Consider the following 72,089-nt stretch of genomic DNA (forward strand, 5'->3'; position numbering starts at 1 on the left):
TATATATCTGAGGTGTATATATATGTAAATATATATATTTATATATATATATATATATATAAATTTTCTTCGAAGGTTTTCTCTCTCTCCCCCTCCCCACTTATTTATTTATTTTACAAAATTTAACTGTGACATTCTTATGTGTAGTTTCTTTGTTTACTTTGCTTAAAGTTTTTTGAACTTATAACTGAGGAGATTTTTATTTTGGAAAAAAAAAAAGGGAAAAAAACCACAATTACTTTTTTGACCCCAAATGTATAAACTCCTTGTTTGTTCATTTCCATGTATCTATCATCTCTAGAACTATTACTGCCTTTTTTTTTTTTTTTTTTGAGGTCATGTTCTCTTGCTCCTTCTCATGTCTAATAATTGCATGTTGGCTACTATGGATGTTATATTGTTGAGAGTTTATATTGATATTTTTCTGTAAAGAATGTCAACTTTCATCTTAGCAAGTAGGTGGATCATCTTGATCCTTTTGTGACTTTTTTCCCCAATGTTTTCTCAGGATAGGTCTGACTTCAGGGTGCTACTCTTAAGATACATTCTTTCTGGTGTCCTAATTGAATGCCCAGTGTGCTCAATGCAATCTCTCCACTCTGTTTTTTGGAACTCTTATGTCACCTAGTAATGTGTGACACCCAGATTTATGGTTTAGTGCACAGCTTTCCCAAGCTGTTCCTTTCCATGCTATTCAGATTTTCTCCCTTCCCATGGATAGTTTAGGATTTGGCAAAGATAGAATTTGGGGTTCCTTCTCTCTATAACTACTATCTTTTTTCACTACTTCTATTTATTCCCACCTTGCTCATTGAAACAACCATGATCTCCCCAGATTCTACCACCTAGTTCTGCAGGCCATTTACTACAATATAGACGAAAACTGGAGGACATGATGCTAAGTGAAAAAAGTCAGCCAGAGATAGACAAATACTATATGGTATGGTATCATTTATACATGGAATCAGAAAGAAAGAAAGAAAGAAAGAAAGAAAGAAAGAAAGAAAGAAAGAAAGAGAGAAGAAAGAGGGAGGGAGGGAGGGAGGGAGGGAGGAGGAATAAAGCTGATTTCATAGAAACAAAATAGAATGGTGGTTGCCAGAGGCTTGCGGGTGGGAATGGGAAGATTCAGGTCAGAGAATACAAACTTTCAGTTATAAGATGACTAAGTTCTGAGAATCGAATGTACAGCATAATGATTATAGTTAATAATACTGTATTTTTGTATGTTAATAATTGAAAACTGCTGAGAGTAGATCTTAAGTATCTCTCACAACACCCACACACAAAAGAGTTAATTGTATAAAATGATGGACATATTAATTATCTTGATCTTGGTAATCATTTCACAGTGTATATGTGTGTCAAATCATAAATAACATTGCATACTTAAATACAATTTGTCAATTATTCCTCAATAAAACTAATTCAAAAAACATAGTAAAAGCATCCATTGAATATTATCAAAGATGTGTTCAGATGTCATGAAATGCTCCTCAGTGAGAAAGAAAAATTGTTTTACTAATTAAAAAAAAAAAAAAAAAAAGCTCTGGAACAAAGCCAGGGTGATTTTGAAACTCACTCTACATGTTACACTTCCCCCAAGGATCATAGTTCTGGACTCTGTGTCATACAACATCTAAAAAGGAGTGCTTTGTGTATTTTATTATTTTATAGTTGTTTGAAATGAGGTTAGTACAGTACAATTTATTCTGACATAGCTAAGACTGGAAGTAACCTTCTGTTGTGTTTTTTTTAGGAAATAACCTATAATTTTCCATAGTATTTCCTCTCGTTTCAAGGGTTTGAGAGTACCTGTTTTATATATATTTTAATGAATAGTTCCACTCTTATTTTTTAAAAACATTGATTTCATGAAAGAGGATAGTATTTCCATAACAATGATAACACAATTATATTTTTCTGAGTAATATTTTTCCTATGATATAGATAGATACTGTAGTAGCAAAGAAAAGATCTAGAAAAGGGGAGGGGAATGCGAGCTTATCTTCCCCTCATCTGTTGATTTTGTCTTTTTTTTAATAATGTATCAGATATTGTAGTCATGAAAAATGTAATGCCCACTGATATTAAGTCTTCAGCATTATTTAAACTGGTTTTGTTGTAATCTACCGTGTGCTAATATTTTCAGACCTATGTTTTTTTTATCACTAGGATAAATATTATCAATGTCATAAAATAATTATGGTAGGGGCACCTGGGTGGCTCAGTGGGGTAAGCATCTGACTCTTGATTTTGGCTCAGGTCATGATCTCACAGTTCATGGGCTCGAGCCCCACATCGGGCTCTGCCTTCACAGCACGAAGTCTGCTTGGAATTCTCTCTCTCCCCACACCTCTCTCCTGCTTGCTCACTCTCTTTCTCTCACACTAAATAAACATTTAAAAAATAATTATGGTAAAAAATGATATATGAATACAATTGGATAAATACTGTAATCTAGACAAAGATAGCATTATTTAAAACTTACTGATATGCAATACTATGATATGGTATGACTTATTTTGTCATTGAGGAAAGATATATTTAATTTTAAAAAGATTGTTTAGAATGTGGATATATAACATAAAACACATATTACTTTAATGTACAACATTTTGAAGTCAAAGCTCATTTCTATTTTCTTTTTTAAAAAAAAAAATTTTTTAACGTTTATTTATTTTTGAGACAGAGAGAGACAGAGCATGAACGGGGGAGGGTCAGAGAGAGGGAGACACAGAATCCAAAACAGGCTCCAGGCTCCAAGCTGTCAGCCCAGAGCCCGACACGGGGCTCGAACTCACGGACCGCGAGATCGTGACCTGAGCCGAAGTCAGCCGCTCAACCGACTGAGCCACCCAGGCGCCCCCTCTATTTTCTTTTTTAAACAATTTTATCAAATGTTATTTCAATTCATTTTAACATCTACATTTTACATTTCAAAAATACATAAATATCATATGTTGTGTATATATTTAATTTTATTATAATTTCTATTAATTTTAAGTGATGGATATTGTTTTCTAGTTACTCACAGTTTTAAACTGAACAGTTTTGACTTTAGTAAGACATTTTAAAAGTAGTTTAGTTTTTGGACAACTCATATAAATTTCATACACTACATCTCCTTTAAAATTTTTTAAGACATATTACTTCTAACAGTGAACTAATTATACATTAAAATTTGATTAATTAAACAGATTTAAAAGACCCTTCTTTTTAAAATTTAATAGAAATTTACATTGAATCCTAAAAACTGTCACTGTAACTAGATCATTTTTTGGTGGGTATAGAAAATATAATATATTGGTTTTATTCAAATCCTATTCTAATCTTCCATTAGGATAATTAAAATAATTCAAAAGAGCTAATTCTGTTTAGGGAATTGATTTATGGAGTTCTATTCCTGAATATTAACTTAAAAAAATCATTTTAGTCTGTGTATCCTTTAATGACTGAATTTAAAATGAACTTTTATTTTAAATTTAGTATTCAAAGGAAGAAGATAATTGTCCTTACTAACCCTTATAATAAACTATAAACCAGTTTGTTACATATTTTTCTTTTTAATAAGAAATAAAGAAATTCTTCAGAAATATCATCTTATCATCTGGTATTTTCCATGTGATCCTATTTTAGCTGTTTATAAAGATCTGAATATGACAATTTTCAAGCTTAATGGAGAAGTCATTAGTACTCTTTTTTTATGCCAAAATAAATTTCCTTAATTTTATAGTTCCAACATCTATTTTACCTTTCAGATGTTACAAAAAGATTAAAATATCAATATGACTATTAGAAGGTGTTTAAGATTGTTAAGTGTGCCTCTTAAAACGGAATAAAATTATATAATTTTAAATGTCTTAATATATAATTATACTTTGGAAATAAATTCAATGTGAGTCATAGTTTTACTTTTCACAGATTTAAAATAATAATAATTTGTTTCCAATATTAACATTTCTAGTATTTAGACATACTGATAAAGTTTTGAAACACTAAAAATTTAAACTTTAATTATCATACACTTCAAATATTAGAGATTCAAGGTTACTGAATCAATGTATCAAAACCTTTTTACTATGATATCAACACATTCAAGAACATAAATCAGTGACTAGGAGACATCACAAGAGAATCTTTTTTTCTGGTTTCAGACATAAAAATAGTTCAGCTATGCTAGAAACGCAATACCTAAAACCAAATTCCTAAAATACCAATTATTTTTTTTAATTTATTAGTCTTACAGTCTATAAAATGTTTACATTTGTGTTATTCAGAGAAATGGAGTGATATTTTTATCATTTTATAATTAGAGTAGATGTCCTCTCCCATGCTCCAGATTGAGATATAATTGATAGACATCACTGTTCACAGTATGAGCATAATGTTTGACTTTTTTATTGAGAAATGATTATCACTATAAGCTTAGTTAGGATTCATCATGTTACATAAATATAACAAAAAGAAGAAGAAAACTAAAAAAGAAAGAAAAAAGAAGAAAACATTTTTATGTGTGTGGTGTTAAATCTTAGGAATTATTCTCCTAACAATGTTTATGTTGATCATGCAGTAGTGTTAACTATAGTCATGCTGGGCATTATACCCCTAGTACTTATTTATCTTATAACTGGAATTTTGTACCTTTTGACCACATTTCTCCTATTTCCCCTTCCCCCACTTCCCACCTCTGTAATAAAAAATTCTGATTCCTTTTTCTATGAGACTTGTTTTTAGATTCCATATATAAGTGAGATAATACAGTATTTGTCTTTCTCTGACTTATTTCACTTAGCATAATGCCCCCAAGGTCTATCCATGTTGTCACAAATGACAGGATTTCAGATGTACTTTCTTAACAGTTTGAAATATAATTCATATGTCATACATGACACTTAGTTAACGTGCACAATTTAATGGCTTTTTGGAAATGCAGAGTTGGACAAACATCACTAAGAAAAGAAACTGAACACATTAGCAGTCTCTCTCCAGGTTTTCCAATTTCTCCAGCCCTAGGCAACCACTAATCTACCCTCAGTCTCCACTGATTTGTCTATTCTAGAAATTTTACATACGTGAATTGTACAATATGTGGCCTGTTATGTCTGGCTTCTTTTACTTAGCATAATTTCAAGATTCATTCATGTTGTAGAAGAGAAGGTACTTATACTTCATTAGTTTTTTTTTTTTTTTTTTGCCAAATAACATTACATTGTATTATATACTACATATTGTTTATACATTTGTCAGTTGGTGGACATTTGGATTATTTCCATTCTCTGGCTATTATGAGCTATGCTGCTATGAATATTTGTGTACACATTTTGTAGATATATGTCTTAATTTCTTTTAGGTATATACCTAGTAGTGGAATTACTGAGTCATATGGTAGCTCACTAATTTCACATTTTGAGGAAAAGCCAAACTTTTTTCCATAGTAGCTAGAGTATTCCTCATTGTAACCAGTGATGGATAAGGATCTAAATTTCTCCATATCCTTGCCAATACTTGACACTAATTGTCGTTTTGATTATAGCCATGCTAGGTGGGTAGGAAGTAGCATCTTATTTCTTATTGTGGTATTTTTCTAATGGCTGATCACATGTAGCACCTGTCATATATGCTACTTGGATATCTTTTTTTTTTTTTAATTTTTAAATTCTATTTAAATCCCAGTTGGTTAACATAGAGTGTAATGATGATTTTAAGAGTAGAATTTAGTGATTCATCACTTACATATAACACCTAGTGCTCATCCCAACAAGTGCCTTCCTTAATGCCCATCACTCGTTTAGCCCACTCCCCACCCAAAATTCCTCCAACAACCCTCAGTTTATTCTCTATATTTAAGTCTCTTATGGTTTGCTACTCTCTCTCTTTTTATTTTTCTTTCTCTTCCCCTATGTTCATCTGTTTTGTTTCTTAAATTTCACATATCAGTAAATCATAGGACATTTATTTTTCTCTAAGTGATTTATTTCGCTTAGCATAATTCTATCCACATTGTTGCAAATGGCAAGCTTTCATTCTTTTTGATTGCTAATATCCCATTGGGTGTGTATGCATGTGTGTGTGTATATATATATATATATATATATGTACACATATATATGTGTATATATACACATATATATATGTGTACATATATATATATATATGTACACATATATATATATGTGTATATATACACATATATATATGTGTACATATATATATATATATATATATATATATATATATATATACATACATACACACACACCACTTGTGCTTTATCCATTCATCAATTGATGGACATTTGGGCTCTTTCCATACTTTGGCTATTGTTGATAATGGTGCTATAAACATTGCGATGCATGTGCCCCTTTGAATCAACATTTTTGTAATCTTTGGATAAATGCCTAAAGGTGTAATTTCTGGGTTATAGAGTAGTTCTTCTATTTTTAATTTTTTGAGGAACCTCCGTATTGTTTTCCATAGTGGCTGCACCAGTTTGCATTACCACCAGCAGTGCAAAAGGGTTTCCCTTTTTTCACATCCTTGCCAACATCTAGTGTTTCCTGAGTTGTTAATTTTAGCCATTCTGACAAGTGTGAGGTGGTATCTCATCATGGTTTTGATTTGCATTTTCCTGATGATGAGTGATGTTGAGCATCTTTTCATGTGTCTGTTAGCTCTCTGGATATCTTTGTGTCTGTTCATGTCTTTTGCCCATTTTTTCACTGGATTGTTTTTTGGGAGTTGAGTTTGATAAGTTCTTTATAGATTTTGGATAATAACCCTTTATCTGATATGTCATTTGCAAAAATATCTTCTTCCATTCCATCAGTTGCCTTTTCATTTGTTGATTGTTTCCTTCACTGTGCAGAAACTTTTTAACCTGATGAGGTCCCGGTAGTTCATTTTTATTTTTGTTTCCCTTGCCTCTGGAGACATGTCTAGTAAGAAATTTCTGCAGCCACTGTCAAAGAGATTGTTGCCTGTTTTCCCCTCTAGGATTTTGATGGTTTCCTGTGTTACATTTAAGTCTTTCATCCATTTTGATTTTATTTTTATATTCTGTTTAAGAAAGTGGTCCAGGTTCATTCTTCTGTATGTCACTGTCCAGTTTTCCCAACACCATTTGCTGAAGAGACTGTCTTTTTTCCACTGGATTCTTTCCTGCTTTGTCAAATATTAGTTGGCCATATATTTGTGGGTATTTGGATGTCTTTGGGAAAATGTTTATTCAGATCTTTTGCCCATTTTCAAATTACATTGCCTATTTGGATACAAGTCTTTTATCAGATATTTGCTCTGCAAATATTTTCTCTGTCCGTTGTCATTTTGCTTTCCTGATAATATCCTTTGAAGCACATGATCTTTTAATTTTGATGAGGTTCCATCTATTTTATTTTTTATCACTTATGCTTTCAGTGCTATACTCAAGAAGCTTTTTCAAAAGCTTTTGACATTTTTTTCAAAAGCAAAAAAGGTTTATTGTTACATTTTCTTTTAAAATTTTATAGTATTTGACCTAATATTTTGGTCTATGATCCACTTGGAATTAATTTTTGTATGCTGTAACTGGTGCTGCTACCCTGGAAAACAGTACAGAGTTTCCTTAAAGCGTTAAAAATAGAACTATATGATCCAGCAATTGCACTAATAGGTATTTACCCAAAGGATACAAAAATACTAATTTAAAGGGATACATGCACCCCAGTATTTATAGCAGCTTATATACATAGGCCAAATTATGGAAACAGACCAAATGTCCATGTACTGATGAATGGATAAAGAAGATGTGGCATATAAATACAATGGAATATTACTCAGTGATCAAAAGGTTGAAATCTTGCTATTTGCAATAACATAGATGAAGCTAGAGTATATTATGCTAAGTGAAATAAGTCAGAGGAAGACAAATACCATATGATTCAACTCATATGTGGAATTTAAGAAATAAAACAAACCAGAAAAGACAAGAGAAAGAGAGAGGCAAACCAAGAAACAAACTCTTAACTATAGAGAAGAAACTGGTGGTTCCCAGAGGGGAGGTGGGTGATGGGAGGGGTTAAAGAGGTGATGAAGATCAAGGAATACAATTGTGATGAGCACCAGGTGTTGTATGTAAGTGTTGAATTGCTAAATTGTACACCTGAAACTAATATTATGTTGTATGTTAAATAAGTGGAATTTAAATACAAATTTAAAGATTTTTGTATGTTATAAAAAGGGGTACACTTTTATTTTATTTTTTATTATTTTGATGGTGAAAATATAGTTGTCCAAGTACTATTTGATGAAAAGACTATTATTTTTCAGTCATAATCTCATTTTTCTGCTCCCTTTTCTCTGTTACTCTCATTATGTGTATGTTGCTACTCTTGATGGTATTCCACAGACCTTTAAGACTGTTCATTTTTCTTCATATTTTTTTCTCTGATCTTCATACTGAAAATCATACTGAACATTATTCATCAATCTATCATCAGAATAGCTTATTCTTCTCTTCTGCCAGCTCAAATCTACTATTGAAATTCATTAGCGAATTTTTCATGTTGGTTATTGTATTTTCCAACTCCAGACTTTCTATTCGACTTTTTAATGTCTTCTATCTCTTTATTAATATTTTCTATTTTGATGAGTGCTTGTGATCTCTTTATCTCTTTAAGTATATTTCATTTTAGTTTTCTGAAATTATTTATAATAGTGCTTTGAAGTCTTTGTAAAGTTTGACTTTCATACCCTTTCAGAAAGCAATTTCTGTTGCCTGTTTTATTCCCTAATACATGGGTAACACCTTTCTATTTCTTGCATACTCATTTGTTGTTGAAAGGAGGATATTTGAAATAATCTATTGTGGTGATTCTGGATACTAATCTAGCCTTCCTCTCTAGGATTTCTTGTTGTTATTGTTTGCTTGTCTATTTGTTTAGTGAACTGGCTGAACCATCTCAGTAATTTTTCCCCCCTTAGTGTGCAGCATCTGGTGTCAATCATTAAGAGTTACATGGCACAACCTTGGCTATGCTCACAATGGTGTTATAATGGCGTGACAATGGTTTTAGTAGGGCTTTCTTTCACTGTCTCTTCCCTGATCTGTCTTAAATTACCTACATCTATTTACATCATACCCAACTGTTAGCCTCTACTAATTCTCAGTTAATTTATCTATGATTTTTCATCATGCTCTGGGCATAAATTGTTCCATAGTTTGATCCATTAAGTCTTAGCTCCTTTGTAGGGGTAGTTTTTGAGACTTTGAGACTTGTCCTCACCACAGGGAGACTCTGGGATTATTTCCTGTATGAAATACTCAGATATAGGATTATCACCATAAAAGTATATGTATTAGAGTGACAAATTTAAGATTATAGAATTTTATTTCATCACATGAATTAACACAGCTAGTAATATTAGTTAACTAATAGCAGCCAAAATTAGTCCTATCTGCGTAAAACATAGGGTGACCTTAGACCTGTATTACAAATTTTCCTTTCTATATACTACTTAATAGAATGATATCAATGACTATTATTTTATAATTTTAGCAATTTGTTATAGATCTATTGCTTGTAACTACATATATATGCATATATTTATGCATGAATATATATGCATGTGTATATATGCTTGTATACATGCATATATATATGTGTGTGTGTATATATATATACATATACGCTATTCACATCTAAATAGAATGCTACTTTTAAGTAGGTCAATCTAAAATTAAGGGATTGTAAAGAAATAACTACATTATTATATTCACATATCTTTTACCAAGGCAGTAATAGAGTTAATGATACATTAATATATAGAAAATTTCATAGTGCCATTTAGATAAAGCAGGAACATGTGACAGGTGAGTAAACCAAATGCATTGCTTAGATATGATTTTTATTATAATTTGATGGAAGAGTTGCATTTTGGGATAAAATAGAATGATATAAACATAAAGTGTTATAGATGCTGACTAGAGAAAATACAATTATTTTAAATTTTCACTAGAAACATTTATTTAGCAATATTAACATCAAATATATTATGCAATGCCAGCATGCAATTAAATGCATTCTGGCTTTTAAAAAAATTAAATGCATAATGGTGTATAGAGAGTCTATGATAATTCCATTGCAGTAAACAAAAAATATAGTTAAGCACTAAAAACTAAAGCATCTGAAATTTTGCCTTATCACCACATTAATACTTTGTTGCAAATAGAATGTAGTTATAGTTGCTTGTCAGGAATAGTGATGGGTTGTTCAGAATAACATTCTGCCTCAGGTTGATCACTTCTTCTTCAAGGATTTTGTGTCTTACCCTGTGATTCGGAAAGCTTAGTTGACAACAAACCCTCAGATAATCAGTCCTTGGCAGACACACTTACAGAAACCAAATTCATGAGGAAAAGTTTTGTAGCTAAAGTCAATTAATTTCTAGTGAGCGTTATACCTGCCTCAGGTAAAATGTAATTCTAAGTGGATTGGGCATCCACATTCCCAAAAGAAATAATCCAGTGCAATTATTTTGGATTAGTCAGGAGCCTTTGGTCTCAAAATCTCTATTTCAGACATTAGAAATAAAATAGAAAAAAAGTAGTGAAATTACTCTCTGTATTAATCATTTGATCAGAAAATAGAATGTGACCAAGGATGAATTCATTGCACCCAAACTTCCAGAACTACAAAAAAAATCTATTTTTTAATAGTTGATGTACTTTTTAAAAAATGTTTATTTATTTTTGATAGTGAGAGAAGAACAGAGTGTGAGTGAAGGAGGGGCCGAGAGAGAGGGAGACACCGAATCTGAAGCAGGCTCCAGGCTCTGAAGATCATGACCTGAGCCGAAGTCGGACGCTCAACCGGCTGAGCCATCCAGGCGCCCCAATGTAATTTTTAAAATTTTTTTTAAATAATTTTTAGAAATAATGACAGTAAGTGGATTTTAATTTCTAGAATTATATGTAAGGACTCATATGCCTATTAAATTAGCAAGATATGTACAATTGGTCTAGGAAAATTATCAGTTGTAGAGAGAGTTCAAAATCTTCCCTGTAATGCTCTACATTACTTTGGCTGTTGTTCTGATTCTTTCTTTTCTAATGTGCCACTTTTCAATTTATTGTCTCTCAAATCCAAGTACCCACTTCTCTCTCTGTTGTAATACTCAGGCTTAAACTCTGTGAACCAAGTTTATTTTTTGCCAGTCATTTCATAAGAGATTATGTCAGTAAAAAGCATTGGAAAAAGATAGCAAGGCTGGATACAGTATAGACTTGCTCTTTCTCTTCTGTTTCCCATTTTCTTCCTGTCTGCTTCCTGTTTCTCTTCCTTTTATTCTTGTAGTCCTAGAGGTCATAGTTATTTCCTACTTCCTTATATTCGTTTTTCTTATTCCAATAACTGATGTGTTTTCTGTCCTGGCTTGACCTTGACTGATAAATTTTTGCAACAAAAAAATCATCAGATATTATTTGGGACTTGCATTGGTCACAGTTTTGGTCTTTAATTATGTGCCCTGTTTGTTTGTCTTTGGCAATGGGAAATGGAATACTCTTAGCCTGTGGCATGAATTATCATTGTAGTTAAACCAATTATCACATGTCTTGTCTTGAAACGCCTACTGAAGCAAGTGCCTCAGCCAATCAAATAGCTGTTGCCCTTTTCAATTATGGAAGTACTGCTGACCAAAAGGTCTGTGATGCAGATTCTCTGAGCACTGAGGTGCTTACAGAAATAAAATGGCATGCTTACATCTTTAATTTCTGAGGTCAAGCCATCCTCAGGATGACTACCATCAAACAGACAGGGCCAATGTGGCTAAAATGAAACATGACTTTTCATTTTGGGGGTTGCAGAATTGCAACGTGAGGTAAATTCACTGCCTTGAAATTCTCTCACATAAATGTTATGGCAACTGTGAAGGACTGAGGATCTAAAACCTGGAATGGGGAAGTCTAATAGGACCCAGAAGAAACTAGGGAACTTGTATTTCTCAGTCACTCTTAGCTTCTCTTGCTAATGTACCCAGTTTTCCTCCACTAATATTTCTCTGCTTAAATATCCTGTACTAACATTATTTACACTAATTTTCCACAAAGAGATGTTAATTTTACTTAAGAATAAGTCCCCAAACACCTTGTTGCCACTGGGCCCATAAGTAGGGATACATTACATATTATAGTATCCTCCCCCCGACAGGTGAGTACAAAAATTAAAAAAAAAAAAAAAAAAATGCCCTGGGAGGAAATACCTTATGCGTCAAAATAATGTCAAGATTTCACTAACTCATATCAGAAGAAATATGTGAAATATGTATGAGAATATATTCTAAGGACGTTAGATGAAGGAGGATGAAATGACACTAAACCAGGTTAAATTTATTGATGAATGTGTTTACCAAAGATTCTAGATTAATGGGTTAACTTGTGCACCTGGAAGTAGTTATAACAGTTTATTTGGTTGGTTGACTAAAGCTTGGACAAAACCATGCCCTGAATTTAATGAGGTTGAGATGCTACAACTTTTCTGGAATAATTAAGAGAAAGAAATTCAAGCCTCTACTACAAAGCTGTAATCATCAAGACAGCATGGTATTGGCACAAAAACAGACACATAGACCAATGGAATAGAATAGAAACCCCAGAACTAGACCCACAAACGTATGGCCAACTCATCTTTGACAAAGCAGGAAAGAACATCCAATGGAAAAAAGACAGTCTCTTTAACAAATGGTGCTGGGAGAACTGGACAGCAACATGCAGAAGGTTGAAACTAGACCACTTTCTCACACCATTCACAAAAATAAACTCAAAATGGATAAAGGACCTGAATGTGACACAGGAAACCATCAAAACCCTAGAGGAGAAAGCAGGAAAAGACCTCTCTGACCTCAGCCGTAGCAATCTCTTACTCGACACATCCCCAAAGGCAAGGGAATTAAAAGCAAAAGTGAATTACTGGGACCTTATGAAGATAAAAAGCTTCTGCACAGCAAAGGAAACAACCAACAAAACTAAAAGGCAACCAACGGAATGGGAAAAGATATTTGCAAATGACCTATCAGACAAAGGGCTAGTATCCAAAATCTATAAAGAGCTCACCAAACTCCACACCCGAAAAACAAATAACCCAGTGAAGAAATGGGCAGAAAACATGAATAGACACTTCTCTAAAGAAGACATCCGGATGGCCAACAGGCACATGAAAAGATGTTCAACGTCGCTCCTTATCAGGGAAATACAAATCAAAACCACACTCAGATATCACCTCACGCCAGTCAGAGTAGCCAAAATGAACAAATCAGGAGACTATAGATGCTGGAGAGGATGTGGAGAAACGGGAACCCTCTTGCACTGTTGGTGGGAATGCAAATTGGTGCAGCCGCGCTGGAAAGCAGTGTGGAGGTTCCTCAGAAAATTAAAAATAGACCTACCCTATGACCCAGCAGTAGCACTGCTAGGAATTTACCCAAGGGATACAGGAGTACTGATGCATAGGGGCACTTGTACCCCAATGTTTATAGCAGCACTCTCAACAATAGCCAAATTATGGAAAGAGCCGAAATGTCCATCAACTGATGAATGGATAAAGAAATTGTGGTTTATATACACAATGGAGTACTACGTGGCAATGAGAAAAAATGAAATATGGCCTTTTGTAGCAACGTGGATGGAACTGGAGAGTGTGATGCTAAGTGAAATAAGCCATACAGAGAAAGACAGATACCATATGGTTTCACTCTTATGTGGATCCTGAGAAACATAACAGAAACCCATGGGGGAGGAGAAGGAAAAAAAAAAAAAAAAAGATTAGAGTGGGAGAGAGCCAAAGCATAAGAGACTCTTAAAAACTGAGAACAAACTGAGGGTTGATAGGGGGTGGGAGGGAGGGGAGGGTGGGGGATGGGTATTGAGAAGGGCACCTTTTGGGATGAGCACTGGGTGTTGTATGGAAACCAATTTGACAATAAATTTCATATATTAAAAAATAAATAAATAAATAAATAAATAAATAAATAAATAAATAAAAAGAGAAAGAAATTCAAATAATTAGACTGTGAGGAATATTATAGTGAACTTTTCACTTTATACATACCTACTCTTCAAATACATATCCTCATAGGATTTAAAGAACCTTCCAATGATTAGGATATTAAGAAATATATTAGTGAGCGGAACATCAGCATTCTTGAAATCCTCTGTGTTAGCTGTCTTTTGTAGAATAAAGCATGATGGTAGAGATGATGCAATGGAAGTGAGCTCTCTCATTTTAGTGGGCATAACTGGACGCCAGAAATACAGATACAGGGTGGCAGAGCTTAATCTTTTCTTTTTTTGTTGTTCTTTTTTGTTTAACTGAAAACAACACCAGAGATAACATGGTAATTGGAGAGTTTTGGTCCACAGAGATCTACTGGTGGTTAATCGTTCAGTGTCTCTATAAATGAATATATAGTCCAGTTACTAAAAGTTTTCTTGATCTATATAACAGAAATAAAATCCAAATCTGGTGACCAAAAACCTGACTTGATTTGTTGTCATATTAAATCATTTAAATCATTAAATCATTAAATCATATTAAATCATTGTTGTTCATCTAGTGCCCAGAAATAAGATAGTTCACAGACCTAAAGAATAAATGTTGAAGGAGAATTTAGATTCCCTTGAGGAAGAACACAAGGAAGGACACAACAATGCCACAAGTATATACTTTTTCCAAGCATTACCTCAAGGGAATTGTAGTCATTTACTAGAGTAACTACACACTGTGGACAAGTAAATTCTCAAACCTTTTGGAAATTACCAGGTACTGGCTCTGAAATGATAGGAAATGATTAAGATATCATACTTGCTCATGGTTCACCAGCCAAAAGAGGATTGTATTTGATTCAGGTGATAAATGGGATTTTGGCTTAAGTTTGCATCCTATTAAGCCTAATATGTTTGAAGTCTTACGGTTATCTCTCCAGTTCCTGAAAATATAATGGAAATAGTTATGATTGACAACTGGAAAAATCACCACATTGCTATCTGGTCAATGGTTTCAAGCTACTACAGTGGGAAACATGAAGTGATGAAGTGGAAGTCCCTGAAAACTTCCTTCTCTTCCAAGATAGTGGACCAGAAGCAGTGCCACATTCTAAGGGTATTGTAGATATTAGAGTGGCCGTCAAAACCTTGAAAGATGTGTGAACATTCCTATGATACTACTGTTTAACTTGCCTCTTTTAGCTGTGCAGAAAGTGAGTGAATCTTGGAGAATATGAATTATTATAACTGAATCAGATAGAGACTCCAGTTGCCCCTGTGGTTCCAGGCATGGTATCTTTTATGGAGCTAATTGACCCATCTCTGGGACCTTGATATGCAGCTATTGACTTGAATAATGTAGTTTTCTATATCAGTTTGAAAAGCTCTTGCTTTCACATGGCAAAACCAATAGTACTCATTTGGAAATTTTGCCTCAGGACTATATCAATTCTTCTGTTCTCTACAATAATGCAGTTCACAGAGATCATAATAATTTTGATGTTCCATACAACATCATATTGTTCCACTAGCATAATGGCATACTGGACTTTGTAACAGCAAGTAGCAAGTATTTTGGTTTCCTTAGTAAGATCTGTGTGAATCAGAGGGTGATTATGAACCCCAGGAATACTTAGGGGCTTATTAACACAAGGAGTTTTCTGAGAGCACAAAGATCTGGGGTTTGTTGTAATATTCCCTTCACAATGAAAGACAAGTGGTTGCACTCACTGCTACCAGCGTCAAAGAAACACAATGCTTTATGGGTCTTTTTGGATTTGGGAACATACTTACTTAAGTATGATAATTTAAACTATTTACCAATTATCCTGTAAGTCTGCCAAGTTTTAGTGGGAATCAAAGCAGGAGATGGTTTAACAGCAATTATAGGCTGAAGTCCCAGCTACTCTTCAACCTTGCCTTATAAACAAATGATCCTCAAGGGTTCAAAGTGTCTGTGGTAAAGAGGGATGCTGTGGATCATCTAATAATGATGAATAGAAGAATCACAGTCCTGAGTGCTTCTTGAAAAATCTTTGCCTCTGCCCCAAATAGCTGTTCTCCCCTTTGAGACATAGTTCCTTGCTTGCTGCTGAGCCCTGCAATACATTGAACACTTAACTAGAGGATAAATGTTTGTATGGCCTGGGCTTCTTATTATGAAATGATATTATTTGACTGACCAATTATTAATTTGGGGCAATTTCAGTAGCAATCAGCAAAAGGAAATATAAAGATGTATGCTCGAGGAAGTCTGGAAGGCACATGTAAATTGAATGAATGTAGGCTCAACTTTCTTCAATAATAATTTCTGCCATATTGGCTATTTTCCTCAATCTATACCTGCAGCTTTTTAGGGAGTTCTATGTGACCAACTGGCTAAGGAGTAAAACATCCAGGCCTAGGTAGCCAATCAGCCATTATAGTTTCACTGAGAGTTGGCCTTAAAGAAAGGCTTGAAGGAAAATATTCTAGTATTTAGAGCTTCAAGTGTCACATTTGGATTTTTACTTTGTCTAGACCAAATAATGGCCAAAATAACAAATCTAACTTAATTTATGGGTGGTTGTTAATGGTTTCCCTAGACAATTAGAAACTTGTAAAGAATGGGATTGGAAAAGTGATGACAATGAGGTCTGGGTTACAGGTGTGTGGTTGGGTCTGTCAGGGAGGGTACAGCATTTGAAAATAATTGTGTTGCATTTGAATGTTCCCTAAAGGTCACCCACTGCAAAAGACATTCTTAGGTTGACAAAATTACATATCTATGGACTTCAGTAGGACTCTTTATCTAGCCACCAAGTTCATGCTGTGTCCATGAAAACCATAATGGCAGGAATAAAGCCTATCCATAGGGATATTCACAAGGATGTTCTTCGCTAATGCTAAACTGGCTAGCTACTGCTGAGTGCCTTATCTACCAATAGCAGAGACCAACTGGTCTCTGGTAAAGAACCATTCCACAGAGTAACCAGACAAATACCTGATCACAGGTTTATTACACTGGAACACTTTTTACCAAAGAGGGAGAACAGCTCTGTCTTTACTGAAATAGACATGTACTCTGGATATGGATTTACCTTGCCTACACTTAATGCCTCTTCCACTAGCATCATCCATGGATTTATGGTATGACTTATTCATCATTATAACATTTTGTATAACATTGATTGGTCCAGAAATGTATTTTATAGCAAAAGAACAGAATATAGCTCTTACTCATGGAGTTCACGGCCTTATCAGCAGCTTTCCTAATGGGAGGTGCCTACTGAAGATGGGAGGGCCTAATGAAGATCTTGTTAGACTGCCAGTTTGGGGAAATCACAAACATTTGAAAGGATGGGGTTTTATATATTTTTCAGCATGCAGCATATGTTTTAATCACTGACCAAGGTACTTTCTGTCTGTCCTACATCCAGAATACATAGGTCTAGGAATCAAGGAGTGGAAGTGGGAGTGGCTCCTCTCACAATAAAATTGTAGAGGTTAAATCATAGAGTTTTTGTTTCCCATTCCCTCAACTTTGATCTTTTATACTTTGGAGGTGCTGTTTCCAAGGGAGAATGATTTCCACCAAAGATGCATCCTTGGTTCCATTAAATTGCAACTTGAGACTGTCATCTGGCCCTTTTCTGCTCTCCATGCTACTGAACAAACAAGATGGTTAGTCTACTCACTGGAGTGATGGATACAGATTACCAAAAGGGACGTTGGTTGCTGCTAGAAAATGAGGACAGCAAAAACTATGTATGGAACCCAGAGAATTTGGGGGGATGTATTATAGTACTTATATATATGATAATATAAGTTAATGGAATTTTTTTTTTAAAAAAAAGGACTACTAAGGTTTTAAAACCTTCAAGAATGAAAGTTTGAGGGTACCACACTAAGAAAAGAAATATCACTTGAAGCCCATGGCTTTAGGGCAAAAGAAAAGTGGAGTAACTAATGTAAGACTAAAGTTATAAATATCAACTATGTCCTCAAGGTCAGTTACAGAAATGAGGAATTCCTTGCTTTATATATTTATATTGGCATTTATATTTATATATTTTCTTCTTTGCTTATTGTATGTATATATGTATGCATGTGTGTATACATGCATGTATGATCTTTTGTATTTTTTCTTCCTCTCATTATTTTATTCAAACCTTGTAGAAGTTAAATGTATAATTCAGTAACAGAGTTTACCACTCTGGTAACAAGACTTATAATTCAGGGAACAAAATATGTAGATGTGACTGTGATCATATTTGAGGAAAATTAACATAAATCAGGAATGTATAATGTGACAGTTTGCCAGACCCATATACAATAATTGTTGGAATTTTACACCTTTCTATTCCAGAAGAGTATAAGAACATCTTCACCTCAATGAAACATAGTTCCATCTTATTAAGTAGAAACATAAGTTGTTTTGTTGCTGTACAAAAGTTAAGATATATATAAAAGAGCATATATGAAAGCTGAGTGGCCAAACGAGCAGAATATAATAATTACTAGGTGTTTTTGTTTCTCAGATGCAAACCCATCCTCGTATAATCTGCTCTGTGATGCTGGAGCTGAGATTCTATAAACCATGTATCTGTTTTGCTGGCTCTTTGCTGGCATGTCAATGAAGAGCAGAAGGCTAGAGGAAAAAGAAGGGATTTGTTCCTTCTTGGTTGCTTTCTCTCTGCCTGTATCTGTGAGCATCACTCTAACAATGATTAATCCAAGAGGCAGCAGTTCCTCCTTCTAGGTATAGCAAATCAGATTTGCAGTTTCTTTCCATGTGTGCAGACCCAGCCTGATCTTGCCCTGCCTTGAGACACCAATACCAAAAGCCAGTGCTCCCATTTGAAGGTGTGGCCTGGGTACTAGAAAATTCAGTTTTCTCCTCCAAGGTCAGAAACCTCAATACCGTTGGCTAGCATCTTCTCCTGAGAATCCAGACTTTTAGCTCTGTGGGGTCCCTTTTCTAAGTTTCTAAGTCTTAATAATTCAAAATTCTTCCTTTTCCCCCAATCTTAGGGGTGGTAGGTATTTCAGTTTAGAGATAAATTGAGTGATTCTTCTCATATTTTAAGTAATATATGTAACAATTCTCTATATTAAATTCTCTCTATTCAAATGTCTGGTGTATTTTTTGTCTTCTGACTGAACTTTGATTTATACAGCTACCCACTGATAGACTGTTTCCATTAGTCCAGTTTAAATTCCTATAAGAAGGAGTTTGTTTGGACCGGAATATCCTTTCATGTTGGCAGCCCATGTTTTGACTGGAGGAAGGGGACTGTTCCTAAACAAATCACATATAAATGAGAGTAATGCAGTGAAAACACCTACTACAATTCACAACCAGCTAGGGCCATATTTTTAATGAGGTCTGTAGATGAAGCATCTCTTAAGAGGTTAAAAGCATATCAGGAATTGTGGCTTAAAAGTCTAGAATAGGCCATTACCTCCTAACCTGCAGTGGGATTTGGGGTGTTAAATGAGAAAATGTACACAAAAATAGCTTATACGGTACCCGGGATGTGTTTGATGTATTATTCTTCTTCTATCTTTCATTTTGTTGTTCATTTCTAGGAACATGTATATTTTAAACTTAAAATATATTTTTTGTGGCCAGAATAGAAGAAATATTAAAACATCTTCAGCTATCTGTGTGTACTGTTGCCTGTTAACTCTTGGATGGTTATATACCCTGTGCTAAGCTGACTGAGATGTTGATTACACTCTTTCTGGGAGATTGGATACTAGTGCCTCCTCACTAAGTTGCAAAGAAACTATTTGTTGATCTGCCATTTTTACTAATACACATTTAATCCTAATGCTTCTGAGTTCCAAACATGAAACAGACAAGACCTTTTTATAATATTGTGACTATGCTATGGGATTTTCAATTTTTAATATTGGGGTCCATTAGCATCTATTTGTGTACCCATCAGAAGTAACAATGTTCACTTTTACAATTTAGATACATTAAAAATAAAACTTGCTACAACTCTGGGAACACTATTTCAAGGATTGAGCAGTCTTGAGAAGTTTTAGAAGCTGTTCACTTTTGTGCCAAAGCCATTCTTCTGAATGGACTGTATGCGGTTCATTTCAGATATATTGATTTCACTGATTCTACTGCAGTGAAAAGATAAGGAAATGGGATATCAAGGTTTAATTTCTCTGTCAGTGAAGTCTTTAATAATTTCTAGAGGTTCTCCTTTATTGGATTTCAATCTTGGCTTTGCTTGTTAGATTTATATAGTGCTTTTCCTCCTCAGAACACAGAGCTCTGTGCAAAAGCTTTAGAAATAGTAACATTTAATATAATAAAAGTGAAAAGACACACATAAAAAATGAGACGGCACTGTGTAGGCATGAGGGTTGGGATAAAACAGTAGGAAACGTAGGTAACACAAATTTGCAAATTCTCAGTCAAGGATGTTTGTGTGAAGTCCCTGAAAGATAGTAGAAGTAATAATCTCTGATTCTCCACATAAAGAAGAAAAGGGATAAAGACTCTGTTAAATTGATCATGGTTTATCCACTATCTGGTTTTTCATTTGCACCATTATGAATAAAACTTGATGTGGAACAGCTTAACCAGCAAGTTTATCTGCAATTGGAGACTTTCTAAGGTTTCAAGCTACTAAACAGGCGAGAGAATTCAGTAGTTTGACCTCTTTCTATTTATGGTCTTATCACTTTCTTTTTCTTTTTTTATTATGTTCTTTCATCCTCAAAAATCCATTTAAATGTCAAGGACAGATGGGAAAGCAATAGGGCAATGAGACCAGTTGATGCAATTCCTTTTTAGTAATTATGTTTAAGAAATATAAATTGGGAGCTTGTACCAAAGATTTCAAAATAATTAAATCCATGCAAGTGCTGTACAGAAGAAATATGACTTTCATTTAGTAGATTGTATTCTAAAAATCCTCACTTTCTTACAAACTCTATGCAAGTTATTGATAGAAGATGATTAAATAATATGTGAATTTAATATATATCATATCATCAGTGAGGAAACTCAATTCTTCATTTTATGTAATCACTCTTTTAATTAATTTTCAGAGTATTTGTACAGATGTGAGAGTAGGATACTAATAATTATTAAATGTTTCTAAATAATAGTCACAGTTCCAGACTCTTGATAAAATTTCTTCTTTACTCTTCACTAAAACCTTATAGATATGCTTCTGGAAAAATAGAGAGAAGGAGTTTTGTTGTTTTTTTTTTTTTTTTTCTCATTCCTCCCACTAGATACACCTAAAATAGATACTATAAAACAAATGTAAGGAGACTCTGAAATGTGGAGAGAAGATGGAGCTACCTAAGGAGGCTTGAGACACCACGAATGACATGGTGGTGAGATTGCTGCATTTTCTTTTTTGCTCTATTTTCCCAGGACTTGGTGCTGGAGAATCTAGCAACCCTGAAATGGCAGTTGTCACAGAAAACAAACAAACAAAAACAAACAAGCAAAACTTGCTCTTTTTTAACAAAGGACCAGGAAAAAGGCAGCCCGACAAGACAGATTTTAGATAAGAAATCTTCCACTCTAACTAAATACCACAGAAAGATCTATAGTCCTATCCTCACCTTCAGCCGCAGAGGCTAAGTGGGGAGCCACAACTTCCATCCCCAACAGACTATAATGAGGCACCCAACTTCCCTGCTGGGGTTATGTCAGGAAGCCCAAGTAGGGATCCAGGATTTTCATTCCCCCTTTTACATGTAAATGAAGGCTAGATAGGGAGTCTGGACTCCACCTCCACACTGTGAAAATGAGGCACGTCACCTTTCTGGGGTGGCATCAGAAGAGGCCTTGTAGAGAGACAAGTCTTTCACCCCCAGCCGACATTAATGAGCCCTCCTTCTTTCATCAGTGACAGTGAAGATAACTGTGGGGAGGAGTAACAAGGAATTCTTTTTTTTTTTTAATGTTTATTTACTTTGAGAGAGGGTGCATGCTGGAGAGGAGGAGGGGCAGAGAGAGAGAGAGAGAGAGAGAGAGGGAGGGAGAGAATCATAAGCAGGTCCTGAACTGTCAGGGCATAGGCCAATTACATGGGATCCCAATCCTAAAACCCTGGGATCATGACCTGAGCCAAAACCAAGAGTCAGATGCTTAACCGACTGAGCCACCCTGATGCCCTAACAAGGCATTTTTTACCCTCCAAGCCAGGCTGGTTTCTTTTGAGGCACACTGAAAGCTGAAAATTCCACCCATGCTCAACAATAATGAGGAATCTTCTCCTCAACCATTGTATCAGTGGAGGCCAAGAAGGGAACCTGGAATTTCATAGTTACCTGGAAGTAAGAAAGCAGTGCCCACTTTCCTTTCCCTTCTGAAGCAGGGTCAGAAAACTAGTTAATACAAACAAACAAATAAACAAGTTAAATGAGATCCAGAATCTTGTAATACTCAAAATGTCCAGTTTTCAACTGAAACTCAGTTCTCATATAAAAAACGGGGAAAATTTCAACTTGAAAGAGTAAAGTCAGTCACCAACATGCATGACAGATATGGTCTAATTATTTGACAAGGATTGTGAAACAGACATCATAAAAATATTTCAACAGGCAACTATGAGAAAACTTAAAACTGATAAAAAATAGAATGTCTTCTCAAAGAACCAGAGAATATCAGCAAATAAATAGAATACATAAGTAATAACCAAGTACAGATTTTACCCCAAAAATATGATTACCAACAAAACAAACAAAGCCACCCACAATAGTAGGCTTAACAGCAGAATGGAAGTGGCAGAGAAAAGAATCTGTGAACTTAAGATTAGAACAATAGAAATTGCTCGATCTTAACCACAGATAGGAAATGAGCTGAAATTAACATGAACAGAACCTCAGGAACCAGCGGGACAATTTTAAAAAGACATGTCAATTATGTAACAAAATTCCAAGAGGAGAAGAGAAAGAAGATGGGGTTGAAAAAGTTTTCTAAGAAATAATGGCCGACAGTTTTCTAAATTTGGCAAAAGACACAAACCAAGATTCAAAGAGCTGAGCAAAGCCAAAACATTATAACCTAAAGAAATCTACATCAAAACACATCATAGTAAAATTTCTTAAAACTAAAGACAAAGAAAAAAAAATAAAAGCAACGAGTAAAGGAATAAAGGGCAGCCAGGTCAGAAATGAAGAAATAAAACTGTCCCTATTCACAGGTGACATAATGGTCTTTGTAGAAAATCCCAAGCAATCCACACAAATAGTTCCTAGAACTAATTAGTGAGTCCAATATGTTTCCAGGTTATGAGAAAAACACACAAAAATCAATTATATTTCTATATACCTGCAATGTATTTATAGATGTCAATATTAAAAATACAATATAATTTACAATCACTCAAAAAAAAATACTTAGATGTAGATCTAACAAAGCATGCATGTAATTTGTACACTGAAAACTAGAAAATTCTGATAAAATAAATCGAAGAAGGTAGAAATAGGTGGTGAGATAGATTGTGCCCATACATGGGAAGACTAAACATAATAAAGATGTCAACTCTCTGTAAATTGTTATACAGTTTTAACACAATTCTTATCAAAATCTTCACCAAGATGTTTTGTAGATCTGGCAGGATTATTCTAAAAGCTAGCTTTGTTTCAAGGCAAGATTTAAAATAGAAGATTTAAAATAATTTTGAAAAAGGAGAAAAAAAGAGAAGAAATCACTCTACTCCATACCCAAATTTCTATAGCTATGGTAATCAAATTGCGTGGTATTGGTGGAGGAAAGACACATAGATCAGTGGAGTGGGATAGAAAATCCAGGAAGTGGCCCTATATAAGTAGAGCCAACTGGTTTTTGGAACAGGTATGAAGTCATTAAATGGGAGAAAGAGAGTATTTTCAACAAATAGAGATGGAATAATCAGACATCCATTCACCAGAAAACTTGAGCTAAGCCTTGCATGTTGCACAAATTCAACTTAAAATGGACGATAGAGCTAAATATAAAATGTAAAACTACAAAAACTTTTATAGGAAAAAGTATGAAAATATTCTTTGGCACATAGGATTTGGTGAGGTATTCTTAGACATAATATCAAAGGCATTATGCATAAACAAAAAATCAATAAGCTAGGTTTCATCAAACTTAAATCTTCTGCCACATTAATAGGATAAAAAGAAAAGCTCCAGACTGGGAGAGATATTCGCAAACCATAAATATAAGAGACTCAGAATATGTAAAGAATTTCCAATACTTAACTGTAGAAATAAACCTAAACTTTTCATTTAGAAAATGAAGAAAAGACATAGAAGACATTTCGCCAAAGATGATGTACACATGACAAATAAGCTCATAAGAAGATGTTTAACATCACTCGCCAGCTGAAAAGTAAAGGTACTGTAGGGGTATTGTATTATATTTCTAGAACTTTGCTGAGGAATGCTGGCACTAATGAGTTTCAGATAGGGTTTAATAAATTACCCAGTTTTCCACCAATCATGACTAAGTATCTCCCACTTCCCCAAAGACAAAGAAACCTGTATCATATGAAATAAATATCAAAATCTATTAAAAGTTTCTAATTATAAAATTTCCTAAAGTCTGAAGGACTTTCAAGAAAAAGTATATTAAAATTCTCATATTTCACCAATTTCTGAGTTTATTTTGATCTTTTGTGGAGATTTTTCCACAAGAACACCATAGATTTTTTTCAATTACTGTCTCCAAGGGTAAAAATATAGAACACACTTAAACTAAGAAGGCACAAATCACAATCGGTGGGAGAGGAGGGAATATTTTACTTCAACAGGCAAAATGCCATCCACAGTTAAGAAAATATATGACTGTAAATGAATTCTATTCACAAAATTTGGTTCTTTTCTCCTTGCTTCTGTACTTAGCGCTAGAATATAGAAAAAAAAACTTCATTAATAAAAAATACCAAAACAAAAACTACACTTTATGTATAGAAACTGAGTTTCACCACAGTATCATTTTCAACAGGTATGTTCATTTACTTAACAAACATATTGTTACTTCCATTATACCAGGCACTATGTTAGGTGTTAAGGAATTAAAAAAAAAAAAAAAAAAAGATAAATGGAAGTGAACCTTGAACTTATTTTATCTATTAGAGTAAGATAGGAGACCCAGAAGCCAACAGATTATAATAAAATGTAAAAAACAAAATAGTTTTATTTGCATATGTATATGGTTCTAAGGGAGCACAGAAAATAGAATAGTGTTTCTTGAGAATCATAAAAAATATCATAATGAAGAGGTGATACATAGGCTAGGTCTTCAATGATAGGACATCAATACAAAAAAAAAAAAAAAAAAAATCTGGGAGACAATTCCACACAGTGAGGGGAAACCGTATCAAGCTGTATGACTCCGAAAAAGCCTTATGTGTCTAGGATACTGTAAAAAGTTTTTTCTTTTTTTTTTTTTTAACGTTTATTTATTTTTGAGAGAGAGAGAGACAGAGCATGAACAGGGGAGGGGCAGAGAGAGGGGGAGACACAGAATCTGAAACAGGCTCCAGGCTCTGAGCTGTCAGCACAGAGCCCAACGCGGGGCTCAAACTCACGGACCGTGAGATCATGACCTGAGCTGAAGTCGGACGCTTAACCGACCGAGCCACCCAGGAACCCCTAAAAAGTTTTAATGTAAGAGATGAGAGGGAAGACAAGAGTTGTTGCAAATTAGTTTGAAAAATGTTGATCAAGGTTATGCTGCAAAATGTATGGCTCTAGTTTATGCCTAGCCAATGGTTTATGCCTAGCCAATGGTTTGCATTTTATTCTATGTGCCCAGGGTCCCAACACAGCTCTAATACTGGTAAGTAGATGATTTATTTGCATTGTAAATGTGATAACTGGAGTGGCAGCATGACGCATCAAATGGAACTAGATAAACTGGTTGTACAGAAAGCCGCTAGAAGGTTGTTTTACAATATTTCAAGTGACAGATAGGAGGGCCTGAACTGAGCAGCAACAATGAAAGGAAAGAGGAGAGAACAGATTTCTAGAGACATATCTGAGATACATTTGACAGGATTATAGTTGAAAGACTTGATGAACAGTATTACCAGTAAGTGAAGTAAGGAATAAAAGTAATTCCCTTCCCTGTTTTCACATTCCTTGAAATCAAACAAATCACTTTTAATCTCATTCTTGGAATTTGAAATACAATATTTGGTTGCTCCTTCTTTCGAATCCACATAAGAGTCTTTCCCAGCTGGTAGGTATGCATGATTGATTATTGAATAAATGAATGAATCGATAGAAACATACTGTGTACATTTATATTGGTTTTTGTTTGTTTAAAATTTAGGTTGCCAGGGGGGCATCTGGGTGGCTCAGTTGATTAAGCTTCCGATTTGGGCTCAGGTCGTGATCTCATGCTTTGTGGGTTCAAGCCCGGGTCAGGCTCTGTGCTGACAGCTTAGAGCCTGGAACCTGATAAAGGATTCTGTGTCTCCCTCGCTCTCTGCCCTTCCCCCACTCATGCTCTGTCTCTGTCTCAAAAATAAATAAACATTAAAAAAATTAAAATTTAGGTCACTACGTTTTTTTAGTTAAAATATTTGGCAACATACCTTGCCTTCCTGTCAGATTAGAATAGGGACTCTTTTTATTATTAGCTATACTGTCTGTATTGAACTTCACTGCCAAATTTTTTTTGTCTCATGACATAGTTTTGCATTCTTTCTGAGTTTGACTGCCGTCTGTGTGTTATGTCCCTAAACTGCAAATGCTGTGTCATTAATGGATTTAGTAAATGTATGGTTCCTGTATTTCTAAATATTTATGAAATTAAAAAAAAAAAAGTCCATTTCAACACCTTGTTTAAGGATAGCCCAATAGAATTTATAAGTATGTATGCATGTTGGTGTGTATATTTCCAATTAGAATATTTATTTCATACGGTTGAACATTTGCCAATTCTTAAAGCTTATATCAAATGCTATATTTCATATCTTTCCTCACTTACCCAAATACATGTAGTCTGTTACTCCCCTGAATTCTGAATCTTTGAACCTCTCTTACTGAATTTACAATGTTCTTTATTATGTTTTATTTAACTGTAATATTTCAATAGTTAGCTCTTTGACAGTTAAGACAGTACCACATTCAACTATTTTCTGTAGATACTAGAAACATATTTTCCTTGAGACAACAATGTGTGCACTTTGGCATTTGAAATAATTGGAACTCCCAAGCAAACCAAGGAGCATTTAAAATAATAATATAGTTCCAAGTACCTTTTGAAAGTTTTCAAAAAAATTAAAAACTGAGGTCATTTCTATATCCTGCATACAGTATTAGTAGATAAAAATGAGGATATTATTTCAGGATTTGCACCTTGAACTGTTATACCATCAAAATTTAAAAGATGTAGTCAATGACAGCACTTAGGTTGTCTAAATAAAAATACAATATTATTCTAAACTTGTCATGCCTTGGAAAAATGGAATGTTCCCATTCACCCAAAATACATGTCTTTAATTGGCCATGAGGTGATAATTGTTGAAAATGAATGACAGGTAGGTGGCAGTTCACAATACTATTCCTTTTATGTATCTCTTCTAATTTTTCATGAGATATTAGAAACTATCTAAAAGGTCTTTATATGATATTTTTGGATATCATTTTATTCATTTAAATATATTGTTAGGATAGAATGTCACTCATATCCCTTCAAATATTCTGAAATCTATGGCATGGCTTATAAAATGGAATTTTGATAATAGATACAAATTAGTCAACTGAAGAAATTACCATAGAGATACTCATTTTTATGTGCTGCTGAGAAGGCTTTAAAAATTTTATGTCAGCATACCACTAGTTAAATTATCTGCATATTATCCAGATATGTATATACCCCTTGGAAATCATTTTAGAAACATAATATTACATATAGAATCCATAAAAAATATTTTAGGTAACATACATCACAACTGTGATTAGAGATATTATATAAAGAGAATTATGAGAATTAATAATTTAAGAAATTAACAACTCAATAAAGACTTGAACACATGGAGAGTTATACTGAGACAGAAACTTCTATTCTATCCTCAAAATTGTTTCCTTTTCTAAATAGACCACCTGCTTGGTTATTATGGCCCCTGGCATCCCTGGTTGTGGTTATGTGATTGAATTCACAGTTCTACAGTTCAGAAGTCTAGCATGCATGGCTGGGTTCTCTGCTCAGGGTATTATAAGACTAGAATAAATGCACTGGCCAGTCTGAATTCTCATCTGGAGACTCTGGGGAGAAAGTTTGCTTCCAAGATTATTTTTGTTGTCAGAATTCAGTTCCCTGCAGTGGAAGAACTGAGGTCCTCGTATACTTGCTGGCTATCAGCCAGTGACAACTCTCAGCTCCTAGAGGCAGCATGTATTCCTTGACACATGGCCATCTCTATCTTCAAGCCAACAACGGGCCATTATATCTTTCATGTGCTTCAAATCTCCGATTTCCTTTTCTGCAATGAGTTAGAAAAATCTCTCTGCTTTTAAAGAACACATCTGACCACGTCAGGTCCCTTGGATTATCTCCTTAACTTAATGACAACTGACTTGGAATCTTAATTACAACTACAAAGGGTTTTCATGGCAAAACCTAGATCAGTGTTTAATTTAATGATGGGGAGAGCATGGCCCTGGAATGTTGGGAGAGGGCATCTTAGAAATCCTCCTATATACTCTGGTCATTAAAAAAAGTATTAAATATTGTTCATATCCTATACCCTCTCCCAAAGGTGAATTATCTATGCTCATGTATTCAATACATGCTTTAAATTCTATAGTAACGAAATCACTTAAACCTTCCTTGTGACCACCAGCCCTTTTGCTTATTTACCTATTAACATCTTACTATCACTCCATAGGAAATAGTGGCTACGTGCAGGTCAACTTTTCATTTACTGAAGTAAGTTGTAAGGTGGTTGAAAAAAAAGGGAATAAATTAAAGTATCATTATTGTGTTGTTGTTGTTGTTGTTGTTGTTGTCGTTAGCAGCAGCAGCAAGGTAATTATTTCTTAGAGTCCAAGGTGAAAGGTCTCTTTTCACGCAGACAGATAATTGCCAGAAAACTTTCCTGTGAGCAGTAGCAACTATGTAGTCCCTCAGAAGCCGCAACTCACAAATAGCTCAGTGGCAGTATTATTTTAATAACTACTATTTTTTCTTACTTTTATGTTTTATGGTTGTTTTATAACTTCACTAAATTTGTCATCTCCTCATCAACTTCTGACATGAAATAAAAACTGTGATTCAAAATTTATCTAAATAGTGTTTTAAAATTGTGTTCGGTACAGTTAAACTTTTATTCTCATCTTGTCATTAATACTTTTAATTTTATTTAAATGTAACTTTAAATCTTTAAATGTCTAATGTATAAGATTGAAACAAAAAAGCCTGTTTATCATCAAATGATGGACTATATAGTTTTATTAAGAACATGATACTTTTTAAGTTCAAGTAAAATATTGAAACAGAAATTGAAAGTGTCTCTACACACAGTTTATCTACTTTAGGTAAACAAGTACCTTGCTCTACATAGAATTATTTTTGTTATTGTCCAACATTCTTGCTATTTATTTTGACCAATGAAAGGAAATGGTATCACAAGGTATATCATAAATCTTTTAGGGCTTGAATATTGGAGTAATAACTGATTAGTGATATATGGATGGCCTGACAATCAAATAAGTCACTAATATTTTAGTTAGAAGCCAATTAGGATATAGTTCGTGTATGTCAAAGAGAACAGCCTGCTACAAAGAAAACTTAAAATCTAGCTTTCCCGCATTCTCAAAATGATTCATTGGATATCAACAAACACTAGAAGTTTATTATACTGGTGCTGTAAATGGTAACTACAGTTTGTACTGCCATTTTAAATGTATCTATGGTTCATATTTTAAATGCAGATTAATTTTTCTTAAATTGCCTGCTGGCACCACGGCAGGCATGCTTGGAAAGTCAAACAGAGAGTTAAGAGTAAATTAAAGTCTGAAGTATTTTGCATACCACTTCCATCCTTTCCCTCTTAAAAATGTTACCCATATTCAGCTGACAGAGGGAAAAATGAGGTCTAAGAAGGGTGACTTTGCCAGGCTTTATTAAGGTGAAGTATGTGGGATGCATTGCTACCATTCAAGCACTCACATTTCCTTAGCCCACTCGTCTGGCATGATTCCATTTTTATGTCCTAAACTCTACAGACTGAATGAATGCATGACTGCTGTATCAGGCAGCCTGTGCAAAATACTTGACTTCAGCAAATCTTTGACAAGTACCGTTCATTAATCTTTGTTTCATAATTCTCACCAGTATGCACACCCTGCCTTTCTGTCCCTATCTGCAAGTAAATTGGTTTTTAAGAAAATGAAGAGGTCAGCAGAAGATGTTGGAGCACACATTTTTCTGTTAAAACCAATCAGTAGACCTGGGGAGCAATGTCAATGGTTAAAGTTAGTAGAACTTGTCCATATTTCAACTGAATCATCAATTTATATTAGCGATATTAATTTTTTGGATGAATATAGCAACTAAAATAAACAAACTTGTGGTAAAAATATGGAACGCTTTTAGCCTACGGACATTTATGGCCTTAAAATACAGTCATGTAAAACAGACTTCAACTGGAGTGAAATGTTAGGAATATTACCTAACTTTCAGGTCCAAGGTAAAGTTACCAGAGTTCTCTTTCCTATAATAGTCAATTAGGTAACTTGGACAAACCCACATAATGAGAACAAATTTAAAACCTGGAAAATATATGTTGTAAGTTACTCAGCTACCAAGGTAATAAGGAGTTACAGAATCATGATCTGAGAGAGAGAGAGAGAGAGAGAGAGAGAGAGAGAGAGAGAGAACTTCCAAACATTGGAGTCTTGCTTGTTGTATTGCGCTCAGAATTTGAGAGAAACTTTGGACAAACTCACAAGGGTAAGAGAACAGCAAATGTAATTCAGAACCTACCAAGAGGAGGGAGCACTGATGAAATCAATTGGCACCATCAAAGAAAAGCAAAGTGCTACACCTCAGGTGTACATGTCACCTGGAAACAAAGCAACCCTTACTAATACTGAATCACAGCTTCAGCCTGGCTGGTTCAGTCAAAGGAGTGTGAGGCTTTTGATCTCAGGGTTGTGAATTCAAGCCCCATGTTGGGTGTAGAGGTTACATAAAAATAAAATTAATTAATTAATTAATTAATTAATTAATTAATTAATCTTAAAAAATACTGAAGGGGCTCCTGGGTGGCTCAGTTGGTTAATCCTATGACTTTGGTTCAGGTCATGATCTCTTGGTTCATGAGTTTGAGCCCTGCATCGGGCTCTGTGCTGACAACTCAAAGCCTAGAGCCTGCTTTGGATTCTGTGTCTCCCTTTCTCTCTGCCCCTCCCCTGCTCGTGCTCATGCTCTCTCTCTCTCTTTCGCTCTCTCAAAATAAATAAACATTAAAAAGATTTAAAAATAATGCTGAAGTATAGCTTCAAACAATCTCTAAACTAGATTAAGTTGATTAAGGTTGTGATTGGCCTTAACTATTTGGCAGAAGAAAATATAAATGCCCTGTGAAGAACTCCAGTTCTTTCAGAGCTCAGTTTATCTCTACTATTTTCATCTACAATGTCCAGCACTCAGTAAAAATAATCATGCATATGAAGCAAGATAATTTGATATTAGAGACAGACTTAGGGAATCTAGATTAGAAAGGCTTCATTCAGATGTAGATTTAAAAAAATTAAACTATGCTTAATATGTTAGAGAAAATACAAGAGGAGTTTACAAACTTTGGTAAAGATCTTGATCTCTTAAAAAGGATCAAGGGGCACCCAGGTGTCTCAGTTCACTGAGCATCCGACTTCTGCTGAGGTCATGATATTGTGGTTCATGACTGTGAGCCTCACATTAGGCTTAGAGAGCCTGTTTCGGATCTTCTCTCTGTCCCCCTCTCTCTGCTCCTCCCCTGCTTGCACACTCTCAAAAATAAATAAACATTAAAAAATTAAAAAAGAAATAAAAAAAGACAAATGGAAATTATGGAGCTGAAAATTATAAATAACAGAAATTAAGAACCTGAAGGATGATATTAATAGAATAGTCAGAGCTGGAAAAAATAATAGAAAATGGAATTATAGGATAGAAGAACTGTCCAAGATGAAGCATGGAGAGATTAAAAACATATATATAAACAATGTACAAGAGACACAGAGGATATAGTGTTATAATTATCTTTTCAGTTTTGTCTTAATAATTGTAAAACCATATAGTATTTTAGTTTTAATGTGTTTTTACTTCTAGATGATCTATTTGACATGATTTAAACTTAAGTTCCCTATCCCTTGCACATATATTCATTTATGTTAAAACAGTTCTTTATATGAACTTTATATATGCTTATATCTGTTATTTATACATATACTAAATATTTTATATACTGTATGGCAATTTAATATCTCAGATATCTCCCTGTTTGTTTCTATAGTTAAACTTATGCTCATTTTTTTTCTGGGGTCACTTGATTGCTTTGATTATTTTCATGTCAATGTAAATGAAAATGAAATATATTTGAAAGGATAATTTAAACCCTAAGGAAAAAAAATGTCTTTGCCAGTTTACTGGTCACAGCTAGTAAAAGAACACCTTAAATTCATTTTGGAGCTTGAGATTTCTCAGAAGATCCAGCTCAGTTATATTTTAGCTATCAATTTCTCATGAAGGTTGGTTAACTTTCAGTTGACTCTAACACTGAAAAAGGGGTAATTCTCTTTAAAGAATCCCCATATTCTGTAGGCCAGTCTCAGCAATTATTCTCAGAGACAGAAATTTTCTTAGTTTATCTCTGTGCATTTTTTAAATGTTTATTTATTTTTGAGAAAGAGAGAGAGAGAGAGAGAGAAAGAGAGAGAGACAGCACGAGAGGGTGAGGGGCAGAGAGAGACAGGGAGACAGAATCTGAAGCAGGCTCCAGGCTCTGAGCTGTCAGCACAGAGCCTGACACAGGCTGAACTCAGGAACTACGAGATCATGACCTGAGTCAAAGTCAGACGCTTGACCGACTGAGTCACCCAGGAGCCCCTTATCGCTATGCTTTTGAAACTTGTCTTCAACTTGATGCAGTAATTGTTTGTGATCTTTTCAACACTTCAATTATTTTAAAGAAAAATTTTGTTGGTTTTATCTAGTTATATCTAGAAGTCAGTAGTTTGAGGTTGGTTCTGAAAATTTAGTCTATCAATATCAGAAACAGGAAGCCCTTCACCGAATTATTGCATTTTCCATTCTTATATACATGAGCATGAATATATATTACATTACTTATATAGTACATATATTTCAATTAATACACATAAAATTTATTTTTGTTTCTTATGCATTTGTTTTATTTTCAAATCTATCTAGACCTTTTTTTAATGTTTATTGATATTTTTAAGAGAGAGAGAGAGAGAGCAAGCTAGGGAGGGCAGAGAGAGGGAGAGAGAAATCCCAAGCAGGCTTCACACTTTCAGTGCAGACCCCAGTGCAGGGCTTGAACTCATGAACTATGAGATCATGACCTGAGCCAAAACCAAGAGTCAGACACTTAACTGACTGAGCCACCCAGGCACCCCTAGACCTTTTTTTAAAATTAAACTTTATTTATTTCTTTTGAGAGAGAGAGAGTGAGAAAGAGAGCATGTGTAAGCAGGGGAGGAGCAAAGAGAGGAGAGAGAGAATTCCAAGCAAGCTCCAGCCTGATGACAGACTCCATCTCACAAACCATGAGATCATGACCTGAGCCAAAATCAAGAGCCGGATGCTTAACTGACTGGGACACCCAGGTGCTCCTCTCTAGATCTTTTTGATAGTCTCTTTGCTTTCTCGTATCTCCAATCTTTTAATTTCTATAAGCATATTACATTTAAATTATACATCTAACAATTCTAATAATTACAGTCTTTTCCTCTGATTATAAAATTTTTATTTCAAATAACTCACTCAGGATGTCTATTTTTTAATCTATGATTTTTGTTATCTTCTATTTTTAAAAATGAATTTTGGAGAGTATTTGAAGGCTTTACCTACTGTTCTTTTTTCCTGAGACTATTTGTGTTGCTTCTCTCAGTTAACTGGGGGCAACCTGCCTAGGGGTGCTTTAAACTAAATCTTAGCTTACAGTTTGAGCAGTACATAATAAATTCTGATGTCATATATGCTCGACAAAAAGCTGTGTTCAGGAATCATAAGAGAGATTTTTTTAAAGCAAAAATATGTCCCAAACATCTCCTTCTGCATTTTAGGATTCTTTGAGCTTTATCTAAATGAAGGTAAAAACTTTTCAGAATGCCAACTTTATGAAGAGTTTTCTAATTCAACCTCCTATTCAGGCATTGCCCCATTTATGTATGTTACGTAGCCAGTTAAAGCAAAAGTGCTAAGCCATTTTAGATAAAGGGTAAACAGATGCTTCTAAAAGCATAAAACAGTCTTGTGAATTTCATTTTCATATAATTTGGAGATTCTGATAATTTATTTCTCTAATAGCACACATATTTTATGCATGAATTTTTGGATTTTATCTAGCATATTTTGTGTTCCATATTGAGAAGTTTTATCTTGATGTATAGTTTGCTTAAAGTGGAAACATGCTTGCCTCATGTGCAGGGGTTTCTTGGGATGGGATGACTGAATATAAACTTTGCTGAAATTTTCAATTATAGAGATATTAGACACTTATTGGACTGCATTTTTTTCCTAACATAAAACATCTCCCCTCACCTTTAGACCACAGTTTACGTGTAAAACTAAGCTCTCTTCCCCTCCCTTGGCATAGTAAAAGGCCATTTACCTTCTAATCGTCATTCATTCATTTTAAAAAAAATTAAATGTTATATTTATAATTTTGTTATTTTATAATATTTTCCTGAACAAAATTTGTATTAAATACTATAAATTTGCTTTCAATTTTATATTAAATAGTAATAGAGAAAATAGACCCAATATATAGAATTTTACCATTTTGTGGAGAATACATTTACTCAATATATAAGAATACATTTTCTCAAAGTATAAATGGAGAGAACATGCATGATGAATCTGCAATGTCTTTCATGGTTCTTTTGTTGCACAGGAATAACAGAGTAACGATAATTCAAGTTCTTCCATTGTGTTTGGACTTCCCAGTGAGTAATACTATCTCTTCCATTTTGTCTTTAGACTCCAGTGTATCTTTTATGTTAATTTATCATGTTTAATAGGTGAGAGGTTTGTGTTTTGCCTTAGAAAAGAACTGATAAAATTTGCATTGTACAATACCCAAGAGATGATGATGAAATTTTATTCTTTGTTCATTTTTACATTACAGTGCTCTGAAATGTATTAACGATGGAACTCTACACAGAAATACTGCTTACGAGATCATATTGTTCTTTGTTGCATAGTAATCTATTGCATACTGAAAGTTTATAGTTTTTGAATGTCTTAAATTACTAAAAATATACCTATGTAAAATAGATTCTGGCATACTGGCATTACATTTACATTTAAAACACAGAGGTACTTAAGAATATAAATTAGTACCTATAAAATCCTGAGAGTCCTGAAATTCACTACATCGTGATAAATTGAAATGCTATTTGAAAGCTATCAACAGTATGTATACTAATCTTCGTTGGCAAGATATTTATTTAATTAGATTGAAACAAGTCTCTCTCTCTCTCTCTCTCTCTCGGGTGATAGATATAGAATTTTACTATTAGAGATAGTTTTTATGTCTTTAAGTGTAACTTCTTTTTTTAGTACTTTTTAAGATAAATAATAGAATTATTTTGAATTTTCTTTCAATTAAGTTTTTTTTTAATGTGGACATTAATTACAATATTCCATGACTTGTGTGGAAATAATAGCTTACATTTTTACAGATCTATATGATCTACATACAAAACACTTAATAACTTTTGGCATTACACTTCCCAGTTAATATGGTAACATGATACCTTAAATAATGAAAAGAATTTCAGACATTGGCAGGCTGGGGGTGGTAGTGGGTATATGTAAAACAGGCAAGTTTTTGTAATTTCCCAGCTTCCTATTCCAAATACAGAGGGGATCAGGCATCCAGATACTGCCTTTGCACAATGCAAAGCACACAAATTGACTGAATGTTTTTGATAAAAAAATTTAGTCATCACATAAGCATAAATGAAAAACAAATCTTTTGCCTATTAGTTTTTGCAGACCAAATTTCAGTTAAAGCTCTAAAATTTGTACAAAAGTCTCTGTAACAGGACAAAGGACATTACATGATGATAAAGGGAATGATCCAACAAGAGGATATAACAATTGTAAATATTTATGCACCAATCATGAAAGCACGTAAATATTTAAAGTAACTATGAAAGACATAATGGAAGAAACTGATAGCTACACAACAACAGTAGGAGATTTAACACCCCCACTTATGTCAATGGATAGGTCACCAGACAGAAAATCAACAAGGAAACAGTGGCTTTGGATGATACATTGGGCCAAATAGACCTAAGACATATATACAGACATTTCATACTAAAACAGTGGAATACACATTCTTTTTTAGTGCACATGGAACATTCTCCAGGATAGAGCACATGTTAGTCCACAAAACAAGTCTCAACAAGTTCACAAAGATTGAATCATATCATGTATCTTTTCTGACCACAATGGTATGAAACTAGAAATTAATAAAAAAAATCTGGGGGCCCCTGGGTAGCTCAGCCAGTTGAGCATCTGACTTTGTTTCAGGTCACGATCTTACTGTTGGCGAGTTCGAGCCTTGCGTCAGACTTTGTGCTGATAGCTCAGAGTCTGGAGCCTGCTTTGGATTCTGTGTCTCCCTCTCTCTCTGTTCCTCCCCCACTCGCACTCTGTCTCTCACTCTCAAAAATAAAGATTACAAAAAAAATTTAAAAAAAAAGAAAAGGAAAAAATATGGAAAGTACACAAATATATGGAAGCTAAATAACGTGCTATTAAACAGTGAATGGGTCAACCAAGAAATCAAAGAGTAATTAAAAAAATCCCTGGAAACAATGAAAATGAAAATAATTGTCTAAAATTTGGGGGATGCAGCAAAAGCTATTTTCAAAGGGAAGATTGTAGCAAAACAGGCCTACATCAAGAAGCAAGAAAAAAATCTCAAGTAAGCAGTTTAACTTTCCATATCAAGGAGCTATAAAAAGAACTAACAAAGCCTAAAGTCAGTGGAAGGAAGGAAATAATAAAGATTAGAGGAGAAATAAATGAAACAGGGACAAACAACAACAACAATAGAATAGATCAATGAAACCAACAGTTGGTTCTTTGAAAAGATTAACAAAATTGATAAACCTTTAGCCAGACCCATCAAAAAAAAAAAAAAAAAAGAAAGAAAGAAAGGAAAAAAGAAAGGAGAGAGTGAGAATGGGAGAGACAGAGAGAGGAGAGAAAGAGGATGCAAATAAAATATTTAGGAGGAGAAGTAATAATCGACACCACAGAAATACAAGGAATTATAAGAGAATGTTATAAAAATTATATATCAACAAATTGGACAATCTAGAAGAAATGGTTAAATTCCTATAAATATACAACCTTTCAAAACTGAATCAAGAAACAGAAATAGAAAATTTGACCAGGCTGATTACTAGTAATTGAATCAGCAATCAAAACTCTGCTACTCTGCTAAGAAATAAAAGTCCAGGACTAGGTGGACTCACAGGTGAACTTTACCACATATTTAAAGAGGACTAAATACCTATTCTTCTCAAACTATTTAAAAATTACAAAAGAAAGATCCAGCATTACATTGGTACCAAAACCGGATGAAGACACTACAAAAACAAACAAACAAACAAACAAACAAAACCTACAGGCCAATATCTCTGACTAACATAGATGCAAAAATCCTCTATAAAATATTAGCAAACTGAATCTAATAATGCCTGAAAAATTCATTCATGGGTTTTATTCCAGGGAGGCAAATGTGGTTCAGGATTTGAAAATCAATTAACGTGATACATGACATTAACATGAAAGATAAAAACCCTATGATCATTTCAATAGATGCAGAAAAAGCATTTGACAAAGTATAACATCTATTCATAATAAAAACTCTCAACAAAGTAGGTTTACAGGACACATACTTAAGCATAATAATGGCCATATACAAAAAGTTCACAGCTAACATCATATTCAGTGGTAAGAAATACAGCTTTTCCTCTAAAATCAGCAGCAAGACAAGGATGTCTACTTTCACCACTTTTATTCAACATGGTACTGGAAGTCCTAGCAGCAGCAATCAGACAAGAAAATTAAATTAAAATTGGGAAGGAAGAAGAAATTGGATCTAAATTGGAAAGGAAGAAAATATTACTATTCACAGATGAAATAATACTACATGGGAAACCTTAAGACTCCACCAAAAAATATTAGAACTTACAAAGTCACAGTCCAGTAAAGTCACAGGCTATAAAATTAATACACAGAAATCTGTTTCATTTTTATACTTTAAGAATGAATTAGCATAAAGAGAAATTAATAAAACAAGTTTTTTTAACTTTTTTTAATGTTTTTATTTATTTTTGAGACAGAGAGAGACAGAGCATGAGCAGGGGAGGGGCAGAGAGAGAGGGAGACACAGAATCGGAAGCAGGCTCCAGGCACTGAGCTATCAGCACAGAGCCTGATGCAGGCCTCAAACTCATGAATTGCGAGATCATGACCTGAGCCAAAGTCAGACGCTCAACCAACTGAGCCATCCAGGTGCCCCAAAACAAGTTTTTATAATTCCACCAAAATAATAAAATACTCAAGAATAAATTCAACCAAGCAGGTGAAACACCCATACTCCAAAAACTAAAACATTGATGAAAGAAATTTTTTCACCAAAGATTAAAAAAGTGTAAAGATATGTAATGTCTATGGATTGAAAGAATTAATATTGTTAAAATGTCCCTATACCCAAATAAATCTGCAGATTCAATGAAATCCCTATGAAAATACCAGCAGAGTTTTTCACAGAACTAGAAAAAATAATACTAAAAATTATATGGAACCCCAAAAGACCCCAAATAGCTACAGCAATCTTGAAAAAGAAGAGCAAAACTGAAGTATCACAGTCCAGATTTCAAGATACACTACAAAGCTGTAGTACTCAAAACAGTTTTTTAATGGCACAAAAACAGATACATTGATCAATAGAACAGGATAGGGAGCCCAGGAATAAACCAATGCTTATAAGGTCAATTAATCCATGACAAAAAGGCAAGAATACACAATGGGAAAACAGTTTCCAACAAATTGTGTTGGGAAAACTGGACAGCTACATGTAAAAGAATAAAAATGGAGCCCTTTCTTATACCATATACAAGAATATGCTCAAACTGGATTAAAGACCTAAATGTGAGACCTGAAACCATAAAATTCCTAGAAGCAAACATAGGCAGTCATGTTCTTGACATATATCATAGAAACATTTTTCTAGATATGTCTCCTAAGGCAAGGAAAACAAGAGCAAAATTAAACCATTGGGACTACACCAAAGTACATTTTTGCACAGTGAAGGGAACCATCAACAAATAAAAAGGACAATCTACTTAACAAAGAACATATTTGTAAATGATATATCTAATAATGGTTAATATATAGAATATATTAAAACTTATACAACTCAACACCAAAATATAGTAATAATAATCCAATTAAAAATGGGCAGAGGACCTGAATAGACATTTTTCCAAAGACTTACAGACACAGACACATGAAAAGATGCTCACTATCTTACCAACAGACACATGAAGAGATGCCCAATATCACTAATCAACAGAGAAATTAAAACCAAAATGAATTATCACTTTACACCTGTCAGAATGGCTAAAAACAAAAACCTAGAAATAACAAGTGCTGGTGAGGATGCAGAGAAAAAGGAAACCTAATGCACTGTTGGTGGGAATGTAAATTGGTGCAGCCACTGTGGAAAACAGTATGGAGATTCCTCAATAAATTAAAAATTGAATTTCCATATATTTAAATAATTCCACTACTGGGTATTTACCCAAATAAAAAAACACACACTAATTCAAAAAGGTACATGTACCCCCATGTTTATCACGATATTATTTACAATAGCCAAGATATGGAAGCAACCCATGTGCATCAATATATGAATGAATAAAGAATACATGGTGTACACACACACACACACACACACACACACATGCACACACATGCAACGGAATATTAGTCACCCATAAAAAAGAATGCGATCTTGCCATTTGTAATACCATCGATGGGCCTAGAGAGTATAATGCTAAGTGAATAAGTCAGAGAAAATACCATATTATTTCACTCATATGTGGAATTTAAGAAACAAAACACATGAACAAAGAATGAAAAAAAGACAAACAAAAAAACAGACTCTTAAATACAGAGCACAAACTATTAGTGCCAGAGGGGTGGTGGGTGGGGGGGTGGATGACATAGATGAAGGGGATTAAGAGTGCATATATGTTGATGAGCACTGAGAAACATATAGAATTGTTGAATGATTGTATGTCTGAAACTAATAGAACACTGTATGTTGCTAAAAGGAAAAAAAAAACAAAGACTCTAAAATTTGTAAAAACAGGATATCTATATCTGTATATAAATATCTATTGATTTGGAGGCATTTGAACTAAAGTAATATATTTCTATATTTTAAATCCTGCCATTCTCTGGTCTAAAAATTCTTAGTGTTGTTTAGTTTTTAAGTGTAATGAAGTCAAAGACAGCCTATAGCTCACATATAACTCAGAGTTCTCATAATTTTTGCCACTACCATTTTAATTCACTTTTACACTGTCTAGTCTAGTTAATTTCTTATCATTTTTAGGGTAAATCAACTTCATTTTAATGTGACATTTAGAAAAACAGAAGTACCAAAATATATTACAATTACTCTGTTGTTCCAAACTTTAAATTGTACTCTCAATCATATGATTAAATGTATTTTAAGAAAAAAGATATTTTAACTGGTGTTTCTAATTGGTAGAAAGTATCAATCATAAATTTTGTTACAATATTAAAATATTAAATTTTTACAACTTCACTTTAGCCAAAAGAAACTTTTTGAAATTATTTAAGATCACCATAGATTTATATTAGAGACACCCTCTAGAACTTCTGGTTGTATAATCTAATGTCCTTTAAAAAATAGTTAAAATTTGATTTAAATAAGATATTTTTTCCTGAATAGTCTTAAATAAAAACAAAATGATGAGAAGCAATGTTATCAGAGTAGAAGAGAAAAATATACATATATATTTTATCCATTACACACAATTTGAATTTTTCTAACCTGCTCGTTTTTTCAAATTATAGTTAGAAATTCAAATGTATTTATATGTATGAAAGTAGTACTATATTTATAGATAAAATAGGCAAGATAGTTTTTAACTTGTAAATAAAATCCTGTCTGGAATAATAAAGAACTCAATTCAAATAATTCATTAATTAGAAATCAACCATTTTAACATTTTGGTGAGATCTCATCTATTAAGAAAAAATTGGAATTTTCTGGGCCTCCTGGGTGGCTCAGTTGGTTGAGTGTCAGACTTCGGTTCAGGTCATGACTTCCCTGTTTGTGAGTTCGAGCTCTGCATTGTGCTCTCTGCTGTCAGCACAGAGCCCACTTCAGATCCTCTGTCCCCCTCTCTCTCAGCCCATCCCCTGCTCACTCTCTTTCCCTCTCTCTAAAGAATAAATGAACATTAAAAAAAAAAAAGATTTAAAAAATTGGAATTTTCTATTTAAAAATTAAGTTAGGTATTTTTTTAATTTCAAGTAATGCATTGAGCATTCATGTCTATCTTCATAAAGTTTGCTTACATTATTAAAAATATAATTGTAAATAAAGTTCATATTATAAGATGGTGATTATACAGTTTTCTGTCTTTGTGATTATAAATTAAGAAACCTATGCTGTCTTGGATTCTTTAGTTGGAATTCAGTCCAAGGATAGAGGCTAAATTAAAGTAACCCTTTCTTGGTCTTTATTCATCAGGAGCAGTACATAAAAATCCAAGCTGCGCAGATGCAAAATATTCAAATATCTCTTCTCTCCTTTAGTTCCATAATATATCTACTGTGAAAGGAGCAGACTAAAGAAACTCATCTTTTGACCCACAGTATCAAACAGATATGTATCCAAAAGTTCTCAGAAAGTGTCAGAGGAGCTCTCTCCAGGGAGCAAAGTCTGTAGGGCTCTGAGACAGTACAAGCTCAACATGGAAAGAAGGAAAAGAGAAGTAGACTTTTTTCTTCCTGGTTTGGGAGTTTAGCTGAAGCACCTAGACATGACAGATCACGCCATTTTACACAAACTTTGCCTTTCAAGCTATTAAGAAGCGGATAAAAGGCAAAGGTTAATAAACTCTTCTTGCTCACTTGATATGGCTGACAATTCTCTCTCACTTGCAAAATCAGCTCATGTTTTTCTTAAATATTTCTTAAATCTGTCTCATTCTGTCTACTTTATTACCACTGTCCTGATCCAGACCATTATTAACTTTTGCATGGATTACAACACCCTCCTGCCTTTAATTTATCCCTCCACAGAAATGCAAGAGTAATGTACCCTAAAACACAAACTATCATAAAATCTATTGTTCTTGTTTATAGTATAAAGTTCCAGCTCTTTACTAGGAAGCATCCTGCATGCCACATATGAGCCACTAAAAATTTGTTTAGGGAATAAATGGAAGATTAGTGAACAAAGAATCAGAAAACAAGGCACTATCTGGCGTCCTACCTGCTTTTCCTTCTTTATCTCATATTTTTGTTGTGTACTTTTGCCTATCACAATGACCCCTTATATAGAATCTTTGCCTTGCTAACATCTAGTCATCTTTTAAGATTCAGCTCAGAAATTACTCCTTCCCTTCCTCCCTCCCTCCATAGCATTTTAACTAGTGGGAACCTCCTTCAAGAAAATTCCATATTAACCTATGTACATGTCTATCTTTATGTGTCTAACTCCATTGCATTGTACTCATTTATATTCATGCCTGTCTCTATCTAGACTAATTTCCTTGAGGACTGTATCATATATAAATATCTTTGCTTAATATGAAATCCACTCTTCTCCCTCATATATAGTTATTACTTAATACATGCTTATGAAATGAATGTGTGATTGAATAACTTAACTAACACTGATGAGAGACTATATTTTCCCATTCTCTTATGTATGTGTGGGGGGGGGGGACTGGGGAGACTTATTAATGAATATGATATCTTTCTTTTAAAATTTGCCACAATTATATTTGTAAACATATTTTGCTAAAATATATAAATATATTCAAATGAAAATTTTACTTTATGGTATATTTTATAAATATTACCACTTCTTTGCTTCTATTCAGGAAATACCAAAGAGATTGAACAATTCATAAATATACTTTAAGAAAAAAATCCTTCTGTGATTTTGTTATGCTTTGTTCAAAAGTTTGTTTTTTGATTTATACCTGTGACTGAATTTATGATTTGGTCAACAAAACTTCATTAGATTGTGTTATAGAATTAAATGTACCAACATATTTTGGCATGCTGCTTAAAGTACCTTCTTGGGTCATTTATGATATACAAAGGTGCTGTTGTACACATTAAGGATATAGGAACACATGTGATAAGTAATGTTTAAATCTTGGATATATTTGTAAAGTGAGGCAGAAATAATAAATGCAAACAAACAAATATGAATAGTCACTAAGACAATGATTAATCTCCAGAATGAAACAGAATATAGAGGAGGATTGGTATGGTATTAGAAGCTGCTTTAGCTAGGATTACCAGAGAAGACCTGTCTGGACAGCAGTGCTTGGGGTCAAGACATGAATGTTAAGAATAGATAGCTAGCCACCGGAGGGTTTTGAAGAAATACCTGTGCCTGTGTACAGAAAGTGCAAGTACAAAAGCCCTAGTTATAAATGGACTTTGGGATGTGGGGAAAAGAAAGGTTGGTGTGACTGGAGTATGTGTCAAGAGGGGAGTGGTAAGGGAAGATTTGTAGAAGTTGGCTTGGGTCTACTTGGGTAGACATGGGTTAAAATGAGGGGTTTAGATTATCACAGGACAAGCAATTGAATATTTTTCATCAGGAGAATAAGAAGAAAAATGTCCAAAGAACTTGCTGTTGGTTTAGATGTGAGACATAGAAACTATAAAGGAATGAAAGATGATTCCCAGCTTCTTGGCTTAAGAAACTGGGTAAGTGGGTGGTATCTTTGCCAACTCAGACTGCTGTAACAAAATACCATAGATTGGTTGGCTTACATGGCAGAAGTTTATTTCCTCACAGTTCCGGAGGCTGGAAGTTCAAGATCGGGGTGTCAGGAACGGGTTGGGGGTGTTTTGCTGAGGGTCTTTTTCCTGGCGTGGGACGACTTCCTTCTATATCTACATACTCTTGATAGCTGTGTCTTCGTATGGTGGAAAGAAGATGCTCTGGGATCTCTTTTTACAAGGGCACTAATTCCATAGTGGAAGCTCCACCCTCAGAACCCCATCTAAACCTAATTACCTCCCAAGGGCTCACCTTCCAATTTTATCACACTGGGGATAACGTCTTCAATGAATTTTGGGGGACACAAACATTCAGTCTATAACAAGGGGAAACTTTGCAAAGGGTGGATATCAAGAACTGTGTTAGAATAATCTTGAATTTGAGAAGCCTATTATTTAAAATGCAAGTGAATATATCTTCTAAGTGCTGTGTCAACAGACCAATTATGAGAACCTTAGGATAGCAGAATGCATGTTAAATTATTAATATGTTCTATGACTTAATGTGTTACCTTTCTCAAGTATTATATTTGCATTTTAATGAGTTTTAACCAAACACTTTGACCCAGATAAATTGCTCTAATATTCAGCATGCCAGCTACATGACAAACTGTGAAAGTTGAATGCTGTGATAAGCAATAATCATGCTGAAGTATATGGGCACCCCACCACTCTACCCAAACACAGGACTCATTGTTATCTAGTGCAATGGTTTACCTCATTTCCTTTCCCAAGTTTATTGCCTCTACATTCACTTTATAGAAGGCAGGCTTAAGGAATAAGAAGTCCACACACATACCCATTAGGAATGTTTCTTAATATAATTTTAAGAGATATGTGAACCTATTTACCAGTTAATTTGGGGCCATCTGCTTTCACTCGATGAAAATTTATTTGAATTCCACCTAATAATTAAGTAGATAAGGTATTATTAGAATGTTTTAAAGTATCAATCAATAAAATATTGAGGATATGTATCTATGCTTTCTTGTTGATGTTACTCTAAACAAAAGGAAAACTTATTCTCCAAATAGTCTATATTTAGAATGTCAGTCTACCTTTTCAGGGTCAGAAAAAAAAATCAATAAAATAACAGCAGTGACTGGGACATATTCATCTCCTACTGAAATCAATAATTTGAGACTCAGTGCTTATTGAGAAATTCTTCTGAACTAGGAAGAGTGGGAGTAAGCACTGAGGAAAGGCAAGGAAAGAGGACATGAAAGATGTTAGTGCTTTTTCCATCCTTACCTAAAGTTCTAGTTGACATTAGTAGGGAGATGAACACATCCAAGGTTAAATTTTGTTCAATTCATTTCTGGATAATGTAGTATTACTTATATGTTATTATATTCTTCATAAGGCAAACACATTCCATTTTTACTTTTCCTATATTCATGATTATAGCTATTATAACAGTGGCTGAATTATTTCACCCCAAATACATTCTGTTAGGGTCTAACCCTAGGATATTTAACATAGCTTATTAAAGGCTGAATCTGAGAATAAATATCCTAAAATTTTATAGGATATCTTGCAGCCATCTTGAATCAAAATTAGAAAGAGAATTAAATATAATACTTTTAGGAATTTGGACACATGATTTTATTTTCTACAAATGTTATCAGTTATCTACTGTTTATAACAACCCACTCTAAAACTTTAATAGCTTAAAACAACAAAAAATATATGTTTTTTATTTCTCACAAGTTTGCAAGTTCTCTGGGCAGTTCCGTTGATCGGGAACATCCTCTGTTGATTTCAGCTGGGTCTGTTCAAGTGTCTTGGTCAGTTACCTAACAGGATGGTGAGGGTCTGGCTATTTCAACTGCTCTTGTCTGGGGTTCACTCATAGTTAATTAAGGATGAATCTCAAACAGTTTCTTCAAAGTTTCCAGAAGTCTTTCAATAGAAATTATATTATACTCCTTAATTTTGAAAAAGCAGTGCATAGGTATGTGTTTGAATCCAGGGAAATATGCTTCATTTAAGACAGCCAAACAACACCACCAACAAGTCAATCATTATTTCCATTTTGCATACATACTGCAGGAAAATTGTGTGATAGAAGATAACTTCATGCTTGGGAACTTGGACAAAGAAGTCCTTGCCCTCAAATTGGTTTCAATTACACTTAAATGAAGTGAATATCCAGTTCATCCTATAACTACTTGGGGGATTTCACAGAAGTACTTATTTGACTGAATTAAGACAAAATAGACTTCCAAAATTTTAATGGGCCTTCATGTTTTATAGGTGAGCCAATAGTTTTATAAAGCTGATATAATCCAGTTAGTGTCAATAAATTTCTTGCAAATTAACTTCTGAATTAAAAGAATTTCCAAATTACTTAATTTAATATAAGTTTATGAGCTTGCATCACTAAATACTTTCCAGAGACAATTCATTTTTCAAATAGTGCCTGTAGTTAAAGAAAGGAAAAATTTACATAGCATCTAAAGAAAATAATGAGTGAATGATATGCCAACAAAGTTAGATTATTAAAATTCTTTTTCTAATTAAGAAAGCAATATAAAAAAAAGAAAGCAATATATAAATTGTGGAGATAGAAAATATAGAAGTATGTAAAGAACAGGAAAATTTTGTGAATGCAGAAATTAACCAAATTAATCATGGGATCATATAATGTATATAGAAAAAGAGTTGAAATTGCTTTTTATTTCATTAATACTAGACAATGAGCATAATTCCCTTGCATATTTTTGAAGCATGGTTTTTAATGCACAATCCCTACAATATGGTAAGCACAGGAAAATGTGTTAAATAAAAATTTTCCTCATGTATGCAAAATAATTTAATCTTTTATTGGATCTTTATTTTTTAAAATATTTTTTAAAAGCAAGTCTATAGTTAAGCTAAATATGTACATATATCACTGAATACTCTCTTTCTGATACTACTTCCTGATGTTTTTCTAGAAGTAGACTAGTAGTCTATATCTTTTCTGTATCTCTCCAATCCAGAGTGTTCTCCTTCTGTCTCTGTCTCTCTGTCTCTGTCTGGGTCTCTCTCTCTCTCTCCCTCTCTCATTCTAGATCTCTAACTGTATTAGATTCCATTTCAATTTGAGAAGCCACATAACAGTCTTGAATTATTTTTCTTTGCATTGTATTAGTCACTAGTGAGATGATTTTTTAAATTCTGTTTGTATTCCTCCAGACGCAAACTGTGTGTTTGTATATGGTACCATTTTTTTCTGTTAGATTTTCAAGCTTAGGTAATGAAGAATTATCCTTTTGTCTAAAATTGACTTTCCTCACTTATCATTTGAGCTTTTTTTTTCTTTTTAGACTTATGCTTAAAATGACCTCCTTGCCTAGGGTTCAGAGAAGTCATAACATTTACTCCTTTTTGACAGAGACACTTTTAAATTGTGATGTATGAATTTTTATTAATATGTGTGGTAAAAACAAAGGCAGGGCTGAAACCATAGAGTCAAATATTAAATAAAACATGAAATGATAATGAGGGTAGCTTCAAAACATAAAACATGGTGCTGGTGGGTCACTGCACATAGGAATTCATCCTCATTGGAACTGCCCATCCTGGCGCCTTTATTCTTCTGGTTGACTAACTGTCACATGTGGCAACTTGGTAGACAGCACATTATCATAAAACTTTTAGAATCAGACTCAAGGCCAAAGTATATCATAGCTATTTCTTCTCCCTGAAGACCATTTGAAACCAATAGCTTCTCTAACTCTCCTCATCTCTTTAAATATTGCACACACTGCACAAGTCATAGAGTACCTTAAATTGGTAAACCATCTCATTTTATTTTATATTTCCACAGAGATGACCCAAGCACAGAGTCTCTTTATGAAGACTGATGCTTGAATAAGTTCTGCCAGAGTGCAGAATCAGGAAGGAAATAGATTTGGGGTTCACGTTTATATCAAGGTCAAACTCATTAGAAACAAAAAAAAAAATAAATGGATATTTATACAGTAGAATAGTCCCTTTTATATAATCTTCTAAGTAGCAAATTGTGTTGTGACACAGCCTAGTTTATATTTCACATTCTTTGTAATAATTTAAAGAGAGAAGGGAAATATTCACTTGGAGAAATTCTGGTCTCCTCATGTAATACTAACACAAATTTCACTTTCATAATTGATAAGTGAATGATGGTTTGCTCATATTTCATAACATATTAAAGATTAAAATAAAAGTGAGACTATGTGGAAAACAGCATAAGGTTCAATTGTTTGTTTTTTCATATATTATGAAAGTATGCATTATTACTAACTAGAAGGAGGGGGGTTATAAACACTTAAAAAAATAAGACTAACAGTAACCTTAGGATCAAATAATAAATGCTTTTTGAAGCTTTTTGATTTTCTCCTGTAACACGGATGCAGAACTATAGACTCTCTTCTATGTAGACTAAAACAGAAATCCTTCATTTTATTATGTTCAGGTTTCTAAAAAAAAAAAAAATTGACATTGATGCATTCTATTCAAAGCAGAATGGATTAGGAATTGCTGCACTTATTTACATTTTTACAGTCAAATTCACACATGGAAATTACAGCATACATAGGGCTTTTCAATAAATAATAACTGCTCATGTGTAAATAATAATTTTAATTCTTATTTTTTGGAAGATTATGGGAGAATCAGCAAGATCTAAAGTTATTTTAGGCAAGAATGAATAGAATACAATTTCAATAAGAGGTTGAATAATGATAAAAGAACAAAGCTCACTGAGTTTATTTAGCTTGGAAGTCAATCAGGCAGACACAATGGCAATTTATAGTCTGGGGCGTGCACATACCTAACACCCAGACGAAGCACCCTTTTTCAACTCTGTGAAACTTTAGATTAAATTATTAATTTTAGTGGTGGGCAGATGTAAGGTGAGAAGAAGAAATATAACCCAAAGGTAATATATTTTAAAAAGCAAAAGCCTGTAAAAACTAAAGCCTGAGTTCTCCTGAAATGAGGCTGAGAAAAAAAAAAACTAAAATAAAGACAACCAGACCTGAGTTCCTAAGGCTACTTGGAGCAGGTGACAGAATTTTTTTTGGTGATACTATAAGGGGTCAGAGCAACAAGACAAAAAGGACCAGATCTGTAAATTAGACAGGGTCATTGTTATGTAAAAGCGCTAAATAGTGTGTCTTATTTCCAAAACGAATTTATATTTCTACTTTGTTAATATCAATGCTGTAAGATCCAGGATAAGAGACACAAATTTCCTGTGGCAGGGTGGGTGAGGCAACAGAGTACAACCATGACTCACCCTCTGAGATTTTCAAGTCTGAGTTTAGGTTATCTCATTATAAATATCAGACTAATATCATTTTCATTGACATTTCAGTATTCTTTGGAAAACATGTACAAGTACCTGAAACGAATTTTTAAAATAATGATGTGTCATGCTAACATCAACTAATACACTGAATTTCACATTTTTAGAGAGAAAATTGCAAAGGGGGTTCTATTTGGAAGAGATTAACTATTATTTAAAGCTGTGGAAACTAAAAGCTATGATTTGAGTGAGCAAATAATTTATTGTCCAAGTCAGGACGTTTTTGTGGCTAAAAAAGAACCACTAATATCATTAAATTATATACATTTAAAAATGCGTGTATAGTGATTGACTAATTTTTAAGTTCAATAAACTACAAAATAGCCCCAATAAAACCTATTTTTATTTATCTAAAAAAAATTTTTAGACTTTATTTTTTGAGAGAGACAGAGTGTGAGCGGGTTGGGGCAGAGAGAGGGAGACACAGAATATGAAGCAGGGTCCAGGCTCTGAGCTGTCAGCACAGAGCCCCCATGAGAGGCTAGAACTCATGAATTGGGAGATCATGACCTGAGCCCCAGTCAGATGTCTAACCAAATGAGCCACCCAGGTTATCCTCCAATAACACCTATGATAGAAATAGTTTACATCTGGGTCACCTGGGTGGCTAGTGGATTAAATGTCCAAAGCTTGATTTCAGCTCGATCATGATCTCACGGTGGTGAGATCAAACCCCACATCGAACTCTGTGCTGGGCCTGGAGCCTGCTTGGGATTCTCTCTCTCTGTCCCTCCCCACTACCAAGCATGCTCACACGCTGTCTCTCTGTGCCAAAAAACAAAACAAAACAAAACAAACCCAAAAAACAGTTTACTGTTTTAGTATCTCTATCTCTAATACCAGTTCACAGGTATTTTTTCTAAAGAATGAATGTTTTAAACAGCTTTGCTGAGATATAATTTAAATATCATAAAATTCATTTTTAAGTATGCATTCAATGAATTTTAGTATATTTACAGAGTTGTACAAATCATCATTGCAATCTAATTTTACAATATTTCCATCATCACAGGCTCTTGATTTGTTTTTATTATTGTATAGTATATCTGTGTATAAATGTATCCAGTTTTATGCAGATATTCTACTGTTGGTGACCATTTAAATTATTTGAATAGCTGGCTTCTATGAATATAGCTGCCATGAATACACTTACATATATCTTCTGGTGAATTTGGGCACACATGTCTGTTTGATATATTTATAGGAGTGGAATTTCTGGGTCATAGCACAAGCATTCATTTACCTTAAGTAGATAATTCCAAATTGCTTAGCAAAATGGTTCTCTGATTTACATTCCCTTCTGTAGTATATGACAGACTCTGATGCAGTGTATATATGTTAAAATTTTAAACTTTAATGTTTTTTATTTTTTTAAGTTTTAATTTAAATTCTAGTTAGTTAACATACAGTGTAATATTGGCTTCAGGTCTAGAATTTAGTGATTCATCTCTTCTGTATAACACCCACTGTTCATCACAAATGCCCTCCTTAATAATGCCCATCACCCATAAAATTTAACATTTTTAGACACTCTTGATATGGGTGTAGTGATAGCCCACTGAGGCTTTACATTGCATTTCTCTGCTAATTGATAATACTAAGCAAGTTTTCATGTTTGTTTGTCCTTTGGATATCTTTTAAAAAATATTTTTAGTGCTAATTTATTTTTGAGAAAGAGACACAGCATGAGCAGGGGAGGGGCAGAGAGAGAGGGAAACAGGATCAGAAGCAGGCTCCAGGTTCTGAGCTGTCATCCCAGATTCTGATGCAGCTTGAACTCATGGACCACAAGATCATGACCCGAGCTGAAGTCGGACACTTAATCAACTGAGCCACCCAGGCACCCCTGGATACCTTTTTTAGTGAAGTTTATTTTCCATTTTTCTTTCGGGTTGTCTATCTCATCCTTATTGATAGAATGTTTATATATATATATATATATATATATATATATATATATATATATATATATATATCTGGATAAAATATCTTTGTTGGTTATGTGTGTTGCAAGATCTACTCTGTGGTTCTTTATTATATTAATAGCCTTTTGAGAAACAAAAATTCACAACTCATATAGTCCAATTTATATCTTTTCTTTTACAGTTTAAACTCCTTGTATTCTGTTTATGGAATACTTTCTTAAATTCAAGGTCATTGAGGTATTTTAATATTATCTAGATACAGTAAATATATATAGTATAAATATCGTTTTACCTTGCACAATTAGATCTATAGTCCACCAGGAATTTATTTATGTATATTGTGATTTAGGGGCTAGTTTCACCCTCTTTCTCTTTCTTTCTTTCTTTCTTTGTTTTTTTTTTAGTTTTTTTTTTTATGTTTATTTATTTCTGAGAGAGGCAGACCAAGTGTGAGCCGGGTGAAGAAGAGAGAGAGAAAGGAAGAGAGAGAATCCCATGCAGACTCCACTCTTTCAGTGCAGAGGCCGACACAGGGCTTGAACCAATGAACCGTGAGATCATGACCTGAGTGGAAATCAGGAATCAGAAGTTTAACCAACTGCACTGCCCAGATGCCCCTTTCCCATTTTGAATAGAGAGTTGAGTCAATTCTATTTACTGAAAAGATTTTCTTTTTCCCACTGATTTACACCAACACCTTTGTACTAATTAGATCACACACACACACACACACACACACACACACACACGACACACAGGTTTGTTTTCATTCTCTCTTCATTTCCACCAATCTCTTTTTTTCTAGAGTCAAACTTTATTACTATATTTTATAAGTGTTAATGTCTGGTAGAGTAAGTCCTCACATTTTGTTCTTACAGATTTTCTTGCATATTTTAATCCTTTTCATGTCTCGTTTACCTTTTTAAGTTGATTTGTCATTTTCAAAAAAATAAGTGGACATTTAGGTTAGGATCATATTAAATTGATATCTTTGTAGTATTGTATCTTCTAATGCATAAATATGCCATATTCCTCCATGTATATGTTTCATTTCAGTGATCTAAATAATGGTTTGTAATACGTAGATATTGTCAGGCACAAGAACTCTACGTATTTATTCTTTTATATTTTTAAACATTTTGTTGCTGTTTTAAATGGTACCTTTTATAATATTTTATTTTCCAACATTCACTACTAATAAATAAGAATACAATTGATTTTATACTCAGAATCTTTGCTTAAAACCACTTATTAGGGGTGCTGGGTGGCTCAGTCAGTTGAGCATCTGACTTCGGGCCAGGTCATGATCTTGCGGTTCACGGGTTTGAGCCTGTGTTTGGTTCTGTGCTGACAGCTCGGAGCCTGGAGCCTGCTTCTGATTCTGTGTCTCCCTCTCTCTCTGCTCCTCTCCTGCTTGCATTCTGTCTCTCTCTCTCTCTCTTTCAAAAATTAACATTAAAAAAAGAAAACCACTTTTAAATCTAATAATTTTTCTCATTTTTAAAAATTGTTTACATACATTAAAAAGTGTCTATGCATCATAAATTATAACCCTTTTCAATACTTGTGAAAGTCTGTTTCTTTTTCCTGACATTTCACTCTCAAGAATTACCTTTGGAATGCTGGATAGTAGTTGTAGTTATGTATTTATCTTGTTAGACCACAAAGAAAAGTCAAATTTTTTCCTAAAGTTCATACTTGCTACTGTTTTTTTGTAGGTATCCTTTAAATGGTTCTTTTAAAAAGTTTTTTAGTTGTAGTGTGCTAAAAGTTTTGAGAATAAATACATGTTAATTGTTTAGTAAATGTCTTTCACATGAATAAAAATGATTATGGGGTGCGTGGGTGGCTCAGTCAGTTAAGTGTCTGACTTCAGCCCAGGTCATGAACTGGCATTTCATGAGTTCGAGCCCTGCATCAGGCCCTGTGCTGACACCTCAGAACCTGGAGCCTGCTAGCCCATCACCTGCTCACACTCTGTCTCTCTCTCATAAAGATTAAAAAAATTTAAAAATGATTGTAATTTTCAAACATTAAAAAAACTATATTTCTGGATGTATTAACTTTGAAACATACTTCTAATATTTACTGATAATTTGTATTTTTGCATCTATGTTCATGAATGAGACAGACCCGTAAATTTTCAATTTTTGTAATATCCTTCTCAAGTTTTAATATCCAGCAAATTCTGGCTTAATAAAATGTGGTAGGAGTTAGATTTAAGGTCAAGTGGTAAATTTGGCATTATTATTTATTTAAAATGTGTAAACTCTACTATCTTGTTAGCTCCCTAGTGACCAAAGGAAGGTCCCTTTGTTCAGGTTTTGTAGTTGGTCACTGTGGGAAATTGGTTCCAAATATCTACTCTTCCATTCTCAGGAGCCAGAGACTATATATAAAGGCAATCAATATACATCAAAATTCTTAAAAATATGCAAAGTAACTTTGACACAGAAAATTCACTTAAAGAAATTTTTCCTAAATAATATAAAGTTGTTAAATGTTGTCAATGGAATGATATTCACAACGACATAAATTTGTATATAGAATGACTTTCAATCCAATATTATTAGAACAATAAAATAGAGTAAAAAGGGTGTAAGTCCATTAATAATGAATTGGTGAGGTAATTATAACATCTTTCAGTGATAGATTATGCATCCAATAAAACTTTGATTATATATATGCATATTTCTAACATTAAGATATCATTACATAGCTGAATGAAGCAGGTATAAAATGATATGTAGATTAAAACAGTATTATTTTAAGATGTGACTATGTATATATGCATAAAATGCTGACACATTATACAATACTATTAACAGTTTTTTTGGGATTGTGATATTATGGATGTTGTGACTTTATTTATTACAGATACTTCATATTGTTATTTATGTCATTTATGTAATGCATTATAATCTTATTAGAAAGTCAATAAAGCTCCTCTAAGTTTTAGAAGCTATGGTTGAAACTGCATCATCTTGAAAACTATTCCTTTCCATCATTGAAATGATAATTAGTATTACTTTGTAGATGTTATAGAACAAATTTTGGTTCCATATAAGAAATTACTTTTTAATAACTATAACCTATCAAAAGTGGAATGGCCTGCCTTGTGATATTACAATTTTCCTAGTCCTTGAAATGCTTATAGTCTTTGGGAATTTTAATCAAGGTTTCTACATAATATAGAAAGAATACACACTATATATACATATAGTGTGCATATGTATATATGTATATATAAATATATATACAGATATGCTCTTCTATATTGCTTGTGTACATTTTCATAAAATATGCACAGGAAGTGGAATCAAAATAGATTTGTAAGAGCTAGCAAAATATCCAACTACATATCACCATTTCTATATGTTCTCCTCCCCTTGAAAAAACCAAAACCAAAACCAAAAACCAAAAACCTTCTACTCAACAAAATATTACCAAAACACATTCAACAACACATTAAAAGGACCATTCACCATGATCAGATGGGATTTATGTGGGGATGCAAGGTTGATACAATATTCACAAATCGATTAATGTGATATACCACATTGTAAAACCAAAATAAAAGGCAAAAATCATATAATCATCTGACTAGATGCAGAAAAACCATTTGACATAATTCAACGTCCATTCATGATAAAAACTATCAACAAAGTGAAATTAGAGAGAACATCCTTTAACATAAAGGCCATATTAAAAAAACAAAACAAAAAAAAAAAAAAAACAGCTCATATCATCCTCAGTAGTGAAACCTAAAAGTTTTTCCTATCAGATCAGGAATAAGAAAAGGATGTCCATTTTTATTCAGCATAGTACTGGAGCTGCTAGCCACAACAATCAGACAAGAAAAATAAAAGTCATCTCTATCAGTATGGAAGAAGTTTAACTGTCCCTATTTACAAATGAAATCAACTATACATTAAAAAAAACCCTGAAGACTCTACCAAAATGTGTTGGAAGCAATAAATGAATTCAGTACAGATGCAGGATACCAAATTAATATACATAAATTGGTTCTGTTTCTATACACTAACAACAAAGTAGCAGAAAGAGAAATTAAGAAAAGAACTTCATTTATAATTGCACCAAAAAGAATAAAATACCTAGAAATAAATTTAACCAAGGGGGTTGAAAGAACTGTACTTTGAAAATTATAAAATACTAATGAAAGAAATTGAAGGTAACAAAAACAAATGGAAAGACAGTCCATTCTTATGGATTGACAGAATTAATACTGTTAAGATGCTGACACTACTCAAAGCAATTTATAGATTCAATGCAATATCTATCGAAATACAAACAGCATTTCTCACAGAACTAGAACAAATAATCCTAAAATTTATATGGAAACACAAAAGACCACAAACAGCCAAAGCATTCTCGAGAAAGAATAAAGCTGGAGTTATCACAATTCCAGATTTCAAGAAATACTACAAAGCTGTAGCAGTCAAAACAGTATAGTAATGTCACAAAAATAGACACACAGATCATTAGAATAGTCTAGATATCCCAGAATTAAACCTATGCTTTTAAGGTCATTTAATCTATGACAAAGGACACTTAATCTATACAGTGGGGGGAAACATAGACTCTTTAATAAATGCTGCTGGGAAAATTGGACAGCTATATGCAAAAAAAAAAAAAAAGAAAAAAAGAAACAGAACCATTTTCTTATGAACAAAAGTAAGCTCAAAGTGGATTAAAAACCTAAATGTGAGACCTGAAACCATAAAACTCCTAAAAAAGACATTAGGCAGTTATCTCTTTGACATTGGCCATAGCAACACCTTTCTAAATATGTGTTATAAGGCAAAGGAAGCAAAAGCAAAAGTAAACTATTGGGACTACACCAAAATGAAAGCATTTGCACAGTGAAGGAAACCATCAACAAAATGAAAAGGCAACCTCTCGAATGGCAGAGGATATTTGCAAACTGTATCTCCAATAAAAGGTCAATACCCTAAGTAAAGAATTTATATAATTCAAAAAATAATAAAATAAAATAATTGAATTAAAAGTGGACAGAGGACATAAATAGACATTAGTGACATAAATATCACTAATCATCAGGGAAATGAAAATCAAAGCCACAATGAGATATCACCTTATGCCTGTCAGAATGGCTAGAATAAAAAACACAAAAAATAACAAGTTGGCTATTTTGTGGAGAAAAGGGAACCTTTTTTCGCTATTGGTGGGAATGTAAATTGGTATAGCCACTGTGGAAAGCAGTATGGAGATTCCCCATAGAAGGCTCCCCAAAAAAGGAAATCACTAATGTGAAAAGACATATGCATCTCTATTTACTGCAGAATTATTTACAATAGCCAAGATATGGAAGCAATCCAAGTGTCCCTCAATAGATGAATTGATAAAGAAGTGATGTGTGTGTGTGTTTATAATTGAATATTATGTAGCCATAAAAAGGATGAGATTTTTTGCCATTTGCCACAACATGGATGGATATAGAGAGTATAATGCTAAGTGAAACATGTCATTCAGAGAAAGACGGATACTATATAATTTCACTTAAATGTGGAACCTAAAAAACAAAACAAATAAATAAGCAAACAAAAAAATGTAGAATCAGATCTATAAATACAGAGAACAAACTGATTATTACCAGAATGAGGGGAAGAGAGGGGATGGATAAAATAGGTTAAGGGGAGTGGGAGACACGGGCTTCCAGTTATGCAACGTATAATTATATGAATAAAGTTACAGAATAAGGAATAGAGTCAATGGCATTATAATAATATTGGATGGTGAAAAATGGTACCTACACTTGTGGTAAGCATAGCTTTAAGGTATTCAGTTGTTGAATCACTATGTTGTACACCTGAAACCAATATAACATTTTGGGTCAATTATACTCAAATTAAAAAATAATAATAATTTTAAAAATAGGTTACAAACTGTTATAGGAATATAAAAACCATCTCGACCTAGAAATGTGTTTGTTTGCTTTTTTCTTATTATTTAGAATGTTTATATGTATTGAAAGAGGTTTAGAGTTAAACAGATTTTTTAAAATATCTCTTATGCAAACATAAAATTATATGATATATACTTGCAATTACTATAAAAAATTAAAAAATGTAATTGAAGTAGTTAAAGAAATAATAGTATCTATACTGTGGGACACCTGGGTGGCTCAGTCAGTTAAGCGTCTGACTGCAGCTCATGTCATGATCTCACGGCTTGTGAGTTTGAGCCTCCCATCCGGCTCTGTGCTGATAGTCCGGAGCCTGAAGCCTGCTTTGGATTCTGGGTCTCCCTGTCTCTCTCTGCCCCTCCCCCGCTCTCTCTCTCTCTCTCTCTCTCTCAAAAAATAAATAAACATTAATTTTTTAAAAAAATAATAATATCTATACTGTGATCATGCCTATGGTACTATACGTATGTACTATATATACATATATATATATATATGGCATAGGAAGTATGAAAAAGGGAAGCCCTCAACGTTGACAATGGTTGTCTGGGTCTCAGAAATAGGAATTGCCCCCATTTTTCTGTAATTTTAAATACTCTATAATAATCATATATCATTCTAAATTAAAAACAGGTTTTATTTAATTAAAAACGAAAGAAAATCATTTTAAGATGCCATTGGTATCAAAGAACAAATAAAATATAACTTTTGGTCTTTTCATTACAAACACATGACGCCATAGACAATGCACATTAAGGGGCCTTGCCTGTGAAAGTGTGAAGATCATGAACAACTACATGAGGCTCACTCCACAGCAGAAAAACAGAGTGGGAACACAAAGAAAATCAACAAGACCCAAATTCATTATATCCTCTTTGTCTTCCTATTCTCTGTGCATTGTTTTATACAAGATGGTGGTAAATCTTAATGAGAAAACCACCTCAGTATTTTAAGAAACTATAATATATTCATGAAAGGAAATGAACACAGGTTATTGGAGGATGAGCCAACCTGTTTTCTTCTGTATTTGTCTGCTACAAGCATGCACACACCTGACATAAATTTGTTAATTTTCTCTAATATTGAATACTGGAAAATAAATTTACAAAAACTTCCCATAAACTCTTTAGAAATTCAAGCGCAGAGTCAGGCAATGTATTTAGAGTACAATTCAGGATAAGTCGTTAGAAAAATAGATACATTTTCAGTTGGGCTGAGAAGACAAATAAACAGAATATGTAATAGTTTGATGACTTCAACAAATTCAGAAAGGAAAAGGATAAAAGCATTAACACTGATTTCAAAAAATGTTATAACATTGGTTTGACTTTTAGTTTTCCACTTTTAGATTACATTGATTAGATTTCATACTTATCTAATAGTAATCTTAAAATAAATATATATAACTAGAGCAGGAAAAAGAAAAATTTAAACTCCTTGTCACAGGGGCACCTGGGTGGCTCAGTGGTTAAGCAGCCAACTTTGGCTCAGGTCATGATCTCGTAGTTCATGGGTTCGAGCCCCACATGGGGCTCTGTGCTGACAGTCCAGAGCCTGGAGACTCCTTCAGATTCTGTCTCCCTCACTCTCTTTCTCACAAATAATAAACATTAAAAAAATTAGGGGCAAATTAGGGGCACCTGGGTGGCTCAGTCAATTAAGCGTCAGACTTTGGCTCAGGTCATAATCTCACATTTCATCAGTTCCAGCCCCACATCAGGCTCAGGCATCCATGCTGATGGTGCAGAGCCTGCTTGGAATCTCTCTCTCTCTCTCTCCCTCTCTCCCTCTCTCTCTCTCTCTCTCTCTCTCTCTCTCTCTCTCTCTCTCTCTCTCCTATCTCTCTACACTTTCTGTGCTCTACCTTTCTCTCAAAATAAATAAACATAAAACAATTAAACTCCTTGCCACTAATGTAAAATCAGATGTTTCGATAATATAGTTTGCTTGCATCCCAATTAAGGCAAATTATTGTTATAGAATGGTACTATTAAAAAGCCTAGACTTAAGTTCATAGTTTGAAAGGGAAGATCTACAATGCCATCCAGCTAATAAGAGATAAAACAAGACAGCCTGAAACATTTTACTTGTCAATACTTTCATATACAGTCTTAGGAAGAATTTTAATTAGCACACATCATCAATAAACATTAGATTTGCCATATGCTAGCAGTGACTGAGATTTTGACAATGTCCCTTTGTTATTTTGAGGGTGAGATTATTCACTAAGGAGTGTGTGTGTGTGCGTGTGTGTGTGTGTGTGTGTGTGCAGGTGCGATGTTCTTGTGTGTATGCATGCATTTTGAGACACAAAGCAACCTCTTCTGTATTTAAGTTAGGGAACACTGATTCTGTTCCCTACCTCAGTCTCCTCCTAGGTTGCATCCTTCCTTCTGCCTTTCTCCTGAAGCACATTGTGGTGCTTTCCAGATGTAGGTATTCCTGAGCACACTTCCCAAGCTTCTGTCCTGGGAAGGGGAAGTTCCTTTCCACCCTTCCTCACCTTCTTGCATCTCTAGACATACCTGAACACCCTCAGCATCAGCGTCAGTTTTCACTGAAAACCCAAAGTAAATCAACATTGAGATTCTCTCCTTTCAAGACTCAGGTGCTCCTTTTTTTCTTTTGCCCCATTAAAAGGAAGTACAGGAGTGACATGATTTTTGTGTGTTCAAGAGTGGCTCTTAGTATTCTCTTTAGAAAACAAGAAGGGAAGCAACATCTTTACACATACGTACCCTTGGCTAAGAGTTGTCAAACTGCAGATCTCAAACTGTGAATATTCTACAGAATTGACCTGGGGAATCACAATTTTAAACAATATAATGAAAAAGCTAGTGTCAGAGCAAATGTTTGTTAGAAAGTATTATTTAGTAAAAAAAAAAATTATTCTAGCTCTATGCACATAGAAATGTTCACTTACACAATTGTAGTAATGTCATTGTGATGTCAAGTACATTTTTTTTTTACTCCAGTCACAGTCAGAAAGAACTGAAAGCCATGCCTTTAAGGCATTTTCTTAGTGTGAGCTGTCCAATATGGTAGCTACTAGCCACACAGGGCTATTTTAGCTAAATTTAAATTCATTAAAATTACATAAAATTTAAAAATCAGTTTCTCAATCACACCAGCCACATTTCACATGCTCAGTGATCACATGTGGCTGAATTGTATTGAACAACTCAGATACAGAATCTCCATATTGCAGAAAGTTCCATAGTAGTTTCCATATCTGTAATCTGTACATATTAATACCCAAGAAGTAATGAAGCTCACAGTGAGTTTGTCTTTTCTACTTTAAGTTTTAAGCAATAGCGTTTAATTGGTTGTATAAGAAGTGTTAACCTATTCAAAGAACTCAATTGTTTTATCTAAGTATAGCAAGACCCAAAACACTTTACTGAGGCAGTAAAAAATAATAGTTGGAAGCATGCACTCTGAGGTCAGTCTACTTAGATTGAATTGACTTTCTACCTGGGTAAACTTGGACAATTGACTATTTATTTACCCTAAATTTCTTACCTATAAAATGGAGATGCTGTGAATCAAAAATATTATCTCTTAGTACTTAAATTTATAAAGTGAATTTTATGGTACAAATTTGCATTTATAAAATTCCTAGATAGCAAAAAATATATTATGTGGTAATTATTAGTATTTTATTTTTTTGTGTGTACTTTGTGTCATACATAAATACATGTATATCTATTTTTATGGCTCTCCAAAAATAGGTACTGTTTGTCAAACATTTTGCAAAAATACAGAGAAGTCACTATGAAAAAGCTGTGATCATTAAGATCTTAATTTGATTACTGATATTAAATTCCCCCTTCTCTGTGTGAGATCTGGGCACATACTTATATCTTACAAGTAAAAGAAAACTGTTGAGTATCTGCATTTGCACACTGTTCACTTTTAGCGTTTCTTTTCTTTGTAATATAATTTTAAATTATTGCTTACCCATGAGAATAAGATGATATGGAAAGGTTGAATTTTTTTAAAAAAATAAGTGTAGATCTAAGATGAAAATCAGTAATCATTTACAGTCTGAGAGACAGATTAGTTTCAAGTGGATGAAAGTATAAACTTTACATTAGTCAAGCCTGTTTTCAAATCCCAGCTGCTCCATTTATGCACCACACTGATGGGGTAAGTTACTTAAACTTTCTAAGTTTTAACTTTTATCATCCAGAAAATGATTATAATAAATGTACACCCTGTAGGATTGTTATGACATGAAATAATGTATGTAAAATGCTAAGAGCTGTGTTTAGCATAGAGTAAGTATTCAATAAATGTAAACCATTATCATATTATTTGAATAATAGTAACTGCCTTCTTTGTAGAAGTACTTAAACATCTGAATAATTTTATTTTCTTATTAAAAGTGAAATGAATTTTGTCTCTCTCTGGTTAGGTGTGTTACCTTGAAGAAATGATTCAATGTCTGCAGTCCTTGGTATCTACTGGAAAACAAGGCAAATGGATCAGATACTCCCTAAGATCATTTCTGAGCCGATGGTTTACGATCTCAACATAAACAAAGTCAAGGCCATTACAAGAAATGATGTGAAATGATAATCATGAGGAAAACTGAATACATTTAGGCATATTTAAAATTTTGAATGTATCAAAACAAACTATCAGTTAAAACAAACCTGGTGGTCACTTTGTATGGCTTGCAAAGAATACTAGGTGTTAGCATTTTTCAGGGGTTTTCTCTTAACCAAGTCTGTTAATTGTTCTTGCATTAACATCTAACATCACTTATGACTCTGGTAGAGATGGATTTGGTATTAAGTATGTCTAAGGACATAATATAGAAAGAGCAATCAAGCATCTATAATTTAATAAGAAACTGTACAAAAATATATATAGTTCTGTTGGTGTCTCTGAGGCAACTTCCTATGAGGAGCAACCCCTCTAAGAAATTTAAGAAATAAAGCAAAAGTTAAAGATGGAAGCCAAAATATAATCTTTATTTCCAAGAGAGGTTAGACTGAAAATCAGAACTTCTTTTGAGATATCATTTGGCTTGTTAAATAAATCCTAGATTTTAACTCACCAGGTTACAGAAAAGTAACGAACAGTGCCAAGATAAAATTGAAGAGATGAAGGAATAAAGCAGAACAGTGAACTCAAACTTGTGATGTCTAGAAACCCTCCCAAGAAAAGGAGAAAGCAGCCATGTCATTTTTGCTCAGGTTATTCTTTGTAAATTTATAGATAGAACCATTCAACCTACATCCAGGGAAAAGGAACGTAATAGGGGTAAGAAAGGCCAAGTGCATTTAGGAAAACAATTCTTCCTCATAGCAACCAGATCCAACAACAGTTGTGCAAATGTTTCATCATTCAATAAAGTGAAAGTGGATAATTTAGTCTTCTTTCATTGTTAAATCAAATAGAGAGGCTTAGCAAAATAGATGAAGACACATGCTTTTTGTGATAAGATTAGTTTCAGAAAGGAATGAAGAATGATAATTTGTTTTCATATTTCTATTCCTCAATAAATACACTATTGTGTTTTGCAAATTTTTAACGAACTTGCAAAATATTTTTGAAGTGTTTTCATATATCCAATATTTCCAAAATGATATTTCCTTTACTCATTTTGACTAGTTGATTAGATTGCAATAATATAAGTACAGGGATTATTTATTTTATTGTCCTATGAAGGCCCAAATTGAACTACATACCACACATCCTTTTTTTTATGGTCAAAGTGGGGCCATTCTTATGGGAAGAACTTCACAGAAAAGCTCATTATTTTGAGTTTGTTTTCTGTTGCCTTGTTTCCCTTCACAAAGCTACTAGCAGGAGATCTGGTTGTTGGATATCTACCAACAAAAACTGGGCTAGATCTCTACAATTCAAACAAAGGCTCTAATTAAATAGTCTTACAGTTTATTCTCCATTCCGATTAGAAGAGCTGGACCCAGCAATGAAATAATAGTCAGTTTTAAAAATTTTTCATATTATTTAGCTCAACCTCGTCTTTGAGAAATAGAGTAATTGCAGCTCTAGACATGTCAGACTAGTGAGGGCAAATAGATATAACCTATATTTCACCTTATCAAGGCTTCTGTAGAGGAAAAGGGCTAAAACACATTAAAAATCACTGCAGTTCAGAAAACATAATTGAAAGGAAGTTTTTGGAATTATGTTAGCAAGATGTAGAGAACAAGTCCTCCCAGCTCAGACACCAAAAGTATTAAATAAAACATGAAGATAAGACATGCTTTTGTTTTAAATGGATGAGCTGGAGGGAAAGTACAGAAAACAATTGGAGGTCAGAAATAAAGTACAGTCCTGAAGGATGAAGGGATCCTGAGTAGCATTTGCCCAGATAGTATCTGCCAAACCCTAGTGGTTTATAATATGGCATTAGCAGGATGTGCACATATGTGAGAACTAGAACAAAATCATAGATTTAAAGGAGATGAAAGGTCAAGTCAGAAATCTCCCCCTACAATACACACACACACACACACACACACACACACACACACACACACACAGGAACACAGAGAATTCCCTGCATCCTCAGTAGTGAACCTAGAAAAAACTAGAATGCAATTGCTTAATTTCTTGTCTTGGTCTTTGCTTTAGGAAAAATAGAAAAAAATACTAGTTTTCTTTTTCATCAATAGTTATCTGGTTGGTTTATAAATATTATGTTGGATCTGAAGTCTGTGAAATCTGCTTACAGATTTTGTCCTGTGGCAGAATTATAAGCAAACTAGAGATGAACACAATTATTATATATAAAACATTAGACTGATTTATAAAAATGATGCAATGTATAAATCATTTTGGGAGAAGATTCTGTTTGAATAAAATGCTGGTTTTGTTGGATAGAAATGTTATTAATATGTTGTCCAAAATTATACACTTAATTAGAAAATATCTCAAGGAAATTTGGAAATAATAAATGTATTCGTATTGCTTTTGTGGGTTAGAAAGTTTTAGCTAGAAGAAAAGTCTACTTGATGTCATTAGTTTGGGGGATACTAATGTATTGAGGACTGTAACTCTTGAATAATAGAGCAGTTCGTTCTGTTTTCGCATTTTGAGATTATGATTTATGCATGTCCTTGTTCTGGATAGCACTAAGCATTGCTCCTTCATTAGTGGTTCCCACTGAAAGTTATGTTTATATTCAAAAATTCTGCCCTGGGATGGATCATATTGTGTGAGAAATAATTACAGGGCAAAAGTGGAGAGCCACTGCTTAAAATGTATTAGATATTATCTGCTTGATGTGCCTCCCAGTTTCCATAGTGTGATTCTGTCTAATTATCCCTGGGGATCTGCTAGGCTCTCTGACTATTAAGCAGATAATTTTTTAACATTGGGAAATATTTATTTTAAACTGGATAGTTATGTTGAGCCTGATGCTGTAAGAAGAATATTTTCTAATAAAATCATTTAACGCTTTAAGGGCACCTGTACTACATGCTAATTTGGTTTATCAATTGATGGCACAGAAACTATTCTATTGCCCTGAAATACGGTTGGAAGTGATAAAGTTAAATTTCTGTTATCCCTGATATTGAGGCTGTTACTTCTAAGAGATCATACTTAGGACACTAGTTATTATTTTAGATATACCAATTACTATGGCAAAGCTTTACAAAAGTCCTGGTTAACCTCAGGGAAGACAGGTTGATAGACACAAACAAAGTTCAACCTAATTTACATATCTGATATCTGTATGCACATAATAGCTCTCATTGCTGTATCCTCCTAGCTTCTGAAAACATTTTTAAAAGGATCTGCTATTTAGTTTTCTGCTAATGAAGTGCCAAAGCAGTAGTGTCTTCGTTTATTATCTATTTACTCTGCTTAGCTGTTAAGATTTTGGAAGCATGTTGAGTTTCGCATGTTTGCACCAGACTGGGAACCTCGGAAGTATTTGAATTAAAAGTAGAAGACGAATGTTTCTACCTAAATCGTTTTTGAGGAAAAAGGACTGTTCACAATTAACTGTTCACAAGCAAATCAAATATTTGAAAAATTATTAGTATCTTACCTCTAGTGTATGTGTGAAAATAGTTTGGGAATGAGTAGACTTATTGAGGATAAGTATTGAGGAGAAAATAGAAAAGCTTCAGAAGTTTCCAGATTAAATGTACACACTTAAGAATTCATATGGGTGAGGAAAAAGAGGTAGTACATTTAAAAATTATTCTAATAAACGTATATCCTGTCTTGCTAAAAAAAAATGGATTTTAGGCAGCATTTAAAAATACAAATGTAACATATTAAAGATAAAATCAAAGTTTAAAAACAAATGCAAAAAACAAAGACATAACCAGAACATACAAAGTCAATGATTAGCATACAAAATACGGCCAGAAGTCATGGTACACTTGCTAGATTTTAGCCCCAAATTTCTCCTTGAGCTTATTAGCAACCAGTGAATATAAGGAAATGATTACATGTGTACCAGTTTTCCAAAGGTGAAAACAAATCAATTTCACATGGGTACAATTATTCCTATCCATAACATATGAAATAGTTTTCCTGTGAGTAAAGAGAAGTTGAATGGTATTTTGACAAAATCTTAACGTCATAATTATAATAAATGCAACAATGAGTTTTATAGGATTATATGTTTCATAAAACAATCCAATGGCCCATGCTATACAATACATGTAATGAAACAAGGTAAATCCTAGGTGGTGGGGATTTGAAATAGCATGGCTCTGGTATACATTCTTTGGTGGAGTCCCTTAATAAATCATACCAGAATAAATTACTCAGAGTGATGTTTTCCAAACACCCTTCTCTAGATCTAGGGTATTTCAGGGTCTCAGTGGCTGAGATGAGGGCTCTTCATCTGCACTCCAAGCATCATCATTCCATACTCACATTTATTACATGTGATTGTTTATTAAAAGCCTTACTTGAAGAAAGGGTCTCAGCTCAGTCAAGTTTTGATACATAATAAAAAGTGGTGAATTGAGTTAATGCTCTTTGAAATGTGCAGATCTGTGTTATATTGGAATAGAACAAAGGCATATATTTGAACATTACGCTAAGCTCAGAGTAGAATTTACTTACCCTTATAAAAGCAGAAAGACTCAGAGCACCTGTGGGGGGTGGGGGGACTCATTCTGTTAAGTATCTGACTTTGGCTCAGGTCAAGATCTCAGGGTTTGTGAGTCCAAGCCCCGCATCAGGCTCTGCACTGACAGGGCAGAGTCTGCCTGGGATCCTCTCTCTCTCCCTCTCTTTCTCTCTCTGCCACTCCTCCACTTATTCTCTCTCTCTCTCTCTCTCTCTCTCAATAAATAAACTTTAAAAAATACTTATTAAAAAAGTTGATAAGACCTCAAATGGGAAAAAAAAAAACATCTATAAATAAGGATGAGATTTTCCAATATCATGCCATATTGTGGGTCAAAATTCTTGCTATATGGCATAACTGTATTAATTTTTATCTAAATAGTACTGGTTTTTTTTTCAATATCTATCTTGTCAATTAAATAATATTGGTAAAATACTATATCCACTGCAAATTCAGTTGGACACTAGGAAGTAACTTTTTCAAATGTATTCACAGGTTGTTTAATAAATCAGCTTTCTGAAGAATTTGTTCACCTACCAAAAGTGGGGGGGCGGGGGTGCTGGGTGTCTCGGTCAGTAAAGCATCCAACTTCGACTCAGGTCATGATCTCACAATTGGTGAGCTTGAGCCCTGCTTCAGGTGAGCTCAAGCCCAGCTCCAGGCTCTGCACTCTCTCCCTCTCCCTACCCACCCCCCCTCATCTCTGCACCTTGTGTGATTCTCTCTCTCTCTCTCTCTGACCCACACTCATTCACGTGCTCACTCTCAAAAAGAAATTGAAAAAATTTTTTTAAATTAAAAAAGTGGTATCGAATGGGTGCCAGGGTCATTTCTCTACTAAGATTACTTTTAGTTCAAGAAAATAATTATTTGCGTATACAAGGTGGAGGAAATCTCTCTCCTCCACATAGAGGTATATACATTTTGTTTATTAAGAGATATTATTAAATATCAACACAGAATTTTAAATTACAGGATTCAAGTGAAGTTCTTCTGAGTATATGTTGGTATATTAAGACATATGTTCTGTATGATAATCCCAACACAAAGATTTATTTTGAAACAAACTCTGAAATCACCCTTCCTCTAAAGATTTATGGAGAAGATCATATTTGTGGCTTAATAAAAAGAAAGTGGTATATATTTTCAAATGAGTGCCTAATTAGCTAGAGGATTTCTACTTTGGGGGCAAAGAGATTGAGGTGAAACCATAAACCATTAAAAAGGATCACATTCATAGGGTTACAAAAGTAAATAAATTGGTAGCATTTGGAGCTCACCATTCAAAAAAAATATCCTTAGAGACTTTAGAGAAAAAACACATTATTTTGGATATTGATGAGTAAGTTTTTAAATATCAGCTGTGTTTTTAAGGGCACATGGCTAGAAACAAGTCAGAAAGTGGCCTGTGGAGCTTGGGCATTTATGTAACAAACTGGGAAATGCAATCTCCATAGTCAACAATCCGAATCTGACCTTCCATGGCCTCATTCACCAAATTCATAAACAAAACAAAACATAACATGGATACATAAACAAAAACAAAAGAAGCATTCTCTTGACACTCTTAATCACAGTCTTCATCCACCCTGGCTGTCTATACTTTTTCATCACATTCATTCTTACTCAAGAGTAACCAAACCTTAGTACATCACATCATTACCATATTTGAAGAGTAAACAGAGTATTTTCATAAAGCAATCCCATACTTGAGTTTTCTGAGGCATTAATAATGAATAGTCAGAGTTAAATTTGATAAAAATCCTTGGTGGCTGCTTCTGAGTTTTGATGTATATGGCAATTGTATCTATCAGTGTTCTTAGCTGTAGGCAACAGACTCTGACTCTGATTATTATGTAACAGAAAATACATTTTTAAAAACAGTATAACAGTATAAATGGATTACAGAATAGTATAAGCCTAGAGAACCAGAAAAAGGTCAGAAAAAAATGGTATGCTAGGTTGCAGTCAAAACCTTAGCCAAAATAAACACGACAAGTTCCTAACACTTACACGCTAGAGAGCGAGGCTGCTATGGACTTATAGGGTGCTTCTGGAAACATGGCTACTGTTGTTCCAGAAATTAGCATATGCCTATGTGATATCTACCATTGGCCCTCAGAACTCATTCTTTGCTGTCTTTTTTTTTAACATTCTACTGTCAGTATATTTTGATTCAGAAACCACAGAGGATGTTTCTGATGTAAAAATTGAGGTTATCAACACATCCTGGACGCAGAGATATTGAAAAGTAATCACAGGTCATTTTCAGTCTCAAGTAAGAGATAAACTCCACCTTTCACCAAAATACCTAATATTTAATGAGTATATCTTCTGTGTACATTGCTGTGTGAATTTCATAATGTGGAGAATTCATTAAGCTGGGAAAGATTCAGGCAGCTCCATCAAATATGCAAAGAAGGGTGAAACAGTCACTTTACCCATGTTCCAGAACACATTCCAAACAGTATTGTAGATAGAGAGGAAATAGTTTTGGAATAATTTATTATGTTGTTTTCCCCAGAGAAAAAATAAAAGTAAAATTCTCCCTAAGTTGGTCTAATATATCAGAATTCAGTATCAGGGAGTTTGCTCTATAAATCCTTTGGTGAAGAATTTTCAATTTGGTTGATGTCATTAGAGAATGCCCCATGGAGAGCCAGATTTGTCTTCATTCAATCACTTTAGAGACAGCTCCACAGACCAGCTGCATCCTGGCATTCAAGACCCCAGAGAGCAGTGACATTTACCAAGCTGCAGTTTCCGCTCACTATCAGAGGATCAGCAATGCAAAGCAAACACACATCAACACCCTCCACATGTTGAAGCCAGTATCATAGATTCAGACATCTAAGTTAGATTTTGCATTTAACTTTTTGTAAGGGATTATATAATATCAAATTTTTTTACGTCTCAGACAGATTCTCATTCCAGTGTCTGAAAAAGATAGGTTAGAAGTCTTAGGATGCCAAAGACAGAATCAACACATACATTGAGAAAGACCGAGGAAGGTAGGGGGGAAGGGAAACAAGACAAGGGGAGGAGACTAGAGAAGACAAAAGAACACAAGAGATCTGATTTTTAGGTGTGGATACATAAACAAAAACAAAACAAAAGAAGCATACTTTTGACACTCTTAATCACAGTCTTCATCCACCCTGGCTGTCTATACTTTTTCATCACATTCATTCTTGAAACACAAAAGTCGATTTCAGCTCTCTAAACCTACTTGTGGAGGGTCACCATTAATACACTAATTGCAGAATCTGCTTTGAAAGTTTTTGTCCTGCATTTTAATCAAAATGGTCTACTCTCTCTTCCTGGGAATACTCTTCCTATGTACAATCTCCCAGTTTCTCTTTTGTGACTGGTCTTTTAACTCTCCTAGACAAGCTTCTCCTTTGACCAATTCTTCATGTTCCATGGATGTAATCTTCAGGGTTCTCTCTCCTGTTCTCATTTTATTTACCTGTCTATCTAGGTGTTTTCATCCATGGCCTCACTTACCAACAATATATCTCATGAATCCCATATCTCCAGCCTACTTCTCATTCCTGAGTCTACTATGGCGGTCTCCCCACTGGATATTTATGACTAAATGTGCCATTGAAAATGCAGCATGTGTAAGCAAAAATGACCTTTTTATACATTCCCTCTTTGAAAGTGGTACTTCTAGAGTAATGCCAGGTTATAACAATAGATTTCATTATACAAACAGCTAGATGAACAAAACCAGGGATATTTTTTAAGAGTTAGGAAGACAATAGAAAGCTAAATATCTAGTAATTTAAAGTTGAAAATGTTGTCATAAAAACAAAATACATGGTGTAACTTAATGTAATTTTAAATTGTAATCTACTGTATGAATTTTTATTATTTCATCAGACTAGAAATTCTACTGTGTAAAGTTTTATTATTATTCTAATAGATTGTAAGTGTGGGACCAGATCAGCTTCTCTTACCATTGTATTCCAATTACTACAATAGTTGTGATTTAATAAATATTTCTGGAGGGATGATTAAATGATGATGATGATAACATTGAAAGTGTTTTGTGGCAAATTATGCCTTCCACTTTGGCATATCTTAAGTGCTCAGTAAACTTCATTGGATAAAATACAAAAGAGTAACTTTTTACAAATGTATGAATCATAAGTCAGCTTAAGGTATTTGTTAAAGATTTTTAATACTGGAGATAGTTTTGCCAGGCACAGGTGTACAGGGAGAAGGGAAAAGAAGTTTCTCTAGAGGCATGGTTCTCAGAGGCTGGAAGGAGGGATGGGAAAGTTGGAGGAGAGGAGATCTACATTCCACATTTACCTGCATCCTGGTGTCTCAACTCCTGGGGGAAGGGAAAAGGAAAAGAAGAAACAGAATTATTCTTAATTATTTTGTTCCAGTTCCAGAATGTTAAGAAACACCAAGAATAATTTTAAGGAAATCATGAGAGGACTCTATGTGTGTGATTGTATAGAAATAGTAAATATACTATTGGAGGTCTAGTAAAATAGTGAAGAGAAGGGATAAGTGTCACTCCGTGTCTGGGTACACAAATGGCCAAATTCTTTCTGGTTTTGAATGAATAATATTCATGAAAAGGAGAACCCCAAGTGTTTCTACCAGACCCAGCCTAGACTGATGGGATTTAATACCTACAGATTTGTATATAAATATAAATATATAAAAACATATACACACATGTGTATATACATACATAGAATACACACATATATAAATAATAAAATATATTTAATATATAAGTCACTCTATCTTTTCACTACATATATCTAAAGTATATGTGTGTGTGTATATATAATTACTCTGCTAAGTGAAAGGATGGAGAATTTTTCAAGAATTAACAGCGTAGATTTAGGTTTATAACTAAAACAGTATGAAAGTTATTTGAGAAAAGTACATTGTGAAAGGTACTAGGAAGTCAGTGAAGTACAGAGCAGTGGTAAAAGTAAAAAGAGATTAGCCATAGATTTTAGTGGATAGCAATGCTTTTATGCAGCTAACATTATTTCATTTAACCTTCCAAAATGCTTGGAAGAGGGATGCTACCTTCTCCTTTAACAAATGAAGAATTTTTTTAAATTTTATTTTTTAAAATTTACATCCAAATTAGTTAGTATACAGTGAAACAATGATTTCAGAAATAGATTACTTAATGTCCCTTACCCATTTAGCCCATCCCCCCTCTCACAACCCCTCCAGCAACCCTCAGTTTGTTGTCCATGAGTCTCTTTCATTTCATCCCCCTCCCTGTTTTTATATTATTTTTGTTTCCCTTCCCTTATGTTCATCTGTTTTGTCTCTTAAAGTCCTCATATGAGTGAAGTCATATGATTTTTGTCTTTCTCTGACTAGTTTCACTTAGCATAATACCCTCCAGTTCCATCCATATAGTTGCAAAAAGCAAGATTTCATTCTTTTGGACTGCTTCATAATACTCCATTGTGTGTGTGTGTGTGTGTGTGTGTGTGTA

Source organism: Panthera pardus, unplaced genomic scaffold, assembly GCF_024362965.1.
Source record: "Panthera pardus isolate Hobbes unplaced genomic scaffold, ASM2436296v1 HiC_scaffold_16, whole genome shotgun sequence".
Classification (NCBI taxonomy): Eukaryota; Metazoa; Chordata; class Mammalia; order Carnivora; family Felidae; genus Panthera; species Panthera pardus.